Source organism: Eleutherodactylus coqui, chromosome 1 (assembly GCF_035609145.1).
Source record: "Eleutherodactylus coqui strain aEleCoq1 chromosome 1, aEleCoq1.hap1, whole genome shotgun sequence".
NCBI lineage: Eukaryota > Metazoa > Chordata > Amphibia > Anura > Eleutherodactylidae > Eleutherodactylus > Eleutherodactylus coqui.
This window is the reverse complement of record NC_089837.1, coordinates 282,336,682-282,408,770: the sequence shown is the minus strand read 5'-3', so window position 1 is coordinate 282,408,770 and position 72,089 is coordinate 282,336,682. Positions and strand designations below refer to the sequence as shown.

The following is a 72,089-nucleotide window of genomic DNA, read 5'->3' as shown; positions in this document are numbered from 1 at the left end:
GCCTCCAGACTTCTTATATCCTATGCATGTATCAGATGTGTGATGCCTGACACTATTCCTGGTTATGTCAGAACAGTGGCTAACTCTATTCCCCATGGAAATAGCAAAAAGGTATAGCAGCAAAAAGATGCAAATATAAAACAAAAAATATCTATCTATATATCTATCTAGATAGATAGATAGATAGATAGATAGATAGATAGATAGATAGATAGATAGATAGATAGATAGATAGATATAGATAGTCAGTGAGGGCTTTCGTCTTTATATATATATATATATATATATAGACGAAAGCCCTCACTGACTCACTGACTGACTGGCCACTAATTCTCCAACTTCCCGATGTCGTAGAAACATGAAATTTGGTAAGAGCATAAATTATGTCCAAAATAGGAAAAGTAAAGAGGTCCCAACTCGATTATTAAATTATAGCGCAAAAGAATTAGCGTCCAAATTTTACGTACATAATCTAAATCTCTCTCCCAATGTCATAGAAACTTAAAATTTGGCACGAGCATCGATTATGTCATAAATAGGAAAAGTTAATGGGTCCCAACTCGATTATTCAATTCTAGCTCAAAAGAACTAGTGTCCAAATTTTACGTACGGAATGTAATTCTCTCACTTTACCGTGTCATAGAAACTTGAAATTTGGAACGGGCATTGATTATGTCATAAGTAGGAAAAGTTAATGGGTCCCAACTCAATTATTCAATTCTATGCGCAAAAGAGTTAGCGTCCAAATTTTACGTACGGAATCTAATTCTCTCCCTTCTTGGTGTAATAGAAAGTTGAAATTTGCCACGAGCATTGATTATGTCATAAATAGGAAAAGCTTATGGGTCCCAACACGATTATTCAATTCTAAGCGCAAAAGAATTAGCCTCCACATTTTACGTACGAAATCTAATTCTCTCACTTCCTGATGTCATAGAAAGGTGAAATTTTGCACGGGCATTGATTATATCATAAATAGGAAAAGCTAATGGGTCCCAACTTGATTATTTAATTCTAAGCGCAAAACAATTAGCGTCCAAATTTTAAGTAGGAATCTAATTCTTTCACTTCCCGGTGTCATAGAAACTTGAAATTTGGCACGGGCATTGATTATGTCATAAATAGGAAAAGCTAATGGGTTCCAACTCGATTATTCAATTCTAAGCACAAAAGAATTAGCGTCCAAATTTTACGGACGTAATCTAATTCTCTCACTTCTTGATGTCATTTTATATAAAGGAAACGTCGTATGGTTGCCTCCACGTGGTGTTTCCGGGGTAACGCAAAGAACCATGCAAAATGGTGAACATATTTTTTTCCCGGTATCCACGACTTCATAAGATTTTCCATGTGAACACCAGATAAACACCAGTACCAAGTTAAAGGGGTTGTCCCGCGCCGAAACGGGTTTTTTTTTTTTCCAACCCCCCCCCCCCCCCCCGTTCGGCGCGAGACAACCCCGATGCAGGGGTTAAAAAAGAACACCGGACAGCGCTTACCTGAATCCCCGCGCTCCGGTGACTTCTTACTTACCCGGTGAAGATGGCCGCCGGCATCTTCTCCCTCGGTGGACCGCAGGGCTTCTGTGCGGTCCATTGCCGATTCCAGCCTCCTGAGCTACACGGAGCCCCATTGAGAAAAGCAGAAGACCCGGACTGCGCAAGCGCGTCAAATTTGGCCATTAGACGGCGAAAATTAGACGGCAACCATGGAGACGAGGACGCCAGCAACGGAACAGGTAAGTGAATAACTTTTGATAACTTCTGTATGGCTCATAATTAATGCACAATGTACATTACAAAGTGCATTAATATGGCCATACAGAAGTGTATAGACCCACTTGCTGCCGCTGGACAACCCCTTTAACTCAGGCGAAGCCGGGTATATCAGCTAGTTATATATATAGGCTAAAATGGTGTCTATATTTAACATAATGAAGAATCTAGAGGTAAATGAATCTATGATATTGGTTACTTTTGACATTGTAGCTCTATATACATCTATTATCAATTATCCACTTTCCCTGGTTAGTAAGGGACAGAAGTCCTTCCATCTTTTACCTGGAAAGGTGTACTTTGTAGTGCAAATACTATATAAGTGTGTTTGCGGGTTTAAATGGACACGCTTGCATCCGTTCGGAGGCATGGTGCTTTAATGCACCCAACGGATGTAACAGAAAGACTAGAAGCAATGGGATGAAACTGAAAGGGAGGAGACAGTGATCATGCTATACTTGAATTTTGGATAAAAAGGGGAGGAAGACCTGAAAAAACTCAGACCTCAAGGTTGGATTTCAGAAAGGCAGATTTTAATGAACTCAGAAAGAGGATAGGAGAAATCCAATGGATGTTCTTAAGGACAGAAATGTCAAAGAAAGTTGGGAAATATTGCGAAATGAGATTCTCAAAGCACAATCGTTATCAATCCCTAAAAGAAGTAAGAATGGGAAGCATTTAAAGAGACCAGGATGGATGAACACAGAACTTGCATACATGTTAAAAATGAAGAAAAGTATGTTTATCAAATGGAAAGAGGGGGGAATATCAAAAGAAGAATATAATGCAGTCTGCAAAAACGTAGGGCAAGTGTCAGAAAAGCTAAAGCTAATAATGAATTGAGGCTTGCAACAAAGGCCAAAAGCAATAAAAAGGGATTTTGGGGGTATGTCAAAAGCAAAAGAAAAGTCAAACATTAGTAGTAGTAAGTAATCTTTATTTATATAGCGCCAACATATTCCGCAGAGCTTACAATACAGGGGAAATAACACAAGACCACGGTTACATGAAGTAATCAATTGATGGAAACAGTAGGGGTGAGGGTCCTGCTCCAATGAGCTTACACACTACAAATAATGGGGTGATACAGAAGGTAAAGAGACTAGAGATGTGCATGGTATGGCGAGGTGGAGAATGAGGGATGCTACACACAAACAATGGTCAGGCCGTATAGTGGCAGAATCGGGATGACTGCAGGTGCCAATTGATTATGGCTAGCTGGGATTGCAGTCTGTGGGACAGGGAGCATGTTATCAAGCGGAGTACCGAGGGGTTTGGTTTAAGGGATATGGTATGCTTCCCTGAAGAGGTTCGTTTTTAGAGCATGCCTGAAATTTAGTGTGTCAGTGATAGCCTGGATATTTTTTGTTAGCGCGTTCCAGAGGACAGGTGCTGCTCTGGAGAAGTTTTGGAGGCGGGAATGAGAAGTTCGAATTAAAGGGGCACTCAGTCTGATTTCGTTAGCAGAGCGGAGGGTGCAGGCTGGGTGGTGAATTGAGATGAGGATAGCAATGTATGGCAGGGCGGTGCTGTGGAGGGCTTTGTGGATGAGGGTAGTGAGATTAAATTGTATTCTGTATTTGACAGGAAGCCAGTGAAGTGACTTGCACAAGGTAGAGGTGTCCGAGTAGCGACTGGACAGGCAGATGAGCCTGGCTGCCGCATTCAGGATGCATTGGAGAGGGTAGAGTCTGGAGCAGGGGAGGCCGATCAGCAGCGAGTTGCAATTATCGAGCCAAGAGTGGATGAGGGCAACATTGAGCATTTTTAGCGTGTCCACGGTGAGAAAAGGGCGTATTCTAGCCATGTTCTTGAGGTGCAGCTGACAGGTTCTGGCGAGAGCTTGGATGTAGGGGGTGAAGGAGAGATCGGAGTCGAATATGACCCCAAGGCAGCGGGCGTGTTGTCTGGGAGTTATGGTGGTGCCACACACTGAGATGGAGATGTCAGGATGAGGTCGGTTAGTAGAGGGCGGGAACACCAGTCGGTCCGTTTTTGAGAGGTTCCGTTTTAGGTAGAGAGAGGACATAGTGTTAAAGTCAGCAGACAGACAGTTGGTGGCATTCTGGAGGAATGTTGCTGTGATGCCCCGGGAGGAGGTGTATAGCTGGGTATCATCAGCATAGAGATGGTACTGGAAACCAAATCTCCTGATGGTCTGTCCAATGGGGGCTGTGTAGATGGAGAAGAGGAGGGGCCGAGGAGCAAGCCCTGGGGGACCCCAACAGAAAGGGGAAGAGGAGGGCAGGTAGAGCCAGCAAAGCGGACACTGAAGGAGCGGTCGGATAGGTAGGAGGAGAACCAAGAGAGGGCAGTGTCCTTTAGTCCAATGAAGCGAAGCATAGTGAGAAGTTTGCGGTCGACAGTGTCGAATGCTGCAGAGAGGTCGAGGAGGATCAGTAGGGAGTAGTGGACCCTTGATTTGGCAGTCAGGAGGTCGTTTGACACTTTAGTCAGCGCGATTTCTGTCGAGTGTAGGGGGGGGCGGAAGGCGGACTGTAGAGGGTCAAGAAGAGAGCTTTCTGAGAGATAGCTTATAAGGCGAGAATAAACCAGGCGTTCTAGAAGTTTGAGATGTTCCTAGAACTTTGGAGATTTGAGATGGGTCGATAATTGGCAGCATAGGTTGAGTCAAGAGTTGTTTTTTATAGCAGCAGGGAAATAATAGCGTATTTAAATGAGGAGGGGAAAGTGCCAGAGCTCAGAGAAAGATTGAATATAGTGGTGAGGTGGGAGATGACCACCGGGGAGAGGGAACGCAGGAGGTGTAAGGGAAGAGGGTCGCTAGCGCAGGTGGTGGGGTGAGTGGAGAAGAGCAGTCTTGAGACTTCTTCCTCTGTCATTGGTCTAAGTACAGAGAGTGAACAGGAGCTATATGCAGTACTGACAAGACTAGGGTCGGGGCTAGTCTGGGATTGGGAGGTGATTTCCTGCCGGATGTCATCAATTTTCTTTTCTTCAGCACTGAGATCTGTCACAGGGGGCTGCAGTTTTGGGCTGTGAAGGCAGTGGAAAGTGTCAATAAGTATTTTAGGGTTATGGGATAGTGAGGAGATGAGAGAGGTGAAGTAGACTTGTTTGGCGTGGTGGAGGGCAAGGTTGTAAGTTCTGAGTATGAATTTAAAGTGGAGAAAGTCTGCAGACTTTTGAGACTTCCTCCACAGCTGTTGAGCACACCTAGAGCTCCGCCAGATGAATCACATTTGAGGCGTGAGGCAGGGTTGCAGCGGCCTATATCGGATGGCTTGAGTTACGGGGGGCGCCGCTGCATCCAATGCATGTTTGAGAGTGGTGTTGTAATGTGTGGCAGCCAGGTTGGGGCAGGAGAGGAGAGAGATAGGGGATAGAAAAGACTGTAGAGACTCTGTAAAATTTTTGGTGTGAATGGCCTGAAGGTTCCTGTACGTACGGGAGGTAGGAGGGTCTGGAGAAATGTTAGGGAGCTTGACAAAGAAAGAGAGAAGGTTATGGTCCGAGAGCGGGAGTAGGGAGTTAGGAAACTTGGAAGCAGAGCAGAGACGGAAGAAGACCAGACGGAAGAAGTATTGCCATCCCTATGAGTGGGAGAGGCTGTGAGTTGTGAAAGACCAAGTCTCCTAGGATGAGGGTTGGGATTTCACAAGAGAGTAAGTGGGGGGAGCTAGGCAGCAAAGTGGTCTAGAAACAGGTGAGGAGCACCTGGGGGGGGGGGGTAGATAACTGCTACTCGCATGGACAGCGGACGGAAAAGCCGTAGGGCATGTACCTCGAATGGTGGGATAGTGAGTGAGGGTACTGGGGGGATGAACTGCTATTGGATGCTTACAAGATGAAAATGGTGAATTGATTAAGAATAATGTTGGGAAGGCCGAACTTTTAAATTCCTATTTTGTATCTGTTTTCTCTCAGAAAGCAGATGGAACATCAACTGATCTTCCCTGTGCTATTGGGGGAATAAAAGAATGCAGTCTATCTATAAGCAAAGAGATGGTGAGGGAACACTTAGCTAACTTAAATGAATTCAAGTCTCAAGGTCCAGATGAATTACATCCTAGAATACTAAAGGAAGCAGCAGAGGTAATTGCTAAACCACTTACCATAATCTTTGAAAATTCCTGGAGAACAGGAAAAATCCCCGAAGACAGGAAAAGGGCAAATGTTGTCCCTATCTTCTAAAAAAGGAAGAAGATGGATCCAGAAAACTACAGGCCTGTGAGCCTGACTTCTATACCGGGAAATAACAAATTATTAAACAGCATGTATGCAAGTACTTGGATAACAATGGAGTAATTAACCAGAGCCAGCATGGGTTTTTAACAAACAAGTCATGCCAGACAAATCTAATTTCCTTCAGTGACAAAATCGCCGACTGGGTTGTGCAAGGAAATGCGGTAGATATAGTATATCCTGACTTCAGTAAGGCATTCGACAAAGTATCCCATACCATACTTATTGAAAAAGTGACCAAATATAAGATTAACAAGGCAACTGTTAGGTGGATTCACAACTGGCTTAGTGATCGTACTCAAAGAGTGGTCATAGATGGCTGCACATCCAGGTGAAAAAATGTATCAAGTGGGGTACCACAAGGCTTGTCCTAGGCCCAGTGTTGTTCAACATTTTTATAAATGATCTGGAGGAGTGAATTAATGAAAAACTGATCAAATTTGCAGGCGACACAAAGCTATGATGGGTAGCTAGAGAAGAAAGAGAGAGTATTCAAAAAGATCCAGAAAAGCTTGAACAGTGGGCAGCGACTAACAGAATGGTATTTAACAAGGAGAAATGCAAAGCCCTACATCTAGGCAAGAAAAATGAAAAAAGCACATACAGAATGAGAGAAATTAGGCTAAGCAGCAGCACATGTGAAAAAGACTGGGTTATACTAATAGATCATAGACTGAACATGAGTCAACAATGTGATGCAGCAGCCAAAAAGGCAAACACAATTCTAGGATGTATTAAGAGAAGCATAGATCACGGGAGGTAATTATCCCCCTCTACTCTTCCTTAGTCAGACCTCATCTGGAATATTGTGTCCAGTTCTGGGTACCCCACTTTAAAAAAGATATCGACAAACTAGAGCAAGTTCAGAGAAGAGTTACCGAGATGGTGAGCGGTCTGCAAATCATGTCCTATGAGGAATGGTTAAAGGATCTGGGAATGTTTAGCTTGCAAAAAGGAAGGCTGAGAGGAGACTTAATAGCTATCTACAAATATTTGAAGGGCTGTCACAGTGCAGATTGATCAGTCCTATTCTCATTTGCAAAAGGAAAGACTATAAACAGTGGGATGAAATTGAAAGGGAGGAGACACCGCGGATAAAGCTTTTGATAGGGTGGAGTGGGACTTCCTGTTTGCAACGATGACACACATGGGAATGGGACCTAACATGATACAGTGGATCACAAGCCTATACTCCCACCCAACAGCAGCAGTAAGAGTAAATGGCCAGCTCTCAACATCTTTCCCCATCTTGAACGGGACGAGACAGGGCTGCCCCCTATCACCTTTGATTTTCATTTTGTGTTTAGAGCCATTACTGACAAAAATCCGTGCTAACCCAAACATTCATGGGATCACCGCAGGCGACACAGAACACAAGATAGCTGCCTATGCAGACGATCTACTATTCTTCATTTCCGACCCACGAGTTACTCTGCCAAACTTAATGGCCGAGATCAAACAATACACCACATTGTCTAATTTTAAAATCAATTACCACAAATCTGCAGCACTCAACGTCTCGCTCACACAACCCCAAATAGAGGAGCTCAAGGACTTCTTTTCATGCACATGGGCAAGGGATCATATCCACTATTTAGGGACTAACTTAACATCGAACAATGAGGACCTATACTCAGCCAATTTTCCAGCGCTCTTAAACAGGGTCAGACAGGACCTTAATTCGTGGACCAAAGACACATTCTCTTGGTTCGGCAGAGGGGCAATCATTAAAATGAATATTCTCCCCAGAGTTCTATACCCAATACAAGCCCTTCCCATACATGTTCCAAAGGGATTTTTCCAACATCTACTCTCACTCATCTCCGCATTCATCTGGGCAGGAAAGGCATCCCGGATAGCGCGTAACACACTGTCCAGACCGAAAAGAGAGGGCGGGCTGGGGCTGCCAGACTTTGCGAGGAATTACCAAGCAGCCCACCTTGTACGAATAATAGATTGGCACCGGCACTCTGCACTCAAGCAGTGGATAGCCATCGAGCAAGCCGCATCTCCGGTGCCGCTGGTAGCTCTTCCTTGGTCTGGCAGTCCTAATCCGGTGGCTTTGACACACCACCCAACTATCTGACCAATGTTATCAGCAGCTGCCAAAGTATTAGATAGGGCAGACATATCTCCTAGGCCATCCCCAATGTTCCCGATCTTGGGTAACCCGGATTTCCAGCCAGGAGGGGAGAGAGGAGTATGAACACTTCATACAAAATGACCTGTGGCTTTCGGTGGACACGTTGAGGGGGCCCACTGTTGCAGCCCCACTCCCACTATGGCAGACACTACAGTTAAGACACTTCCTAGTCCCTACCCCAACCTAAAGCATTCTCCCGACCAAAAAGAAAATTTGAAACCATATGTAGCGAAGAGGGCCCCGCTAGACACACCTTATCCAGAATATACAATATTCTTACTTCACAACTGGAAGCTGCGCCCCCAAAATACATGGAGAAATGGGAAGAGGAGCTGGGAATCAACTTCACCACGGAAGACAGAGACAAAATCCTTACTATCACACATTCCTCATCCATATCCAGTAGAATACAAGAATCCAGCTTTAAGATCCTCTCCAGGTGGTACAGGGTGCCCTCCCATCTACACAGGATATTCCCATCGATCTCCCCCACGTGTTGGAGATGTGGAGAGGAACATGGGACCATGTTACACGTCTTTTGGGACTGTCCGGTGCTGGCGGGCTTCTGGTCAGAAGTCTGGCGGATTTCCTCTAAATGTACTCATTTTTCTCTGCCAAAATCTCCAGCTCTTTTCCTCCTACACCATAGTGATATTCCGTTGGCTGCCTACAAAAAAAATCGATGGTATGTTTTCTGGTGGCCGCAGCGAGGTCCTGCATCGACAGGCTCTGGAGGCAGACAGACCCGCCATCGATGGCATTATGGCTAAATACAGTCAACTGGATTAAAGAGATGGAGGACCTCTCTGCGTCACTTAAGGGCACACAAGAAAGGTTCCGTAGAACATGGTACCACTGGATAGTTTTCCAGGACTCAGAAGAATATCGTCTGCTACTTAACCCCCAAACTAACTAACCTACTCTCTCTTACTCAGCTGCACTCTTCACTTTCTCTGATACTATCTGAAACATACGTACCTGTAACCCTTTTGTATACCCCTCTTGTGTCCTGTTTGTTTCGCTAGACACTATTGAATATATCATACAGTGAATAAAGGTATGAAGCCCCACACGGTGCACAATGGAAAGGACTACAGACGGAGGCATGAAGTGTGGCAAGTTCTGATTTATTATAATGTACCTTAATGACATGTTTTTATGATTATTTGAAAAAGTTCTCTAATTTCCCAATCCTCTAATATCGAGGTTATCTGGAAATGTGAGTAAGATTGAACTCGAAAGTTGTAATCCAGTTGTTATTGAATTACTATCTGCAAAAATAAAGAATTTAAAAAAAAAAAGAAAGGGAGGAGACACAAATTAGATATTAGAAAAAACTTTCTGAGGGTGATCAATGAGTGGAACAGGTTGCCACAGGAGGTGGTGAGTTCTCCTTCAATGGAAGTGTTCAAACAAAGGCTGGACAAATATCTGTCTGGGATGATTTAGTGAATCCTGCACTGAGCAGGGGGCTGAACCCGATGACCCTGGAGGTCCCTTCCAACTCTACCATTGTATAATTGCCCCCTTTATATCTTTATTAAGCCATACTGGTTTTCTCCTAATACTAAGTCTTTTATTCCTGTAAGGTATAAACTTCTTACAGCAAGTAATTAGGATGATTTTAAATGTTTCGCATATATTGTTGTACTCTTATTTTTGAGGACATTATCAAAGTCAATAAGGCTTAGGTCTCTTTTACACAGGTGACAGCGATATCGCCGCGAGAAAGTCATAGCGATATTGCATCTGTATTCTGTGTGATATCGCTGCGTTTTCTCACGACGATATTACAATTTTGTGTCGGTACAAAGTCTGAAATATAAGCCCTACCCAAAAAAATAAGCCCTGACTCCATTGAAATAAAAAAAATACATTACCTAAAAGTGATATCAGGTCTGCCGTATGTCTCCTCTTCAGCTCCTGTAGACTTGCTTGTAGTTTTCAGCAAGCGCTTCCTAGTTTGGAGGTTCAAAATCCCTGTCTCCAGAAAGTGCTCGCTGGCTCAATTGCAGTGGCTCAGCCAATCAGAGCCAGTGCTCGATGAACCAATCACAGCCATTGATGCTGCGGGACATCGCGGAGGGCAGAGGTGAGTAGTTTCAGCTTCCCTCATGGATCTGATCCGTGAGGGGAGCTGAAACTTTAACTTTCTTTCACTTTTACAACAGTGATCGCTTGACCGGGGGTCGGATATCGCAGCCCCCCCCCATGACAGCTCCAGGCTGTCGGCTATCTCCGGCAGCCGATAGCAGGGAGCTGTCACGTCCGCAGCTCTCGCGGCTTTAATCCCCAGGGCGAATGTGTTTTTTTTTTACGGCTCTGGGGATTGGAGCTCAGCAAGCCAGGACGTAAAAACACTATAGGCCGGTCACTAAGAAGTTAAGGTGGTGGCTTGACTGATCCTGCAAGGCAGGATACTGCTTTAACTACCAGGAGCAGAAAAACCACAGACCCTGGCAGTTTAACCCCTTACATGCCACAATGAATAGCAACTACAGCATGTAAGCAAATGACAGGGGAAGGGAGCTCCTTTTGTCACCCATCGGCACCCCGCAATGCGATTGCAAGGTACGAATGGGTTCCAATGGCAGCCATGTAACTCAGCCTATTAGACCCTGCCTCCAGCAGAGCCTAATAAGCTGATGTCATAGGCGTAGTAGAATGCAGTACACAATCCTAGCAATCGCATCAAGTCCCTTTTTTTTAAATACAGTTTAATAAAAAATAATACAAATTTTCTACACCAAAACCCTTTTTAAATAGGTAAAATAGGAAAGCAATTTAAAAAAAACCAATACACAATAGGTATCACCGTGTTCATAATGACCCAAACAATGAAAATATCTTATTTATTGCAAATGGTGAACACCATAAAAATAATGTAAAAAGTAATGCCAGAATTGCTATCTTTTTCTTTTGATCACCTCCCAAAATATGCAATAAAAAGCCATCCAGAAGACACATGTACACAAAAACGGCAATAAAAACTATGACTCTTCCCAAAAAACAAGAGCTCACATACCACCAATGCTAGAATGGTATTGTTGTATCTTGTCTCCACCAGAACTTAGGGGTGGGAACAAGACTTGAGCGGTGTGACAGGCAGGAGAGCCCACGGGTGCTGATTGGCTGCACATGCAGCTGCCAGTCACACTCTTTTCACAGTACCACAGATGTTCAGCCGGGCCACATGGCGAATGCCAGGGAGAGACAGCTGGGCAGCCATAAGCTGTGTTCTGGGCGGAGGGGATTACAGCTCCGTGCACTAATCAGAGGCTTCCGGGAGAGTGACAGTGGGGGACAGGAGCGGAGCTCATCATCCGGCGATTAGCTACATGCATCGGTGCGGGGTTCAGCTTCATGGACAGCAGACGAGCAGTGACAGAGAGAACAAACGCAGAACGGGCACGAGAAGGCAGACCGGCCACTGGCCGCGACAGTGAGAGGAGAAGCAAGAGCCCCGGGACAGTGACAGCTGATGGAAGCTGGAGCCTGACAGTGCCACAGATGCTACAGCAGCAGCAGAGCTGGGAGCTTACATGGCCACTGAGCAAAGGGCTGGAGGCCAGATAGAGAGCACCAGGGACACCGGAGCTGGGACTTCACATGTGAGTCAGGGGCTGCGGGAAACTCCCAATCAAAAGGTGGGGGCATTCACTTTGCCTCCCCCAGTTTTTACGGGGCAGCCAATGAAATTGTGGCTATTGCTTGTGGGCGTGCGTGCATCTTGTCTCCACCCATACGTCTGGTGGAGACAAGATACAACACTACCTGCCAGAACAATAAAAATACTATGAGTCTTAGAATGTAGCAATACAGATTCACTAGTTTGGGTTTTTATTGTGCTGTACTAAAAACCATCTTTATAAACTTAGTGTTACAGTATTGGTGTTGAAAAGAAAATTATCATGTTCTTTTAACAAAATGGTGAACACTGTTAAAACAAAAAAAAAATGGTGGAATGTCTGTGGGATTCCTCCATGTATTATGCATCCATTCAACACACACATAATATGCGGTGAAAATACGGGCTCACATGAATTGGTCAGATTCCACAAGCGGATTTCTGCCGCGGAAGACCTGTGAAGATTCATGGAAAATAATTGCGAATGTGAGCGTTTTTCATGCGGATGTACGGTATGCACAGCGTATCGTCCAGGTGAAAGAAAGATTTGTCTTTCCCCTCCAGCTGGCATTCCGGCTTTTCTATAGATTTTCATTTGAAGTTGCGTGCCCTTACGCTGCTCATGGGCAATGTTAATTGCATATGGGCAACAGAACACTCGCATCCACTGACTTCAATGGGGGCTGTCTGTGCGGTATCCGCACTAAAATAGAGCATGCTGAGATTTTTTTCTTCCGCTCGAAGAATCCGCAATTCCTACCCGCACATGTATGAATTGATGAAAGTTCATGCCACTGCCCCCATTTTACTGCTGATCTACCGCACGGATGGCAATCACGGAATCCGCAATCCAAATCCGCCTGGCCTGATAGGGCTATGTCAATGAGTTATGGATCTTGTAATGTGACACTGAAAATCACTTGGCCCTTAAGGAAGAATGTAGGCCCGTCACTAAGGGGTTAAAAAACGTTTTCAGGGTGCGTTCACAGGAACGTATATCGGCTCGGTTTTCACGCAGAGCCGATATACGTTGTCCTCGTGTGCAGGGGGGAGAGGATGGAAGAGCCAGAAGCAGGAACTGAGCTCCCGCCCCCTCTCTGCCTCTTATCCACCCCTCTGCACTATTTGCAATAAGAGGAGGCGGGACGGGGGCGGGGCTGTTTAGCGAATTAGCCCCGCCCCGTCCCTCCCCATTGCAAATAGTGCAGAGGGGCGGAGAGGAGGCAGAGAGGGGGCGGGAGCTCAGTTCCTGCTCCTGGCCCTTCCATCCTCTCCCCCCTGCACACGAGGACAACGTATATCGGCTCGGCGTGAAAACCGAGCCGATATACGTTCGTGTGAACGCATACTCAACTTTATCCCATCATAAAGGTCAGGAGAAGCAGCTGGGCACTTACTGCTGCAGGTCAATACACCCCAGGCGCCCTCTAGAGGCCGGATACAGTATTGCGGAATATGAAGAATTCCGGCTACTTAATAGTAGGACAAAGCTCAGGGAGTCTCTGTGCAGCAAGCCGGAATTCGTCGAGTTTTGTGCTGCGGACTTCTAGCGCTCCTGGCGTCGCATCATCCTACACTCAGGCCTGCTGCATGCCCCGGTGACGTCTGCCGTGGTCACATGATAATGACGTAGACGGCCCTCACTCAGTCAAATGAGAATGGATGAGACGCTGGTGTCCGCTGACGGAAAGAACTCGCGGGCGGTGCTGTGTCAGCGCTGCGGCTGCCGGGTGTTATCGGTCGGGACTGCGACCCTGGCAAAGAGAGAGGTGAAAGAGCCGGAGCCCGAAGTGTTTGCTTTGTGTAGCTTCTCAGTCCCAGAAGACATTGCCCCGCTCTGTATCCTTCATGGGTGGGTGGGGTTAGCAGCTGGAACTATGCGCCCGCCCCCCCTGCAGTGCTGCTGCATGCCTCCGGGGCCACAGCGCCCCCCCCCTGCAGTGCTGCTGCATGCCTCCGGGGCCACAGCGCCCCCCCCCCTGCAGTGCTGCTGCATGCCTCCGGGGCCACAGCGCCCCCCCCCCCGCAGTGCTGCTGCATGCCTCCGGGGCCACAGCGCCCCCCCCCGCAGTGCTGCTGCATGCCTCCGGGGCCACAGCGCCCCCCCCCCCGCAGTGCTGCTGCATGCCTCCGGGGCCACAGCGCCCCCCCCCGCAGTGCTGCTGCATGCCTCCGGGGCCACAGCGCCCCCCCCCCGCAGTGCTGCTGCATGCCTCCGGGGCCACAGCGCCCCCCCCCCCCCGCAGTGCTGCTGCATGCCTCCGGGGCCACAGCGCCCCCCCCCCCGCAGTGCTGCTGCATGCCTCCGGGGCCACAGCGCCCCCCCCCGCAGTGCTGCTGCATGCCTCCGGGGCCACAGCGCCCCCCCCCCGCAGTGCTGCTGCATGCCTCCGGGGCCACAGCGCCCCCCCCCCGCAGTGCTGCTGCATGCCTCCGGGGCCACAGCGCCCCCCCCGCAGTGCTGCTGCATGCCTCCGGGGCCACAGCGCCCCCCCTGCAGTGCTGCTGCATGCCTCCGGGGCCACATCGCCCCCCCCCCCTGCAGTGCTGCTGCAGGCCTCCGGGGCCACATCGCCCCCCCCCCCCCTGCAGTGCTGCTGCAGGCCTCCGGGGCCACATCGCCCCCCCCCCTGCAGTGCTGCTGCAGGCCTCCGGGGCCACATCGCCCCCCCCCCCCCTGCAGTGCTGCTGCAGGCCTCCGGGGCCACATCGCCCCCCCTCCTGCAGTGCTGCTGCAGGCCTCCGGGGCCACATCGCCCCCCCTCCTGCAGTGCTGCTGCAGGCCTCCGGGGCCACATCGCCCCCCCCCTGCAGTGCTGCTGCATGCCTCCGGGGCCACAGCGCCCCCCCCTGCAGTGCTGCTGCATGCCTCCGGGGCCCCTTGCAGTGCCTAACCCCTGAGTCACTGGCCCATTCTGTGCGTTAATGACCAACCAAGTTAACAGGGTTTTTTTGTGGCAGTCCTAGAGCCATTACTTTATAATTTTTAGCCATATGAGGGCTTCTTTTTTATTGTGGGACAAGTTGTAATTTTTTAATGACATCATTTTGGGGTACATCTAACATGTTGTATAGCCTTTTTTGTTAATTTTTTTTTTCTAGGGAGGAAGGAGGAAATCCCACGTTTTTTAATTTTATCTTTTATGGGACTCAGCATGCAGAATCAAGTGATAGCATTATTCTCTGGGTCAGCAACAGCATGATTCCAGCAATACCAATGTTACAGTTTTTATTTTTTACTAGCTTACCCGTCGCGCGTTGCTGCGAAGACAGACATACATTCATTCGTTTTTATATATCTAGATAACAACCAATCACAGCACAGCTTTCATGTTACCTCAGTGGTATAATATATAACAACCAATCACAGTGCAGCTTTCATGTTACCTCAGTGGTATAATATATAACAACCAATCACAGCACAGCTTTCATGTTACCTGAGCAGTATAAAATATAACAACCAATCACAGCGCAGCTTTCATGTTACCTCAGCAGTAAGAGAAATAGCAACCAATCACAGCGCAACTATTATTCTGCCTGAGCAATATAAAAAATAGCACCCAATCACAGCGCAGCTTTCATGTTACCTCTGCGGTATTATATATAACCAATCACAGCGCAGCTTTCATGTTACCTTAGTGGTATAATATATAACAACGAATCGCAGCACAGCTTTCATGCAACCTCAGTAGTATAAGAAGTAGCCACCAATCACAGCACAGCTTTCATGTTACCTCAGCAGTATAAGAAATAGCAACCAATCACAGCACAGCTTTCATTTCACCTCAGCATTCTCAATATCCAGCAATTGTATTGCGAAACGTTCAGCGGATGCATCATTTTGTAGTTGAACACTCAACCCGTTGCTCGTAATGCCTTTTGCTTTCGTGCTTGAGATGGAAATCAAACGATCTTTGTCTGGGGGGCATAACTGTCGACGACGCTCGCACGCGCGCCACCTATCGTAGGATAGTTGTACTATGCCTATAATCTTCCCAGGAGTGTACTCAGCAACTTCCCAAAGTCTCATGGCAATTGGATGAATGGTGTAGTAATGCATAAAGGACAGACAGACAGACAGACAGACAGACATACATTCATTTATATATATATCAGGAAGTGAGTGAATTAGATTCCGTACGTAAAATTTGGACGCTAATTCTTTGGCGCTTACAATGTAATAATCGAGTTGGGACCCATTAACTTTTCCTATTTATGACATAATCAATGCTCGTGCCAAATTTCACGTTTCTATGACACCGGAAAGTGAGAGAATTAGATTCCGTACGTAAAATTTGGACGCTAATTCTTTGGCGCATAGAATTGAATAATCGAGTTGGGAACCATTAGTGTTTCCTATTTATGACATAGTCAATGCTCGTGCCAAATTTCATGTTTCTACAACATCGGGAAGTGAGAGAATTAGTGGCAATGATGGAAATCAAACGATCTACGTGGGGGGGGCGTAACTGTCGACGACGCTCGCACGCGCGCCATTTATCGTAGCATAAATGTACTATGCCTATAATCTTCCCAGGAGTGTACTCAACAACTTCCCAAAGTTTCATGGCGATCAGATGAATGGTGTAGTAGCGCATAAAGGACACACAGACACACAGACAGACACGCATACATTCAATTTTATATATATAGATGATACACCTTTTAACCCCTTAGTGACGGAGCTTTTTTGCTTTTTTCCATTTTTATTTTTTCCTACTCCCTTTTAAAAAATAGTAGCTCCTTTTATTTATCCATCGACGTTGCTGTATGCCTTTAAACAGCAGGGATTAGAGGTTTCTCCAGTCCTCGCTGTTAAAGCAGGTGCTGAGCTTGTTCCTACTGGCATGGGAGAGCCATGCAATTATAATAAAGCGGCACCCACAACATCTGAATAAAGCCCATTAGTGACTACTGTCAAAAAGTATATGGGTGGTCAGTAAGGGATTTACGTGATCCGGCTGGCCAGGTAGTAATAGTAAAAATGGGGTAAGGCTAATCCTCCCCAGCTCACCGGGAGGCACAGGGTCTCTAATTTAATCCTGGGGGTGGAGCCTCTCCACAGGATATGCAGTACAATCCCACGAAGCGTAGCGAAGAATCTGATTGGGACCACGACAGGGGAGTTATGTAGTACGTACAAAAATTTTGGTAGCAGCTTCATCTTTATCAAATTGACCCTGCCCACCAGAGTGAGCGGGAGAGAGGCCCATCGTGTCGCCATTTCCTCAGCCCATTTCAGGAGGGGAGCTAAATTAAGGTCAAAGAAGGCAGAAGCCCTCACCGACACTCTTATACCCAAGTATGTTGTCTGAGTTGTCCAGCTCAGTGGAGCGGGCAAAGGGAGCTTAGCCGCTGCAGAGTCTAACGCAATTAAATGGGTTTTGTCCCAATTGACCCGAATACCAGAATGCAGGCCAAATGTGTCAAAAATGGTGAGTGCAGAGTCAAGTGAGGACTCCGGATCCTGGAGGAAGAGGAGGGTGTCATCAGCGTATAGTGCTATGCGCTCTTCATAGTTGTGAAGTTTAAATCCTTTTATTACCGGAAATGTCCGGACCCGGATTGCAAGTGGCTCTATAGCAAGGGCAAACAGGGCAGGGGACAGGGGGCAACCCTGTCGTGTGCCTCTACTAAGGGGGAACTGGGCCGAAATATGGACATTGGTTTTAACACTGGCTGACATGTCACTTTTAACATAGAATATCTCCGTAAAGGTTTTGCATATCCAAGTGATTCTGACATCGTTTTTTCGCCACATATTATACTTCATTTAGGTGATAAAAATACTGATAGAATTTGTGTATATTTATTAAATTAAAAATTTTTTTTCACATTTTCAACTGCAATATCTCAAATATGTGCAAACAGAATATAGAAGATTTTGATAAGATATAGATTTCCATCTGTTTACTTATTTTGGGCGCACATTGGAAAAACTTTCATGTTTGTTTGTTTTTTGTTTTTGTTTTTTTAATAACCATTTAGGAGACGTACAAATTTAACATGAATTATTAACATTTTGAGGAACACTTTATTTTCCTGCACCAAGCCAAGATTGCAAAGGCTCATAGGTGTCAGAATTATAGATACCCCTATTTTAAAAACTACACCCCTTAGTGTATTCACCAAGTGGGGTCAGGAGTATTTTGACCCCACAGTTTCTTTTCAGGAATTTATGCAATTTAGAGGAGAAAAAATTAAATTTCATATTTTTGCAAATGTGAAATTTTAAACACAGGATTTTTTTCTGTAGTGCACATGAAAATGAGGATTTGCACCCAAAAATGGATACCCCCATTTGTCTTGTGTTCAGAAACATACCCATTGTGGCCCTAATCTTCTGTCTGTATGCATAACGGGGCCCAAACCGAAAAGAGCAGCGGGTGGTTTTCAGAACAGACATGTAGACCCCTTGAAAAGCCAAAACAACAGAGAACCCCCACAAATGACCCCATTTTGGAAACTAGACCCCTTAATGAATTCATCTAGGGGTGTATGGCATATTTTGACCCCACAGTTTTTGAATGAATCTATGCGAAGCAGAAGTAAAAAATTACAAATTTTATTTTTTAAGCAATTATGTCACCTAAAAATTTTTTTTTTTTGTACAGCATCCATAGGAATGAAGACTTTCTCCCCAAAATGGATACCCCAATTTGTCCCGCGTTCAGAGACATACCCATTGTGGCCCAAATCTTCTGAACGACACACGAACTTTAACTGTCTTTTTTAATTTTTCCAAGATCACCATTATCCATGTATAATGGCGATCATGTGACCAAGGAACACTCATTGTGGCCCCCACCGTGACCTCTCCAAGCTCTCGGCTACCTTTAGTAGCCAGGAGCAAAGAAATTTAAAATTTCCCCTTGGCCTCCCCAGCTTCTGCGCTTGCGTCTGCCATTTTGGCAACGGCCGCATGTGCCAAAGCTGGGGAGAGGTCCATGGATAAGGATCCTGTCGGGGGACATCGCCAGTGGCCTTAATTCAGTAATTTAACCTCCCCTCACAGATCGGATCCGTGACGGCAGGTGAAACTTTAGCTTTTTTTTTTTTTTTTTACTTTTACGTGATCCAATTGATAACGGCGATCACGTGACTGGGAACTGCATACTGTGGCCCCCCATAAAGTCTCCAGGCTCTTGGCTACATTTAATAGCTAGGTGCAGGGAGATTTTAAGTAACCCCGGCAATCTGCAGCTTTTGCGCCTGCATCCACCATTTTGGCGATGGACACATGCACAGAAGCTGGGATAAGGTCAGCGGATAATTCCGGGGCCCTTAGCTACCTAATTTCATTTCCCCTCACAAATAAAACTTAAAAACTTTTTAAAAACTTTTTACATGATCACTGTTATCCATTGGATAGCAGCAATCACCATGTGACCGGGAACCGCGTACAGCGGCTCCCGGTGACAGCTCCCTGCTCTCGGCTAGTCGTGACAGACGCTGGCAGCGGTTAGGGGGAGAGGAAGGAAAATGCCAGACAGTGCGGAGGACGGGGGGTGAGTATTCTCGGCTCCCCCTATGGATCCGATCCGTAAGGGGAGCTGAAACTTTGTTTTTAACTTTTCATAGACTTAAACACAATCGCCAGTATCCTGTGGATACCGGCAATCGCATGACCCGGGAGTGGGCTCCTGCGGCCCTGGATGACAGCTCCATGCTGTTGGCTACCTCCGGTAACTGGCAGCATGGAGTGGTCACATCCAGGGCCTGCAGGTCTGATATTCCCAGAGGATGCATGTTTTTACGTCCTCTGGGAATTAAGCCCAGCAGGCCAGGACATAAAAAGGCAATGGTCACTAAGGGGTTAATATCTGTTAAGCCTCTTTTGTTGTAAAACGCCATTTATTTATTTATTTTTTTCCCCCCTGCAGCTTCTTCTGCCTTCAATGAAGAAGAAATCCTCTCTGGCTGATGAATCCAATCCAGACACGGAGCTTCTTGTTGAGCACTGGCTGGTACACGACATGTTTACTTTTGAAAATGTGGGCTTCACCAAGGACGTAGGAAACGTAAAGTTCCTAGTGTGTGCAGACTGCGAAGTAGGGCCCATTGGCTGGCACAGTCTGGAGGAGAAGAGTAACTTTTATGTAGCATTGCAACGAGTCCGGCATGAGTGAAGAACACTAGTACAGACCAGAAAGCGGTCAAAGTTGAAATAATTGACTTCATGGTGTGATGTGTTACAGATTGGACCAGCACTTCACCCTAGTGCCATACATGTTTTCTAAACACTGATTAATAGAAGGTCTCAATTGTTTTCAATTAAATGTGAAGAGTCACATAACATGTGGTTGTCTTATTTCATTTGGTGATAAACAAACCTATCCTGTTCCCATTTTGTTGCGGAGCTGGTATACCAGTTACTGGTATGGAGATCTGTGAACTAGTGGAGTAGTCATAGGGATTGCAGCCGTTGTACTTGTGACTGTCAGGGGGACCTGAAGACCTCCTCGCTGCACTCATTAAGAGCTACTATTACTTCGGCCCCCCAGGACTCCTTACAGCAGTGTAGACCTTCCTTACTTTGGGTTGTGCTGGCAGTGTGCCTTCAGCATATCCTGATTGCTCCATTGTCTTCTCTCTTGTGAAGCGTTGGAGACAGGAGGAGTTGGGATACACATTGACATGCTGTGAGTGCAACCTGTGAGTCAGGAAGTTGAAAGGGGTCCTTTGGGGCGCACGGGACAGAAGACCTGTGTGGACTAGGCACTAGAGGGCCACTAGTACTATGTAGGGGCACAGTGGGCTACTCCTACTTTGTAGAGGCTATGTTACTTTGCAGACACAGAGGGAGCTATAGTACTTCGTGTAGGCACAGATGGGACGCTATTTATGGGCACCCAGAAGGAGATCTCATATTTGGTGGGGACACAAAGAAGACATGTCTTGTGGTGGGCACTAGGAAGGAATTACTTTGTGGGGCCCTCTTATGGTGGGTACTGAGAGGGGCATTGAGGGTAGCAGTAGGAGAGGTTGTGTGTACAGACGTGAATCGTGGCAGGAGAAAGTCTTGATGATAGTCTAGAGCCAGATAATAAAGAGAAGGAGAGCAACTCCAGTCAGAGGTGACTTCACCTGTCATCACTGGAGGTAACTGCACAGTAATCACTATCCTTGTATAGAGCTGCTATCGGTCTATGATGAAGCCTCATTTAGAGTGATACGGTGGCTCGGCTTCAGTATTCATGTCTGCTGTGTTGCAGATACGCTGATATGCAATAGGATGGGGAAATTAAAAAAATAAATAACTGGTCACAATGAGCATGAGATGGCTAGCTCCCATGGTGGTAAAATGCTGCGTGACCCATGCAGCAGTTTATGCTTTTGGCAGTGGGCATAAGGCCTAAGATGCTAGCCTGGAGTACCTCAAGAAAATGGCTGTATAACTCCACATCAGCATGGGTTTGTGAGAGATCGCTCCTGTCAAACCAATCTAATCAGCTTCTATGAGTACATGACAAAAGCATTGTTCTCCCCCTCTGCAACTCACTGGTCAGACCACACATAGAATATTGTGGACAGTTTTGGGCACTGTTACTCAAGAAGGATATATCAGTGCTTCAGTGCAAAGATGGGCAATTAAAGTAATAAATGGAATGTGTGGACTACAATACCCAGTACTGTGACTAACAAGGTGGTATCCTGTGTCTAGAGGAAAGAAGGTTTCTACACCGACATAGAAGGTGGGTCTAAGAGCAGTGAGACTATGACCTTTCTGGCTGATGTGGTGATGACAAACACAAAGGAGTTGAACCCCCTTAATGACCATCCATATGCCTTTTTACGGTGCTGCATCAGAAACCTGACACGGGTCTACTGTGCCAGTGGGGAATGGGTGCTTGGCTGTTGAATGACAGCCTGGCACTTGTGCAAACAGGGACTGGAAAAACAGTCAATCTCTGCTGTTTAACCCTTTGCATGCTGTGGTCAATGCAACTGCAGCATGCAAAGACTAACAATGGAGAATGGGGCAGCCTCTGTCATGTATTGGACCCCTTCATGGATCGTGAGGTCCTGATGATTTGGTATACCACCTGGAGGCTTGAATGTGGTCTCTGTGTCTACCAGCTATGGTGGCCTATGGGGCTTGGTTCCGAGCTGAGCTTTATATGCAAATAAGGCAGATGTAACAATACCTCTCCAGAACTACCCATTGGATGTAAGCATTCCTGCAAATCAATGTCAGACCCTTTAAACAAGTCTTTATAACAATGATTGAGAATTGACCGAAAGCCAGAAAACCATACCACTGACAGCTGTTTCTGCATTTTTGCCCCTCATCCGTGTACAGTAGGTTTCTGGCTGGGCTAGTGAGAGGCCTATGACGTGGGCTGGGAAGGGTATCCACTGTCCTCAAGGAGGGCACCTAGAAGGTGAGTGAGGAGACTTATAAGTTCATGCAAGCTCCTCTGGGAAATATATCCAAATAAGGAAGATGGAACAATACCTCTGCAGCGCCACCTATTGGATTGCAGCATTCCTGCAAATCAATGTCCAATCCTTTAATCAAGTCTTTATAACAATGATTGGGAATTGACTGAAAGCCAGGAAACTATACACATAAGCTTTATAATATGCTGTTATGCTGAAGTACAGTAGTGTATTCTAGCGATATTCCAGTCGTCTAAGGGGATGAAAGTAAATGTTAAACTATGAAAAAAAAATCAAAAGCCCAGCTTTCCCCATTTACTATGTTAAAAACAGAGAGGAGGGGACCACAAATCTGGTATCGCTGCATTTGTAATGACCCGAAGAAAAAAAGTATTTTATTTACCCTGCACTGTGCCCACCCTGAAAAAAGTACGACTTAACATGACAAAAATAGGTAAATTTGCTCACCTTGCCTTACAAAAAAAACGGAATAGAAAGCGATCAAAGCGTTAAGTGTCAACAAATGATACCATTTAAAAATACAACTTTTCTTGCAAAAAAAAAACAAAAAACCCTTAGGCCGTTTTCACACGGCCAAGGAAATCGGGTGAGATTTGTATGTTGCGAGACATATCGCTGTGTGATGCAGGAAAAAAAAATCGCAGCACATCCTATCTTTGGGCATACGTTTGCATTGCCCATTGTTTTCAATGGGGCAGCGCCAACATCGCATCTTGTGTTGGGTGCACACAATGCAATGCACGGTTTCCACATTGAAAACAATGGGAAAAACTCTGCAATCCTCAGCTGCTGCCGATATCGCACTTACCTATGTGAAGTTAGCATTAGGGCTTATTCACAGGAGCATATATTGTCGCCGTTTTCATGGCCAGCCGGTCTACACTACCATCTGAGTTGTCTACCCCTTACCCTCCACCTCGCCGGCTCTCGGCCTCTCTCCTCCACTCCGGCTGTTTGCAATGCGAGCGGGCAGGATAGGGGCGAAGCTAAACATGCCCCTTGTCCGCAGCCAGCACGGGGCGGAGCTAAGCAAACAGCCGGAAGGGGGTAGACAACTTAGAAGGTAGCGTATGCTGGCCGGCCGTGAAAATGGCGGCTGATATACGCTTGTGTGAATAAGCCCTTAGACAGCACCCTTGACAAAAATGAAAAATTTCTGGTCTCTGAATGCAGTGATAAAAAAGGGGAAAAAAACATTTTTAAAAAGTTTGTAAAAGTAACAAAAATGTATACATTTGGTATTGATGTAATCAATTTCTGTTCCAGTCAAAAAAACTGAAACAAACCGGAACTAAAGCAAACTTTAAGCCTGCAGTTTTTTGAAAACCAATTGAAAAAACTGCTCCGTTCATTTCAGTTTTACATCCTCCAAAAAATGAGACCTATTGCAGGTGTGAAACCACCTTTAACACACTATTTATACTGCATGGCGAATGCCATAAAAACCTTGCCAGAATTTTGTTCTACTGCTCCGTTTGGGTTCATCCCGCAATAAAACAAACCCTCAAAGTTCCATTGATGGAAAAATAAAAATGCTATGGATCTTGGAATGCTGCAACACAATAGCAAATCTTAAAAAAAATTGGATAAACGTATCGCCGGAATCATGCTGACCGAGAGAATAATGCTATACTATTATTTATTCCAAATGCTGAGCGCTGTAAAAATAAAATGATGGAATTTTAGGGGTTGTCCCAAATTAAAGGGGTTGTCCTGCGCCGAAACGGGTTTTTTTTTTTTTCAATAGCCCCCCCGTTCGACGCGAGACAAACCCGATGCAGGGATAAAAAAAAACAAAAACGGGTAGTACTTACCGAATCCCCGCGCTCCGGTGACTTCTTACTTACCTTGCGAAGATGGCCGCCGGGATCTTCACCCTCGGTGGACCGCAGGTCTTCTGTGCGTTCCATTGCCGATTCCAGCCTCCTGATTGGCTGGAATCGGCACACGTGACGGGGCGGAGCTACGAGGAGCAGCTCTCCAGCACGAGCGCCCCATTCAACACAGAGAAGACCGGACTGCGCAAGCGCGTCTAATCGGGAGATTAGACGCTGAAAATTAGACGGCTCCATGGAAACGAGGACGCTAGCAATGGAGCAGGTAAGTGAATAACTTCTGTATGGCTCATAATTAATGCACAATGTACATTACAAAGTGCATTAATATGGCCATACAGAAGTGTATAACCCCACTTTGTTTCGCGGGACAACCCCTTTAAGTTAAACAATGCATTTTATGTATCCCAAAATGATGTAATTTGTAAAATACAGTTTTTCCAGCAAAAAAAACAAGCACTCATATAGCTATAGACCCTTTTAGACACAACAAGAATCACTCAAAAATTGCTCAAAGCCGTCTTTTGAGCGATTCCCATTCTGTCTAAATGCAGGGACATCATGCAGTTTTCGTGCACGAGTCGCTGATCACTGAATTCTAGCTTGCTAAAATTGAGCAATCAGCTGTTATCAGTGGAGCAGGCTGTTATCAGCCGGCTGCGCTGATAAGATTCTCTACTAATTTCTGGCTGTGAATTTACAGTGGAAACACTGCCAGTCACAGCAGAGAAGAATACAGCTGTTTGCATATGCAAAGTAGCTGTATTCCTCTGTTAGCGGCTGTGGCTGTGTCCCGCTCCAGCTGCATAGTCTATAGTAACTACTTAGCTACTACTATTAAGTACGCAAAGATGATCGCTCAAAACTGTCTCTCAAACTATCGTTCAAGCGACTTTTGAGCGATCATTTGTCAGTGTAAATGGGGCTTAAGTCGATAGAAAAATTAAGAAGTTATGGCTCCTGGAATGCGATGAAAAAGGCCAGATTCAAACGGGTAGAGAAACATGGGCTACAAAACATCGCAAATCGCAGCTGTATAGAGCATGGCACAATTTTTTTTCTCTCGCAATAGAACAGCCTACAAAACATGGCTAATGTAAAGGAACCCATTGGAAAGCATGGGCTTCACGTACATGCTGTGATTGTACATGCGATTTTCCCGCCCGTGTGAAAGCTGCCTTTGCCTCCCTTACACAGGCAGTTTTCTCAGCATTTGGAGCTTCGTTTTCAGTGTTGCAATGCTCCAATTCATTACAATCGGACAGCTTACACAAGCGTTAAAATTCAGCATTTTTAGAGCGATACATGTTCTATCTTTTGGCGTTTCAGCATTGTAAAACGCAGTGCATCGCCCGTTGAGATGAATGGGCAGCATTTACATTGCAGCTAAAACGCAGCACAACTTATAGTTGCATATTTTTGACAGCATTTAAACGAAGATTAACGCAGTCAAAAGCACCCAGCGCATGTGCAGTGCATTTTGTTTCCCCCAAATCTCCTGCTTTCCCGAGGCACGTCCACAATGTTAGCTGTGGCTGTGCCACTGATCGGACGGCTTCCATTGACTTCATCGGAAGCTGTCCATGTGGGAATCCGCAGAAAGTGGAGCATGCTGCGATTTTCTCCTGCCGGGGGAAAAAAAAAAAAATCACATCCGCACACTTTAAATTGTTTTGCGGATGCTAATGCATCCCTATAGGCGGTTTGATTTGCGGGTGCCGCAAATCAAATCTGCTCGTGGACATTGGACCTTAGAGCTTATTCAGACGACCGTATATCGGACGGGTATTCATGCCTGGCCGATATACAGTGTCCATCTCTGCAGCGGGGGAGGCTGGAAGAGTCGGGAGCTCAGCGCACTGCTCCCGACCCTTCCAGCCTCCTCCCCTGCAGAGAGGGACACCGTATATCGGCCTGGTGTGAATACCCGGCCGATGTACGGTCGTCTGAATAAGCCCTTGGGCTCAGGCAGCAGTATTCAGCTATTTGGGGAACTGGATTGCCTGGTTGCTCCTGCATATTCATGATCTACAGGCTCCTTACACCCAACCCGCCCTACATCCACTGATTGACTACTGTGCATAGTGAGAGCTGCCAATCACTGACTGGAGGGCGGGATGGGTGTAGCTTGTCTGCTGATCATGAATATGCAGGACTACTTCTGTGTCTGGCTGCTACTAATTAAATGCAAGTTTCTCTCAAACTACTGCACAGATGCATACAGCATTTAGACTAAACAATGTATCTGCCCATGTAAAAGGGCCCTAACCTACAAGCTACTCAGGGGAAGAAGGCAGCTTGCACGGGATTCATCTGAAGGAGCTGGAGTGTAAGTTACTAAGAAGTGCCTATTGTGCGGCTGCTGATTGAACATATGAGGAAACACATAGGGTATGGCCGCCTGCACACGGGCGGAAATCCCGCCGCTGAAAGTTTGCATAGGAGTGCATTACAATACGCACTCCTATGCAGACGGCCGCAGTTTGGCCGCGCGAAATCTCGCGCGGCCAACAAACCGCGGCATGTCCTATTTTTCTGCGGGGCACGCACTCACCCGGCCGCCGGCTCCGGTCTGCGCATGCGCCGGCTGCGCCGCAGCCGGCACATGAAAGAGCTGGGGCTGCGAGGCGCGGGAGAGTACGCGCTCGTCCCTGCAGGCTCTCGGGTCGGGTCCCGCGGCGAGAATTCTCGCTGCCGGATCCGACCCGCTCGTGTGCAGGCGGCCTATGGCAGTGAAATGTTGCGTCAGTGAGGGGGTGCCAGTACTACGGGGGGGGAGGTAGCAGCAGGATAACTAGGGAGTGCAAAGAGGTGTCGTGGCTGGAGGACATCTTCATGGTGGTCTGGGACCAGAATGAAAATGGCCATCACCAATCAGTAGATATCATCTGTGATCACTGATGGTAGTTGCACTATAATCACCATCACTGTGTAGAGCTGATATCTATTATACGGTGACTGCATTATTTAGAGGTATACTAAGGCGATCCGCAGACGGGAGTTTTGCTGCGGAATTGGTGGCGGGCATCCGCAGCAAATACTGTGCATTACACGCTATGCGAAATCGATTCTTCCTGCACACAGCAGAGACAAATTGCGGTTTCTGCTTATGGAGGAAAAGCCACACATTGTCCTGTGGTGTCCACATGAACGACTTCCATTGAAGTCAATTGATATTGCTGATGGGCTGCGGATTCCACGAGAAAAGTAGGAGTTTCAAAACAATCTGTACTATGGAAGGCTCGCCACGACCATCTGCAATACAGAAAAGAAGAAAGAAGACTGGTATGTAGGGTCGCTGGCCACGGTCAGAGACGGAATCCTGCTCTGCCATTTGCAGGCAACCTAAAGCTGAGCTGCTATAGCCAAGCCCACCATAATATAGATGTGTTGCCTCTAAAACAAATATATATTTTTTATTTGGTGCACTATGAGTTCTATGTATGCGCCTGTATCTACCATTGTCGGGGTGGATAACATAGCATGGTGTAACTGCACTTTTTGGTGATATGTGATGGTCCTCATATAATACAGTATTTTGGGGGGGCATTGAGCTGCCCAGCAGCCACATTCTCAGGGATAACAGCAGGTTGGCACAGTTTGGGCTTATGTCCACAGCCAGATGCATTAAAGGGTGTGTGTCTCCCATGCCATTTTACACATATGCAGCCCTTTTGCTCTGCCAGCAGAGACCGCATATGGGATGAGTATGTACTGCACATGGCCGAGAATCTGCCGTCACAGACATGCGCAGTGTGATTTTCTTTTTTTGATGCATATTGAAACACTGCCCTCTCACAATGTCTGCGTACGGGCAGCATTTCCATACGGAGCCCATAAAAGGTCTCTGTATTATACGCAGAGAAATAAACCGCGCGGCAACTTATTTCTTTTGCGTATCTAAACACTGTGTACACACGCTCGTATGTATGGAAGAAAGCCGATTGACTTTCAATGCCTTCCTTCGCTGTGCACGTAATACGTGGTGAAAAAAGCCTGTGGCCATTAGCCCTTAGGCTGCCTTCACACTGGCGAGAAATACGTGTGAAATTTGTGTGTTGCAAGACACATATGAAACTGGTTCTTCTGAATGGGTTCTTTCACATTAGCGATGTTTTCCTGAATGGCACCGCATTGTGATACTATACTGGAAGAATAATCGCAGCATGTCCTAACTTTCTGCAAGATCCCCCATTGTTTTCAATAAGGCCGGCGGCAGCAGCACCGACCCCACTGAAAACAATGGGAGCACTCTGCGATCCTCTGCCGCAGTGGGAATTCCCTTCATCCCCACAGTGATGCGAGGCTGTTTTCACATGAAAACACCTCACATCTGTGGGTTTCACATGGATGGCGATATTGCCCTCGCCAGTGTGAAGGAGCCCTTATAGGGGGAGCAGCATTTGAAGTTTTAAAGAGGGTGTGGACCTCCCGGGAAAGCAGGCAACCTGAAAAATGTTTCTTGCAAACTCTGTAAAGATGAAATGCAGCTATCAGTCGCTGACACGGTGCTCTAAAGCCTCCTTCACACGGGCTACAAAATGCATGTATGTGAAGCCCATGGTTTTCAATAGGTTCCTTCACATGAGATGTTTTGTAGCCTGAAAGAACCCATTGGAAACCATGGGCTTCACATACATGCGTTTTGTAGTCCATGTGAAGGAGGCCTTAGGAAAAGATGGGGAAAAGAAACAAATCCAATCAGAAAAGACATCACCTGAGAGTCACTGTATATAATGGTTTATTCTTCTTTTGACTGATCAGTATTTATGTAATTTTTCCGTGTTTCACTATATGATCACTGTCTTTCTCTAGGGATACTATACAGCAACAGTATGAAGGTGTTACGCTTCTCTCGCACAGCCATTTTTTTGACAGCATTTTCAACACCCCTAAAAAACCCTGCACTAAGCCTCCATTCATTTTAATGGGCCTTCTCAGACTAGTGTTGTAGTGCAGCGGTTATAACGCACACTGTATGATCTACTTTCAGTATTGCAGTGTGTTTTTGCACCCTGCATTGCCCATTCAAATGAATGAGGTGCGTTGAAAATGCTATATACAGCTCACAAAATTCTGTAAAATGTACTCTCAACGCTGAAAAATGCAGTGTTTTTAACAAACGCTTGTGTGAGAACGCCCTATGGCTGCCTTCACACTGGCATGGGAGATATGCCATTAATTGCGACCAGTTATCACCCTCGCCATCAATGTGAAAGCCCCGTGGATGCGAGGTGTTTTGATGGGAAAACAGCCTCGCATCACTGCAGGGATGAAGGGAATCCCCGCCACGGCTGTGACAGCCACAACAAAGAATCACAGAGATTTCCATTGCTTTCAATGGGGCCGGTGCTAATGTGAATTGACCCATTCCAAAGAATGGGGTTCATATTTGGCCTAAGACTGCCAGTGTGAAGGCAGCTTTAGGCTGGTTTCACATCTGCATAGGAACTTCTGGTTGGAGGTTCTGTCGCAGATCCGGCTGCAAATACCAGGCACGCAGTGCTTTTTCTTCTGTCCCCAAACCTTTTAGCTGGGTGGAAAGTGGGCACACCCAATTTATAGTCAATGGGGTCCGCCTGGCGCTATGTGATTCTGTACAAATACTGAACCGTTCAGCAACAGGAGTTGTCATTCACTTCTCCCCAAACAGAGCAGGAAAGCGGAATCCCCATCGCAGGTGGGGCGATCGTGTTAAAGTTAACGAAAAGTTTAAAAAAGTTAAGATTTTAGCTCCCCTTACGGATCGGTTCAGCAAAGGGAGCTGAGAATACTCACCCCCTGTCCTCCGTGCCATCCAGCGTCTCCTTCATTCTCCCTGGCCCTGCCGCTGGCATCTGCGCATGCGCGCCAGACGCATTACGTCACGCGCATGTGCAGAGAGCCGGGAGACCGGGGAAATTTAAAAACTCTCTGCTCCCGGCTAGTATGAGTAGCCGAGAGCAGGGAGCTGTCACCAGGGGCCGCTATTCCCGGTCACATGATCGCTGCTATCCAATGGATAACAGCGATCATGTAAAAGTAAAAAAAGTTGAAAAGTGTGAAAAATAAAAGAAAAAAAGTTTGTTTCATCTCCCCTCATGGATCATATCCATGAGGGGAGATAAAATTAGGTACCTAAAGCCCCCAGATTTTTTCGCAATCACGTAAAAGCAAAAAAAAGCTCAATTTTCACCTCTCGTCAGGGATCCGATCCGTAAGGGGAGGTGAAATTACTTAACCAAGGCCACCGGTGATTTCCCCTGATGGGATCCTTATCCGCAGACCTTTCCCCAGTTTTGGCGCATGCGCCCGTGACTAAGATGGCAAAAGCAAGCGCAGAAGCTGGGGAGGGCAAGAGGAAATTTAAAATCTCCTTGCTCCTGGCTACTAAAGGGAAGCCAAGAGCTTGGAGATGTCACGGGAGGGCCGCGGTGAGCAGACTTCGGTCACGTGATCGCCATTATCCAATGGATAATAGCGATCACGTAAAAGTTAAAAGACAGTTAAAGTTTGACACTCCGTTCAGTTTGGGCCCCGTTGTGCATCCAGACAGAAGATAAGGGCCACAATGGGTATGTTTCTGAACTCTGGACAAATGGGGGGTATACATTTTGGGGTGAAAAGTCTTTATTCCTATGTACACTGTACAAAAAAAAGCTATTTTTAAAATGACATAATTGCCCAAAAAAACAAATCGTAATTTTTTTCCTTCTGCTTTGCTTTGATTCATTTAAAAACGTAAGAGTCAAAATAGGCAGTACACCCCTAGATGAATGCGTTAAGGGGTGTAGTTTTTAAAAGGGGGTCATTTGTGAGGGTTCTATTATCATTTTGGCCGCTCGAGGGCTCTACAAATGGGCAATGGGGCCTAAATCACCTTCAAGCAAAATGTCTGTTCTGAAAACCACCCGCTGCTCCTTTCGGTTAGGGCCCCATTGTGCATGCGGACAAACGATTAGGGCCACAATGGGTATGCTTCTGAACACGGGACAAACGGAGGTATCCATTTTTGGGTGAAAGCCTCCATTCATGTCTGCTGTCGGAATTTTTTCCTTCTGCTTTGCTTTTGATTCATTCAAAAACTGTTGGGTCAAAATACGCAGTACACCCCTAGATTAATGCGCTAAGAGGTCTAGTTTCCAAAATGGGGTCATTTGTGGGGTTCCTCCGCGTTTTGGCTGCTCAAGGGTTCTACAAGTGGGCAATGGGGCCTAAAACGCCTTCAAGCAAAATGTCTGTTCTGAAAACCACCAGCTGCTCCTTTCAGTTTTGGCCCCGTTGTGTATACGGACAGAAGATTAGGACCACAATGGGTATGTTTCTGAACATGGGACAAACGTGCATTTTGAGGTGTAAATCCTCATTTTCATGTGCATTATAGGAAAAAATCCTGTGTTTAAAATTGCGTATTTGCAAAAATATGAAATTTTATTTTTTCTACTCTAAATTGCATTAATTCCTGAAAAGAAACAGTGGGGTCAAAATACTCCTGACCCCCCCTCGGTGAATATACTAAGGGGTGTAGTTTTTAAAATGGGGTCATTTGTGGGGGGTATCTATAATTCTGACACCTATGAGCCTTTGCAATCTTGGCTTGGTGCCGGAAAATAAAGTGTTCCTCAGGGTGCATTCAGACGACCGTGTATCGGCTGGGTTTTCACGCCCAGCCGATATACGGTGTCTCTCTCTGCAGGGGGAGGAGGCTGGAAGGGTCGGGAGCAGTGCTCTGAGCTCCCGTCCCCTCTCTTTCCCTCTGCACTATTTGCAATAAGGAGGTGGAATGGGGCGGGCTAAGTTCCAGGAATTAGCTCCACCCCTGTCCTGCCTCTTCTCATTGAAAATAGTGCAGGGGGGTGGAGAGGAGGCAGAGGGGGCGGGAGCTCAGAGCACTGCTCCCGTCTCTTCCAGCCTCCTCCCCCCCTCCCCCCCCCCCCTGCAGAGTGAAAACTTAGCCGATATATGGTCGTCTGAATGCACCCTCAAAATGTTGATAATGTTAAGTTTGTACGGCTCCTAAATGGTTAAAAAAAACGAAAGTTTTTCCCATGTGCGTTCAGAATAGAGTAAACAGATGGAAATATATATCTTATCAAATAATTTAATGTTATGTTTGCACATATTTGATATTGCAGTTGGAAATGTGAAAAAAGATGATTTTTTTCAAAATTTTCCCAAGTTTAGCGCTTTTAATAAATATACACAAATTCAATCGGTCTATTTTCACCACCTAAATGAAGCACAATATGTGGAAATAAAACAATGTCAGAATCACTTGGATACGCAAAACCTTTTACGGTGTTTTTCCATTTAAAAGTGACACGTGTCAGATTTCCAAAATTTGGCCTGGTCATTAAGGCGCAAACAGGCTTGGTCACTAAGGGGTTAAACAATACTGGGACCAACTACTAATTACCTATCATGAGCATTGGTCATCAATAGTAAATTCCTAGCAAACCCCTTTAGGCCTCATGTCCACGGGGAAAATCAGGCCCGCTCCGGCTTCTCCATGGAGAATCCGTAGCAGGTCCCTCCTGCCCCATGGACATGAGGGCTGAAAAGAAGAATAAACTTACCTCTCGCCGCTCCGGTTCTTCCATTCGCCGCGGCGTCATGTTCTCTGCGTCACGGCCGGATCTTCTTTCTTCGGCTCGGCGGATGCGCAGGGCACGTCGGTGACGTGCCCCGCGCATGCGCCGTCCCGAAGAAAAAAGATCCGGCCGCGACGGAGAGAAGATGGAGCCGCGGCGAAGGGAAGAACCGGAGCGGGTGAGTAAATTCCGAATTTTGTCTCCCGCGGATCCGGACGGCTTCCATAGGCTTCAATAGAAGCCTGCGGGAGCCGTCCCCGCGGGAGACCCGCACGAAAATGGAGCATGGTCCAGATTTTTTCATGCTCCATTTTTAAAAAAATCACTTTTATTGACCACCCGCGGGTATTTATCTACCCCGCGGGTATTTATCTACCCCGCGGGTGGTCAATGCATCCCTATGGGATGCGGATCCGCGTGCAGGAGAAGAGTTAAAATCTGCTGCGGATTTTAATTCTTCTTTTGCCCGTGGACATGAGGCCTTAGGGTGCATTCACAAGAATGTATATCGGTTCGGTTTTCACGCCGAGCCGATATACGTCGTCCTCATCTGCGGGGGGGGGGGGGGGGGATGGAGGTCAGCTCCTGCTCCTGGCTCTTCCAGGAAAACCGGTGAAAACCGAGCCGATATACGTTCGTGTGAATCCAGCCTTGGGGTGCATTCACACAGTGGAATTGGTGCCAATTTTATGCTGCTAAAAATCTGCACCAAAATCCACAGCAAAAAACTGTAGCATTGGTGCGGACTGTGCTGCAGATCCCCAGAAAGGGTGGAAAATGCTGTGTTGGGCCCCATGTCCACAGGCAGATCTCATTTGCATAAAAAACACAAGTCAAGCCGCCCATAGGGATGTATGGGCGTCCGCAAGTGAATGGAAAAATATGCGGATTTAATTTGTAAACCTTTTGGGCCGTGAAAAACAAAAAAATAAACAGCATGCTCCATTTTTCTGCCGATCCCACACAGACTGCTTCCATTGAAGTCAATAGAAGCCGTCCGATCCGCAACTGAATTGCAGACGGGCTGCGGATTCTGTAGGAAAGCAGGAGTTTCAAAAAAACACTGTTCATATGTGGTGCGCCAGCCGGCGCTTCCGCACACATTCGCAGTGAAGAGAGAAGACCCGCAGAAGCCCCCGAACAGGTAAGTAGAAGTTCCCGCAGTGTCCTCTGCTGCAGGCACAGTCAAATTCCGCTGCGGGCTCCCACATGTGGAATCTGAACTGCCCATGGACATGAGGCCTAAGGCTGCCTGCACATGAACAGATTTTTGCTGCGGAGTCCGTCGCAGGTGTCCGCACCAAATACTATTCATAGCATGTTATGGGAAATCGCTTTTTCTGTATACTCGCAGAAACCAATTACGATTTCCACTGGCAGAGGGGGAAAAAAATTTTTTTTTAGTCACAGTATGGCGTATTTTTAAAAACGCGAGTGATCGCAGTCCATTAATACTATATTAATGGAGACCTCCCGCTGCGGAAATCCGTGGTGAAATAGAACATGATGCAATTTTTTTCCCGCAGCAGAATTCCGCTTGTGAGCACTGGCAGCAGGGGAGCTATTAGGCACAATAGAACCTAATATCTGCGGAATTCTGCCGCGGAAACGCAGCACAAATCCGTCCGTGGGCATTAGCCCTATGGAGACACAGAAATTTGGAAAGAAAGTAGAGACCTCTCAAAAGAGACAGCCCCTTGTATGCAGCGGGCTAGAGAATGTGCTTTTCTCACTTTCTATCCCGTAAAACTTGATGGTCCGAGACAACTCCCTGCAAGCGAGCCGGCTGTCGGGAAGTCCAGCTGTTCCCGTGTCGCACTACAAGCCATTCCTCTCCCAACCTGCTACACAAAGACTACTAGTACGGCGGCGAGGACATGGCCGACTCCCTCTACTGTCAGGAATGTCACCCGCGGTCACTCCCCACGCCGCTCGCTACAAATCCACCAATCTCTCCTCAGCGAAACTTATTCAAACACTCCCCGTCCAATCACAGCACGGCGCTCCTCCCGGCGGCCAATGGACTCCGACCCGCCCTTCCAGAGACTATAAAACCAAGTTCTTGGCCAGGAACGAACAGTTGCTGTGTTGGCGGAGACCCGTAGCGCGTCTACAGTCAACGAGCCCGTGGGGTCAGCTTTCCGTGTATTCCTTGTTGTGTGCAGCCTGCAGAGTCACAGTCATGGTAAGCCGCGGTATAAGTCAGGAGTTCTACGTGGGGGGATTTGGCGCCCAAAGTTCCGAGCGGCGGCGGGGCGGAGTTACCGAGTATAACCGGTACCGGAGGGGATGTAAGCGCCGTGTGACCGGTGAGGTGGACGGGGACCGCGCTGAAGTCGCTATTTCAGCGGCAACTAGTAGCGGTGGGGTGAGGGCTCCCGCCTAAGACTTGGGGCGGATGAGCGGGTTCCCAGTACTTTGCTCCCCGCCCTGAGACCGGTACATCCAGTTTTAACCGCTTCTGGATTCGGGCGGCGGTGCTGCTGGGTGGGAGCGGGAGGCGCTGGTATCCGCTGCTGTCCTAAGTGTTCACTCGAAACTTCGGGTGAACATGGCGGCCGTTACGCATCGAGGACGTGTGTCAGCGGTGCCCAATGAGCTTCCGGCTCCGCCCGTCCGTCAGCCCTGCTGCGGCCGGAGGGCTTCCGCCTGTGCTGTCACCTCGGCGGCAGCTGACAGGATGGAAGTAGGTCGGGAGCAGCTGCAGCAGTCTCTGAGCGCCATCTGCCGGCCACAAGTGTTGTGCTCGCCCTCCTGCGGCGCAGATGTCGGAGCCCCGGCTTACAGGAAGAGTCGCTGTGACGATTGGCTTTCCCTGCAGGCCTTTATACCGAACCATTAGCTTTCAAGAATCGTTCTAATAAGTGACAATGACGAGTAACGTTCCATCTTGTGCAGTCCTAGAAATCCTCATTGGCTCTTGCTTATCGGGCTCTCTTTGGCCTCGTCCACGGCACGTACAGATTTCACATAGGGAGTCTGCCGGCCACCCTGCGTGCCTGCCCTTGTCTTCATCCTTCTGTACTGCGGACATGCCGCCCAGCGCACACGCACAGTGCAGTTTATCTTTTTCTCTTAAACTCCTGTTTACCCGCAGAATCCATGGCCCGTCCACCATGTCAATAGCAGGCGGGCCGCGGATCAGACGGCTTCCATTGACTTCAATACAAGCCGTCCGTGCAGGAATCGCAGTTAAATTTTGAATTGTTTTTTTCATCCACGAGCAGAAACAGCAATTGGCTTCCACTGGTGTACGTGAAAAATCATCTTCCCATAGCATGCTGTGGAGGGTTATTGATACGGAATCCGGGGCTGGATTCTGCAGCAAAAATGTGAGCGTGAGGCCTTATACAGTGAATGAGCGACTTCTCTTCTGAAGGCGCCTGTGATGTATCTGTATAAACAGGTTTACGAGCGACCTCTGCCATGGTTCAGACGACGCATAGAGTAGCTCTACAGTGCGAGGAGCTAACCTCGGGTTACAGGAAAACCATAAGCTGGTTAAACATCACTTTGACACTGACAGTCTTCAAGATTGGAGCTAGTGATGTGATGCCAACAGCCACCACCGGCCTTGGGGCGCTCTCGCACACACTGCTTTTACAGCACATCGTTTGAAGCACTATAATACACCTCCATTGACTTCTATGATTTTTGAATGCTGTCTGCTCTATTTTAGTGTCCTGGCTTTTTCTAACATGCCTCATTATTCATGGTATTGTCAATAGACCTTTCTAATGTTAAAATCTCATCACAAGTTTGTGTGGTACAATGCGTTAAAAAGGAGGCTCCATAGAGAAACATGGGAGAGGAAAAAAAAGGCATGCTCTTTCTGCGATGCGCAATTTCTTTTCCAGCGACATCGCATGAGTAAAAACATTGCTAATGGGAAGGAAACCATTGTTAGGGCTCCTTCCCACGGACAGGCGGAAATCCGCTGCGTTGCCCGCAGCTATTAGGTCCTATTGAACCTAATAGTTCAATGCTCACGGTGCGGAATTCCGCACCATGAAATCACCCGTCCTCACCCGCGGCATGCTCTATTTGCCGCGTGTGTACGTGCGGACGGCTTCCATTGCAGTCAATGGAAGCCGTCCGTCACGCTATCTTCCGCTGTAGCACAGTGTGAAACCGCTTCCCCGCCTACTGCCGGCCGCATCATGTGATGCTGTGGGCGTGTCATGTGACGTGGCTGGCGTCTCACGTGATGCTGCGGCACGTCACGCCGAAACGTCATGCGGGACGTAGGACGCCGGCTCTGCCGGTAAGTATTGGTGTCTCTGGGGGGTGCCGTGATGGGCTCCGTGGTGGAGCCCGTCACGGCCGTGTGCAGCCGGCCTAAATCATTGGTTTCATAAATCTGCATTTTTACTCACTCGTGAAAATTGTTCAATTTTCTCACCCATGTGACACCACCTTTAGGGTACTTTTACACATGGCAAGAAATCGTTCGCCTTGAGAGGACAAAGAGTTTGCTCAGATGCTCAGTTTGAACACTACAAAAATTTGTGGGGGGGGCGTTGTGTTCTGTCCTCCTACAGGAGTCGGTGCCTGTACCAGTGAAGGTCAACTGAATGATTGCAGCCAATCACAGCCGGCACTCAATGAGCCACTCAGTGAATGACATCATTGAGTGGCTGTGATTGGCTAATCGAGCTCCAGCAGCCAATCACAGCGCTAGCTTTGCTGGAGGCGGGGTATTCAAAGCCCTGTCACCAGCAAAGCGGAGATGGCAGACAGGGAGGACTCTGAAGTTTGCTGCAGCGCCACCGGGGACCATTTATGTACACAAGCAAGAAAATCAAACTCTAAAAAGTGTATCTTGCCTTGTAACGTTGAGGGTTTTTGCCAAATTTCTCATTCAAAGTGGCAGGTTGGTTTGTGACTGATTATTTTGACTAAGAGACTCCTAACAGATGTCTATTTTTTTCCACAGCGTGAATGCATTTCTATCCATGTGGGACAGGCTGGTGTTCAGATTGGTAATGCCTGCTGGGAGCTGTACTGTCTGGAGCATGGTATCCAACCTGACGGTCAGATGCCAAGTGACAAGACAATTGGTGGAGGAGATGACTCTTTCAACACCTTCTTTAGCGAAACGGGAGCTGGAAAGCATGTTCCAAGAGCAGTCTTTGTAGATCTGGAATCTGCAGTAATAGGTAATGTATAGTACAGTCTGTAATAACAGTGCACATTACACAGGGGAGGGCAAGAAGTGACAGCCCTTTTTGGTAGGTTTGATTTCCTCAGTATTGAACAAGTGACGTAATTGTCAGTATTCACTCTATAGGATATCAAATCATGTGTTTTTTTTAAGATGATCAAGCTTCTTAAAGGGGGGTTGTCCCGCGCCGAAACGGGTTTTTTTTTTTTTCAAACCCCCCCCCCCCCCCCCCCGGTCGGCGCGAGACAACCCCGATGCAGGGAGGTAAAGAAAGCTTACCGGAGCGCTTACCTTAATCCCCGCGCTCCGGTGACTTCAATACTTACCGCTGAAGATGGCCGCCGGGATCCTCTGTCTCCGTGGACCGCAGCTCTTCTGTGCGGTCCATTGCCGATTCCAGCCTCCTGATTGGCTGGAATCGGCACGTGACGGGGCGGAGCTACACGGAGCCTGCATTCTGCACGAGCGGCTCCATAGAAGACTGCAGAAGACCCGGACTGCGCAAGCGCGGCTAATTTGGCCATCGGAGGGCGAAAATTAGTCGGCACCATGGAGACGAGGACGCCAGCAACGGAGCAGGTAAGTATAAAACTTTTTATAACTTCTGTATGGCTCATAATTAATGCACAATGTATATTACAAAGTGCATTATTATGGCCATACAGAAGTGTATAGACCCACTTGCTGCCGCGGGACAACCCCTTTAAAACATAAATTATATTTATTGGAATAGAATTTCAGAAGACACAACCTGCTAAACTGTAAATATGCACTACACTATGCATTTAGTAAGTGGGGAAAGCTTCCAACAGAAATATAGTAAACATTTGTGCAATACTGTCTTCCAGTTCTCTGGCAGTTCTGAGAAGAGTGGGCATGCCCACTTATGCCTTCCTCTGGTCTGTATCACTACTCAGCATGGATCATCTCAACTAAAAGCCTTTAAGAAGCCTCATAAAGATACTTGGGGTTCATTCACACAGGCATATTAACACATATTACGCACGCATATACGCAATGAATGGAGGCAATGAAAGTCAGTGAACTTGCATTCTTCTATGTACATCTGCGTGTGAGCACTGCTTATTGATATGCAGGAGGAATAAGTTGTAGCATGCATTGTATGGGGTGTGTACAATACCCTGTCTACAAACATGCATTGCATATGGGCTGTTTTTTTTGTTTTTTTTTATACGCATCTCCGCTCTGAACAGCATGGAATTTGAGGGGAAAAAAATTTACGCTGTGAAATGTCCATGATCACATCATGCAGTGTCGTACGGTCTGTGTTGGCAGAGCGCATGGGCTGCAATGTGTACAACGCTGCCGGAGACCCACAATGTTGTACACAGACGCCCATGTGGACGAGCCTTAAGCCCAATGGAGAGGAAAGGCAATGACTGGTTCTCTTGCTGTGTAACCCCTTAGTGACGGAGTTGTTTTTTTTTTTTTTTTTTTTCTATTTTCATTTTTTTCCTCCCTCCTTTAAAATTTGTAACTCCTTTAGTGGTCCATTAATCTTGCTATGAGGGCTTGTTTTTTGCGGGACGAGTTCCTTATTTCAATGGTACTATTTAATGGGTCATACAATGCACTGAAAAACCTTGACAAAATTCTAAGTGGAGAGAAATAGAAAAAAACCCAGACATTCTGCCATCTTTCAGTGTGTCTTGTTTCTAGGGTGCACAAACTGCAGCAAAAATGACACAACTTTATTCTATGGGTCAGTACAATTACTACAATACAAAACTTGTATCGTGGTGTTTTTTTACAGTGTTTTTTTTTTTTTTTTTGTCTCCATCTTCTGTGCACAATAACTTTTATTTTTGCGTTGACATAGTTGTGTGAGGGCTCATTTGTGCGGTCCGACCTATAGTTTCTGTTGGTACTATTTTTAAATACATACGACATTTTGATCGCTCCCGCAGTATGATATAATGCCATAGCATTACATCACACTACAATCTGACAGACAGTCTATCGGGTCACGCAAATAGCTTGATAGGCAAACTGCCAAGACAGCCTGGGGCCTTTCAGAAGCTCTCCAGCTGCCATGACACCTGCACGGCTCCCTGCGATCTCATTGTTCAGGCATTTAAAAGGTTAACTGTCCCGATCGGCTGCGTGGCTCGTTGGGGCTGTTGCCTGCGGGTGTTAGCTGTAATAAACAGCTGACACCTTACGATGGATGAATAGAGGGAGGGCGCAGCACGATCTCCCTTTATACACATCCTGCAGCCTCAGGCTGCATTCACAAGAACGTATATACGTCGTCCTCATCTGCAGGGGGGAGGAGGATGGAAGAGCCAGGAGCAGGAACTGAGCTCCCGCCCCTCTGCACTATTTGCAGTGGGGAGAGGTGGGACAGGGGCGGGGCTAATTTGCGGCACTTAGCCCCGCCCCCATCCCACTTCCTTTCACTGCAAATAGTGCAGAGGGGTGGAGAGGGGGCAGGAGCTCAGCTCCTGCTCCTGGCTCTTCCATCCTCCCCCCTCTGCAGTGGAGGACGACGTATATCGGCTCGGCGTGAAAACCGAGCTGATATACGTCCTTGTGAGTGCAGCCCACGGTTGTAAAAACACTATGGGGCCATCACTAAGGTATTAAACATGCTAATTATCAATGTTTTTGATAAATATGGTCTTTGACAAATAGAACAGATTTATAGGACACTTCAAAGCTTTCCTAAATTCCTATGAACGGAAACTAACATTCTGCATTGAATTATGCTATATATTATATAGAATATTTTCTTTTCTCTGCTTCCTTCACACAGGCAAGCACGATATTGGGTTGAGAGACCTGGCCCAATATCGCACTTGTCAATGTGTGTTTTACCTGCAGATGTGAGTCTTTTATGCAAAAAAAACTACCTCCATGACTTCTGTGAAATTCCGATCCTCCAGTGCTTGTTTCACGCATGTTGGAGGATTGGCAAGTGTTCCCTATTGATTTTAATAGGAAACGAAACCTTGCACAGCATGGGACATGTTTGATTGTCCCATTGAAAACATGGGCGGTGCATTCCAAGGGGCACCAAAAAATAGGAAATGTAGCAATGTTTTTTTTATTTTATCTTTCTTTCCCCTACTTCCCATTGCTGCAAGGGGAAAAAATTTGCTCGTGTATGACTCCATTCAAAAGAAGGGAGTTCATATTCCTGTGACTCTTGTGCTCGTGTGAACTTTTCTGCCTATCAGCAGTCTTTTAATGTGCGTGTTTAAAAATAAAAATTCCCATTTGATTTTGTGCGTAAATGCTCGGACTCCTGTGTATGTACGCACACCTGTTGGTGTCAATGGGTGAATATGGTGCATAATGCGCACCAAGGTTGGATATGCTGCATCTATTTCAAGCCACTGAAAGTAGTGTGTAAAATGTGCAGCTGCAAATGAATCCATTGAAATCAATGGGCTTTACTCACTGCGTATTATACATGTAAAAAGTGTGCAATACACTGCATATCTACATTCATGTGAATGAGTCCTAAGCTGGAGTCACTGCATTTTTTTCCAACTCTGCCAAAATGGGAGCTCTAGTTACTGTGTCCCCCCCAGTCTTTATGCTGAGCTTCTGTATAGTAGTGTTGTTCTAAGGGCAAGTCAATATGGGAGGGGTGGGGGGGTGTTATGTGTTTTTAATCCTTTTGTTGTTGCTTTGCATAAATCACGGCAAAAAGCAATTTGAGTGACAATTCTTAAGATGGACATGGGACCTGCATGAGATGTGAATACCCCTTTAAGACAGACTGGGAAAAAGAACATTCTAATTGTTTAGATTTGCAGCTGCTAAACGGATGATTTTCCTATATGTGCAAAAGGAATTTGTTAAACAATTTTAAAAAACACATACATTTTTTCATGGTGCTAGATAAAGGGAAAATCCTTAAATTTTGTGTCTTTCACTCTGGCCATAGAACCTCATGATGGGCTGCCATCTATTGTTCAGCACTTTTCAGTAGTTGTCACATGCTCAGACAAGATTATACAGATAACACAGGTACACATGACTAGTCAAAAGGACCATTTACATGCAAAGATAATCTTTCAAAGGATTGAAAGTTTTAGCAATTGTTTTGCATAAAGTACAAATTTGCACAAATTCCCATTAGTACTTTATCAACTTCATTTGTGTGCACATGAGCCTGCTGGAGCTCCTTGCACAACTCAGCAGGTGGTCTGAACTCTGTAACTAGCTCCATTGTTCTGGCACAGGCTGCTAAGAGGAAACAATGTTATCTCTAGCTCCCCTGCAGTCTGTTTTCTAGGCAATGATTATCACTCATATGCCATCGTTTTTAATGTCTTTTGAGTTATAATTTTGGTGGGTTAATTGGCCTAAACTCTATACCACCTATTACATGAGGCTTGTCTTCTCCTTGGTAAACACATAAATTCTCCGTACACCAATTTATTCTGCAGCACTGATGGGTGCGCTAAAATGCTGAGTACTGAGCTGTCATTGGTTGCAGCGCCTGTGATGTTGGAGGGGAAACCCAATAAAGAAATTAAGTTTGAAAACTTCCAAGTACAGTTGTGTGTTACACATTCCACTCATTAGAAAAATGAGCCTTCCAGATGATATAAATATTATAAATTGGTAAAGGTTGGTGTTTCTATGAAAATGACAAGTTGAATTTTCTATTTTAGATGAGGTTCGATCTGGATCTTACCGTCAACTTTTCCACCCTGAGCAGCTTATTACTGGCAAGGAGGATGCTGCTAACAACTACGCTCGAGGGCACTACACTGTTGGAAAGGAAATCATAGACTTGGTGTTGGAAAGAGTGAGAAAGCTGGTAGGTACCAACAAGCTGGTTATTATGCACAACTACCTAATAATATAATATCACAATTATAACAGAACATGTGCACCTCTAATATCTGAATTGATCTGTTTCGTTGGGACACATTCAGACAGTGTTCTTCAGCTGTGTTGTAGTTTAAGAGGAACCTGTCAGTGTGCGTTCTGCACAAAAATGCGTTTGGGTTGGCTGGCTAGAGTTTTTTCCTTCAGGCTGCCATGTGCACGCTGTCCCATGAAAATCTGATTCTTCAGATTTCTATGCAGTGCGCAGACGTCCCCAGGGGACACCATGGGAATAATATAAGTGGGCGAGTATAAAATTACATCCCCGGCTTCCCATCACCTCCCCATAAGACCATTACTTCAGTTTATGATGCTGTTTGGAGCTGATGGGTCCCCTTTTAAATGCACCCATATTGGCTGAATTGTAGACAATGTGAATCTTGCACAAAGCAGCAATTTTAGCTCAAGCTTGGACTTGATTTAGAATGATTTCATTTGGATAGAAATGTATTAGTTTCTGAATAAATATTTTATAACCTTTTGAAGTGATTTTAGTATAACTTCATTGTCTTGTCTCTTTTCTTTTCCAGGCTGATCAGTGTACAGGGCTTCAGGGCTTCCTGATCTTTCATAGCTTTGGTGGTGGCACAGGCTCGGGTTTCACTTCTTTACTCATGGAGAGACTGTCTGTGGACTATGGCAAAAAGTCCAAATTGGAGTTTGCCATCTACCCAGCCCCACAAGTGTCCACTGCTGTAGTAGAGCCATACAATTCCATTCTGACAACGCACACAACATTGGAGCATTCAGACTGTGCCTTTATGGTCGATAATGAAGCAATTTATGATATATGCCGGCGGAATCTAGACATTGAGCGTCCAACATATACCAACCTGAATCGTTTAATAGGCCAGATAGTATCCTCTATTACAGCCTCTCTGCGGTTTGATGGGGCACTCAATGTAGATTTGACAGAATTCCAAACTAACCTGGTGCCATATCCCCGCATCCACTTCCCTTTGGTTACTTACTCTCCTATTATTTCTGCTGAAAAGGCATACCACGAGCAGCTTTCTGTTTCCGAGATAACAAATGCTTGCTTTGAGCCATCAAATCAAATGGTGAAGTGTGATCCCCGACATGGTAAATACATGGCATGTTGCATGTTATACCGTGGAGATGTGGTGCCTAAAGATGTGAATGCTGCTATTGCCGCTATTAAGACGAAGCGCAGTATACAATTCGTGGACTGGTGCCCAACAGGGTTTAAGGTGAGGCCTATTTTATTACCTTTTCCTCTTAAATACACTGGGACAATAAATACACAACAATTTTACTTAACGCCCTGTTTTAGGGCATGTTCATGGTGGCAGACTTTCTGCAATAGAAAAACCTGTACCACATGGTGCAAATTTCATCCCCCTCAATTGAAGGAAATTCTTGGCAAATCTGCACCGTGTGATGTGACTTGCTTTGGATATTCCTTTGCAGAAAATCCACCGCCTTTGAACATGCCCTTGTATTTATATTTTAGCATCTTGTGCACCTAAACCAACAGTTAAAAATAGGACAAAACCCTTAAGACTGATGTTCACTGGATAAGTGATAATGTGATTGATTAGAAAGTTGCATAACTTCAGTCATTAAGGACGCTTAGATCACGATATACGTCGTCCTCATCTGCAGGGGGGGGGGTGGAAGAGCCAGGAGCAGGAACTGAGCACCCGCCCCCTCTCTGCCTCCTCTGCACCCCCTCTCCGCCCCTCTGCACTATTTGCAATGAAAGGAGGCGGGGTGGGGGTGGGGCTAAGTTTTGAGAATTAGCTCCGCCTCTCCCCATTGCAAATAGTGCAGAGGGGGCGGGAGCTCAGAGCACTGCTCCCCATCCTGCAGAGAGAGGCGACGTATATCAGCTCGGCGTGAAAACCGAGCCGATATACGCTCGTGTGAATGCACCCTGAGCAAAAAATATACACACTGAAATGCCAACTTGCACACTTTCCCAAATTGTTTTAGTTAGAAATGTTGATATAAGAATACCTCAGTAATGGATGATTGAATTTTTCCCGTGCTGTATATAAATGCAGCTGGACCGGCTCCTTGGTTACATTTTCTTTTTCCTCTTTTCCGCAACTCCGCCTCTCCAGCCCCATGTCATGTGGATTAATTAGCTGGTGCCACCCATGCAGTGCTGGGAAGCCTCGCACCTGACCTGTTGCAGGCGCACAGTATCTTATATGTACATGCTTGAAGAGCTCACAGCATGTTTTCCCAGCGCTGCATGGTGACGCCAGCTACATCATCAATGTCACAGATGGCTGGAGAGGTGGACTGGGGTGGAAAAAAAATTGTCTTCCTGGAATAGGTGGACTACAATACAAAGAGGTTATCAAAAAAAATTTTTATTGCATGAACTTGTGATTTTTAGCATAACAAACATATATAATTTTTTTATTGCGATTACGAGTGCGTTTTTTTTGTAATGTATAATTTCAAATCGCAGGTAGCAGCGATATGAGATTATTCTTAAGGAAGAGCATTGCTGACGCAACAAAATCAGAACAAGGCTGTGATTTATTATGGCGATTTGGAAAAGTGAAATTTCTATTTTTTTGTTTTTTGTTTTTTTTTTATTCCTGCCCTTTCTCCATAAAGGAAAAAATAAGTTGAACAATTGGTGCCGTTGGAAAAAAATGTGCTCTGTAAATAACAAAAAACAAAACCCTCCATACAGCTATATTGCTCAACAATGACTTGCTCATTAAGGCACAAAATAGACCCTTACTAACGGGTTATGCAGTGGAGAAGGTTTAATTGCCGATATTATTTTTATAAATTCATGTGGATCTGTATATTACACTCTTCATTCACCCAATATAGAAGATATTGAGACAGAAAGTATTCTACTCTGAAGAACCTCACTAAAGAAAGCTGATACTCAAGAATGATCAATGCCACTAAACAATAGAACTACATGGCCAAAAGTCGCATGCTTTTTAGTAAAATAGACCAAAGAGGCCCACACACCTACAATAGTTGTTGGCTGACGGCTATATTTCCTGAGACCCCCAAGCAAAGGCTTGATCTAGCCATGAGTGTTCATATGTCTTCCATGGTAAGAAAGGAGAAAGCTGTAGGCAATAAGCTCTGGTGGGAACAAAGTGATTGGGAACTTTAGTTCAGTGTGCTTGATCCTTATTTTCCCCTGACGTCTGTTGTAAGAGACCCCATAAACATGACAGTTGTCTGGTCCTGTGAGAATTGGGGAGTTCTGACTACTTTTTCACCAATTGTGCATGGTGGGGCCTTAGGTTCATGGGCAATGAGCCCTTAGACAACCTCTGTCGGTAAAACGCTTTGCCAGCATTGGCATCTGATATGCGCAGTGTTACTTTTATTATTTTAATCCCCACTGTTACAGAGCAGGAATGTGTATGAAAACCCCACTCATAGACAGTGTATTGTGTATGGACATCGTTTCATACACTGCCTATAGAAATGTTATAGGGCTCATACTGTGATCTATTTCTCGTGTGTAATGATATGCAGTGTCCACATGTGCGTGCATCAATGAATCCGTTGACTCCATTCACTTCATATCACGCATGCGAAATATGCGCTGAAAACCAAGTTGTTGACATGAGCCTTAAAGCACACAACCACTCTTTAATCGTGTGTTCCAATGAGAATGTTGGTAATTGTCATGTGATTGAACTGTCACATGCACTGTAGGCATGAGTCTTGCAGCTTGTTGTATAGCTGTATGCAACTACATCAGAATCTGTAGGGTATACTTTTACTGGGAGGCACATGTTCTTCTCTGGTCAATCTGTTCAGTGACCGAAACCAGATTGGTCTAACCATAAAACATTTAGAAAGTTAATTCCAAATCTGCTCATCAAAGGATTAAACAGTGGTTGGTTTTGGGTAGGTATCCCACATGCCCTTGAGGAAGCTTACTGCAATTGATTTCTAAAGGCTCAGCGCTTCATCACTGACTTGCAGGTCAATAATCTGTCCCCTCCCGGCTGTATTCTGCACACAGTTAATACAGTAGGTTTATGTCAACTGCCATAAGGAAAAAGCCTTTCTTGTCCATGGTAGCCAATCTTCAAGCAGCTTTTAACTTTGTATTTTGGTTTCCATAATTAAAGGCAATCTGTATGCATCCCTGTTCGTATAAAGTATATAATGCATTTTTTCTCCCTTTCCAGGTGGGCATAAACTATCAACCTCCTACTGTTGTACCTGGTGGTGACTTGGCCAAAGTACAAAGGGCAGTTTGTATGCTCAGTAATACCACAGCGATAGCAGAGGCCTGGGCACGTCTGGATCACAAGTTTGACCTGATGTATGCGAAGCGTGCTTTTGTGCATTGGTATGTGGGTGAAGGCATGGAAGAGGGAGAGTTCTCTGAAGCACGTGAGGATCTGGCTGCTTTGGAGAAGGATTATGAAGAGGTTGGCACAGACTCGGTAGAAGGAGAAGATGAAGGAGAAGAGTATTAGTGTTGATGGCAAGTGCCCTTTTAAAAATGGCAGTGTACTAATTTCTGTCATGGATGCTTGAAATAAAACTTAAGCAACAATTTAAAAAAAAATTGTAACATCATCCTGTTTTGTCTTTTTAACCTATGCCAATCTTTGACTAGTCTAAATATTTAACATTAACTGTTTTTAGTCCTTGATATTCAATATTCATAGCTCCTGATCTGTTGTAATATAGGACCCACGCAAAAATTGCAAAAGCTTTATTGGACTTCTATTATCCACTTTACTTTAAGTATTCCTGTTTTCTCGCTGGTCCTTAACCCCTTACCCGCTCCAGGATGTACATTTACGTCCTGGAGTGTCGGGGTATGTATGAAGAGGGGTCGCGGGGCGACCTCTTGATACAGCGCGGGCGTCAGCTATTTAATACAGCTGACACCCGCGGGAAATGGCTGCCATTGGCCGTGCGGCCGATGGCAGCTGTTAACCCTTTAAATGCCTCGAACGATATTCGGGGGTCCCGTGCGGGCCCCCCGCGGTGAGATCGGGGGAGCCGTGCAGGTGTCATGGCTGCCGGGGGCCTTCTGAAAGGCCCCGGGGCTGCCTTGGGAGACTGCCTATCAAGCCATCCTCGTGGGGTGGCTTGATAGACTGCCTGTTAAATTGCCGTATGACGGAATGCTGTAGCATTACGTCATACTGCAGGAGCGATCAAAGGATTGCATGTTTTAGTCCCCAGAGGGACTTAAAGGTAAAGTTAAAAAAAGATCAATAAAGTTTTTTTTTTTTTTTAATTGTAATAAAAAAAAAAGTTTTTATCTCTCTTTTGCCATACCTATAATTTAAAAATCTAAATCCTAAAATAAAAATACATATTTGATATCGCCGCATCCGTAAAAGTCTGATCTATCAAAGTAGCCAATTATTTACCAGGCATGGTAAATGTTGTCTGGAAGAAGAAGAAGAAAAAAACAAATGCACTTTTTCAGTCACCCTGTCTCCCAGAAAAAACGCAATAAAAAGCTATCAAAAAGTCATATGTATTCCGAATTGGTACTAATGGGATCTACAGGATATTCCACAAAAAATGATACCTCGCTCAACTACGTCGACAGAAAAGTAAAGTTATTGCACAAGATGACTGCAGAAATTAATTGAAAAAAATTAAGTCTTTGAGAAAAAAAAATAGTACAATAAACTAGACAAGTTTGGTATCGTAGTAATTGTACTGACTCATAGAATAAAGTTATCATGTAGTTTCTGTTGCAGTTTGTGCGCCAAAGAAACAAAACGCACTGAAAGATGGCGGAATGTCGTGTTTTTTTTTTCCATTTTAACTCCACTTAGAATTTTGTAAAAGTTTTTCAGTACATTATATGATAGGTTGAATAGCCGCATTAAAAACTACAACTCGTCCTGCAAAAAACAAGCCTTCATACAGTGATGTAGATGGATAAATAAAGGAGTTACAATTTTTTATTTTTTTTTAAAGGGGGAGGAAAAAATGAAAATGGGGTCGGGGTGGGGGGAGAAAGGGGCCGTGTCATTAAGGGGTTAAAGCACACAATAGGATGCCTTTGCTCTCCTGCAGCTTATGGTCAGCTTTTTCTGTACAGGATAAGAGAGTGGGTATTTAATGTCAGCTCTGTTGTACTACTGGAGGCATTTGTACACAGATATGGGGGGCCCTGTATGCGGCTTCACTGGTTTTTAAGAGTCCAGAGGTGTAAATTGAAGTTCCAGGTCCTGATGCAAAAATTGGTAAGGAGGCATGTCAATGTTTCATGCAACCTATAGTACTGGAATTCTCTAATCCTGAGATACTGTGCTTGGGCAGTTGTTTTAAGGTGATACTTTAATCTGACACTTGGGTTGGGGTGTTATCACAATTTATGGTCACAATAAAATGGGTTACTATGCATTTGGCCTTCAGTGCTTGGCAGAGAAAGTTGCAAGGAACTTAAGATCACAAGATTTATGAACATTCATGGCTATGGACAAGAGGTGGGAGCTTAGGTCCGCCCCTTGTCCACATGCAAGCAATAGGAAGAGGCAGGATGGTGCTTAGCTCTGCCCCTCCCATTGCAAAGAATGAGCAGGGAGGAGAAGAGAGGGAGCGAGTTTAGCAGCCACTCTGCTAAACTCCCTCCCACCTGCGGCCACTGCCATGGGCTCCCATAGGAGTCCATGCAGCGGCTGACATATTCCGGCTCAAAAGATAGTTCCAGTGCTATCTTTTGGGTCCGACGTATAAACGCCCGGCGCTATATTGGCCTGGCCGGGTGCTTTTACACCATGGGATTACGCCCATGTGATCTGATGCATTAGAATCCAATGCCACCGATCACAGCATATATCAGCCGGCTGGCTGATATACGCTTGTGGGAAAGAGGCCTATGGGATTGAATTCTGCCTTTGCCTGAACCCTTACCCTGCATGAAGCAAAAATTTTAGGGGGGATGTCTAGATGTGTGCTCAATAATCAGAAGGATCTGTATGGTCTTTACTTGGGTCCTATGGCCTTTTGCTCTGCATCTGCACTTTGTTTAGACTTTTCTGTAAATGGACTGGAATAAGCGTTGCAAACAACTCAAAGCAGAAGCCATTGTGAGGCCTATTCTCACAAAAGGTCATTTGTGAGGTGTATTCTCACAGGTCCAGATGGCCAGAAAACCTTTCTTGGCACTTAACAGCACAATCAAAGGCAAAAATGGGAAGGAACTGGATGACCAATAGAGTATCTAGGATAGGTGGAGGGAATGCTTAGAGAAACTATATATGCCTGCAACCACATACCTGGACCATTGCATGAGGTGGAGCCTGTGGACTTGGAGCCCTCCATTATGGAGTCAGAAGTGGTTATGGAAATTTAACAACTAGCCAAAAAAAAAAAAAAGCACCAGGCATGGAAAAGCTTAAATACCAAAAAGAATATCTACATGTGCTTCATGATCGACTACATCAAGGCCTTTGACTGTGTCAACCATGACAAGCTAGGGCAGGTCCTACATGAGCTGGGCGTATCAGCACATCTAGTCATGCTAATCTCACTTTATGCCAATAAAGAAGCCACTGTGAGAACACGGATTGCTTTGGGATCAGTAAAGGCGTCCAACAAGGCTGCATCCTCTCACTCTTCTTGTTTAACCTATATGTGGAAGTGATCATGTGTAAAATAAACCTAGACGAATTGGAATTTGGAGTTAAAATAGGTGTAGGTGTGGATGACATAACTCTGCTTGCAGAAACAGGAGCAGCTTATATGTAAGATTAAAACTGAAAGTGAAAAAATTGGCCTCCACCTGATTTTAAAGACTAAAATGATGGCAAGTACAAAAAAAATGGCCAAATTCAAATCAAAATCAACAATGAGGTCATAGAATGGAATGTGTGCGAGACTTCATTTTTCTTGGCTCAAAAATTGATCAGAATGAAGAATCTATGCCAGAGATAAAACGTAGCATAGCATTGGGGCAACACACAATGCAAAGCATAGACAAAATCTGGAAAAGTAAGGATATCGGTGTAGCAACAAAACACGGGATATTGCAAACCACCGCTTTCCCCAGAGCTATGTATGGATGTGAAAGCTGGACTGCAAAAAAAGCTTATAGGAGGATTGATGCGTTTGAGCTGTGGTGCTGGCGAAAGCTCCTGCGTATGTCCTGGACAGCAATATAAGGACAATATAACCAGACCCAGACTCACGTATTTTGGCCATGTAATGCGAGCAGAGTCACTAGAAAAATCTATAATGCTTGGATAGATCAGCGGTAGAGATGAGCGAGCATACTCGCTAAGGCAAACTACTCGAGCGAGTAGTGCCTTATTTGAGTACTTGCCCGCTCGTGTCTAAAGATTCGCCTGGGGGGGGAAGAGTGAGAGAGTGATCTCCCCTCTGTTCCTCCCCACTCTCCCCCGCCGCTCCCCGCCCCCTGCCGGCAAGTAGTTTGCCTTAGCGAGTATGCTCGCTCATCTCTAATCAGCGGCAAAGAACACAATGGCCTGATACTGGCATGGATATCACACAACTAAAAGAAGCAGTGCAAAACCAAAAAACATGAAGGGAGGTCGCCGAGGGTCGTGAATGACTAAAATGCGAACCACAAAACCAGTTAACCCCTTCATGCTCCATGACGTACAGTTACATCATGGTAAGTCAGGGTATGCATGGAATGGGATTAAGGGTTGATTCTGCTCCATACAATTCGGGTGTCTGCTGTCTTTGACACCCAACACCTGCCTGCAACAGCCATGATCAGCGTTCACAGCGATTACGGCTGTTAACGCTATAACCCTCTGATAGCATTTAAATGCCCCGATTAGAGTTTGGGGGTCTCAAATAGACCCTCCGCAATGAGATCACGGGCTGTCGGTCGGTTGCCGTGGCAGCCGTGGGCCTTCTGAAGGCTTCCAGTGCTGCTATTGCAAAATGCCTATGAAGCTATGCTTGTGGTATGGCTTGATAGACTCAGCATCTGATCAAAACATCATAATTGCGCATATTTTGGTTACAGAATCTCCACGAAAATGTTTTAAATATAAACAGCAATCAAAAAGTCATATGTACTCTAATCCGGTACCAATAGAAACTACATGACGTCCTGCGAAAATCGAGTCCTCACGCAACTATATTAACAGAAAAATAAAGTTATGGCTGTCAGATGGCAAAAGAAAATGTTATTTTTCTCCAAAGATATTTTATTTTTTAAATGTAGTACAGCAAAAAAAACCCCAAAAAACTACATATTTTGTGTCATCTCAATCGAACCGACCCATAGAATAAAGTCATGTTATATTTTTCTGCAGTGAGTACCCTGTAGAAATAAGACCCCTCCAAAGATGGCAGAATTGCGTTTTTCTTTTCACCATTTCACTCTACTTGAAAAAAAAAATTTGAATACAAGCCCCCAGATAAATTGATTAAAATAAAAGTTGTAATATTTATATATATTATTTTTTTTTAGAAAGTGGGAAGGTAAAAACAAAAATGGAAAAAATTGTCAATGCGTACTGGCTGTGTGCCGCTCATGTATCTCCCGCACCCAGCAAGCTGCAAGATATGCTTGTGTGAGCCTGACCTAAGGTAGACTTACTCTGTTCCTGCCATTTACAATGGTAAAGGTCTATCTAGTCTTTATCTCCTTTCTCTGTCGATATCCATGGCTGACTACAGAACCCCTTTATCCTTTTATAGCTGCGGCAGATCAAGATAACGTTTATGCACCACTTTTTGCCTAAGGTCTTCAGGAAGGAGCTGTGATGTTTAGCCCTCCCCTGATTTAATCCAGAATAATTCAGTCCATGGTGGATTACAACAAAGAAGTGAATTGCAGTCCTGGGCTTTGTGGTGTTTACTTTTCTCCACCCCTCAATTGATGAAACAAAGTTCTGTATGTCAATTTTTTTTCAGTCCAGCAAATACTGCTGTAGCAAACGTATGTTTCTAATGTTCCTAATCTACCTTCATACTGAATAACAAACTACTATGTAAACACACATAACCCTTAAATTATTAGATTTAGGCCTCCTGCAGTCGGGCGGGATTTCCCGCCCGTTCCCGCACAGAAACGTCACCAGTGATGCGCTGGCTCCGCTCTGCGCATGCGCCGGCTGAACGGTAGCTGGCACATAGAAGAGCAGAGGAGATGTGGGAACAGATGAGCCGCACTGGTCACTGCAGGGGCACAGGTCGGATCCCGCTGTGAGAATTCTCGCAGCGGGATCCAACCCGGCCGTCTGCAGGCAGCCATATTTAAACAAGTACCAATTCCAGGATGTTATATCATTACACACTGCAAGATGTATCCATCAGGTTTATAAAAAAATAATATAATCATCATCATCCGTAGAATTACAGATTTTTATCATATCCCAGTTGTTACATATGTCATAAGACATATTCAGAAGTAGATTATCATGCAACATATTCATATAATTTTCAAACATTTTCTGCAATGCAAGACACAAACAGACTATTATTCCAGTTCATACAAATTAATTTGTACATAACATGCTGTCATAACCTAAACACAGTCAACTATCGTGTACTGGCCCTTTTACATGGGAGGGCAGTCGGCTAAATGTCTCCACAAGCACTGACGTCACCACTAGGGTTGTTAGCACTCGTGCAGATTGGTTAGAGTAACAGACTGGATTGTGGGCTCCTCGCTGGCTTCTCGCTCAGCACTTCACTTTCTATGTGAAGCAGGGAGCGTTTACATGGAATAAGAAGCCAGCGATAGTTTTTATACCGACTGAACGTCAGCAATAACGACTTGCAAATGAATTGTGAGCGTTTTTTTTTTGCATTTACACTGTACGATTATTGCTCAAATTCGTTCATTTGAATACATTTTGAGCGATAATTGTTACATGTAACAACATTTTAACAAAAAACACTAAAGAACTTAAACAAACATGGCCTCCTAAAACATTCATAAGAAAGACATTGTTATGAGGTCTTCAGAACTCATGCAACGTAGCTCCAGAAAATACCGGTAGTAATTTAGTTTTTTTTTAATCTAAATTTAAATACTGTAGATGGGTTCCCAATATTCAGTACAAAAGTAAAGCTAATACTATCCATTGTACAGTATCACATGGGTTAATGAATGGCCAAGATGCTTCTCTTTTCACTCCTACCAATAAACAAGGATAATTACATACCCCAACTAATTAAACATTTAGGAAAAAGTAAATAAAGCAGTCTGGATGTTTACTAGAGTAGAGCTGTTAAAGGGGTTGTCTCGCGCCGAAACGTTTATTTTTTTTTTTTTGCATAGGCCCCCCGTTCAGCGCAGGACAAACCCAAGGGATGTGTTAAAATAAAAAAAAAAAATATTACTTACCCGAATCCCCACTCTGCGACTTCTTCCTACTTCTTCCTTCTCCAAGATGGCCGCCGGGATCTTCACCCACGATGCACCGCGGGTCTTCTCCCATGGTGCACCGTGGGCTCTGTGCGGTCCATTGCCGATTCCAGCCTCCTGATTGGCTGGAATCGGCACACGTGATGGGGCGGAGCTACGCGATGATGCGTAGAAGGGGGCGGAGCCAGAACACCGCTCGTGCCCGGACCGACCAGAAGGAGAAGACCCTTCTGCGCAAGCGCGTCTAAAAAAGCAAGAAGACCCCGAAATTAGACGGAGCCATGGAGACGGGGACGCCAGCAACGGAGCAGGTAGGTGAATAACTTCTGTATGGCTCATATTTAATGCAGCATGTATATTACAAAGTGCATTAATATGGCCATACAGAAGTGCTGAACCCCACTTGCTTTCGCGAGACAACCCCTTTAAATAAAACTTCTCATTAGAAAGGTGAAACATTAATTTTTCAAAATCACATACATGATAGTACTCCTTGCAGGAATAATTCTCCTGTTAGGCTACTTGCACATGGACTTTTTTTTCTGTATGATGTTCAGACAGAAATGGCAGCCATTTATTTGAATGAGTGTATGCACAGTTTTTTTTTTTTTACTTATGGTCCAATTCAATTAATGAAAATTATGGGGCACTTTCTATTAGTTTGCTCACTGCAATGATGAAAAACAATTTAAATTCAGAAAAGAAGCATCTTACCTTCTTGCCGTTGTCAAATGCTCGTATAGGTTCTATGTATGGTGCAGGTATGTATACTCACGTCCTGCCACTCAGTCTCGGTGGTTACACTTGACTTACAACAGGCTTATTCAGAGGAATATGGACCTATCCAGAGTATATGTTACAACTGCTTTATTAGGAAATAATAAGCCTGATGAAAAACAATGGTGCATCTGGTCCCTTCCAGGTTTGTGTATCACTGCAGATTCATCATTTGAACCAGGCAAGAGATTTTGGGTTATAACACATAAAGGCTATTTCTCTTAATCTAAGAACTCTGTTGGCTAGAGATTCCCATTGAGTTTGGGTTGTTAGTTCAGTAGAAGTGCCATACACTTGTGCTATAGAGTCACTCAATAAGTGTAGCAAAGAGAAGTTAGCAGCTGTGTCCCTAGCACATCTCATCTTTAAACATACTATGGGATCTGCGCAGATACTACTTAACCCTATCACCTCCCGACTATTCAGAATTATAGTATCTGTAACATGATCCCATAGTCTAAGAACCAATGCTAATAAGCATTCTCCTGATTGCTGTCTATACATGGTACCCAACTCTGTCAACTCTCCTGCTGTGTAACTCAATGTTTCCTCACTCATGGCTGTTTCTTCTCAAGTTGCTGTCTGCTCTGCCTCTATCCTATCTCCAGTACGTTGGTTGATCTCTTTACTCTTACAATCAGGTTAGCATGCATCTTTTCATGTTCTATTCAGAAACCTTTCATTCGAACAAATCCGACCACTGTTCATTGTGCTCATGGACCTGACTCATATCATATTGTATGTGAGACTGACAAAAAAAACATATGTCCATCCAGTTCAGCTTAATAACCCCCAATGTTGATCCAGAGGAAGGGAAAAAAACAACGAGGTAGAAGCCAATTTTCTCCATTCGAGGGAAAAAAATTCCTTCCTGACTCCAATCTGGCAATCAGAATAATTCCTGGATCAACAACCCTTTTGAAGTTATTAATGAATATAACATATAATATTGTATCGCTAAAGAAAGACATCCATGCCCTCTTAACTCTTATCGAATTTGTCATCACCATGTCCTCAGGCAGAGTTCCATAGTCTCACTGCTCTTACAGTAAAGAACCCTCTTTGGTGTAGAAACCTTCTTTCCACTAGATGTAGAGGATGCCCAATTGTCACAGTCCTGGGTATAAACAGATCATAGGAGGGATCTCTGTATTGTCCCCTGATATATTTATACATGGTTATTAGGTTGCCCCTCAGCTGTCTTTTTTTCTAAACTAAATAATCCCAATTTTGATAACCTCGCATGCAGTATGGGAGTCTGACACAGGTGTCTATTCTTGTTTACATTTCTTACAACATAGGCTTCAAAACATTTTTACCATATGTCCTGATATTCTATTTGATTTCTAAGGGCTGATTGCAATCTAACTCTTTGTTCTATCTATAGCTGCCTGTAAATTAGCATTTTTTTTCTTACTGGTTTTGAAGTGCCTGCACGCACCTAATGGCAGTGGTGGCTTTCCTTTGTTTTGAATCCTATTGAGAGATCAAATTTTGCCGCCACTATCCAGGGGTTTAAGTGCTGTGCTTCCATACATTTGTTACATTCCTGTGCCATTGAGGTTCAGGGTCCAAAAGACACCCACTCTGGCGGTATTATTGTTTTTTGTCACCACCAGGAAGCTAGGGGTTTGACAGGGCTTGGATGCTAGAACGCCCCTGTCACACCCCTAGCTGCTGATTGGGTGAAGTATGTAAGGTCCTAACAGCATTGTCTGTATACATAGTTGCCTGGCCTGGATGGTTAGAGTTAATGGTTGGTGTTCATGTTAGGCTTAGATGATTAGCTCTAAATACTTGCATGTTACAAGGGTAACATGGAAGTATTTACAGTGAATAATCTAAGCCTATTATGAACATCAACCCCTAACCGTCCAGTCCAGGCAACTATGTATACAGATGGTGGTCCCCCTGCACTGAAGCTCCAGTGCCGCCGGTGCTGCTCTGAGCCTTGGCCCTGCTGTAGGTGGCTGCCTCTCCTACCGGCTGGAGGCTTACCACTGTCCTCCCCTGCCGGCTCACCCTGTGGCTCCTGTAGATGTAGTTGTGCTACTCCCAGCCACAGCTCCCAGGTGTGACGCTCTCCTGCTGGCTGAGCCTCTTTCTCCATTACATCTGGTTGCGCTCCTCCCCGAAACAACTCCAATGTTTGCTGCTCTCCTGCTGCCGGCGCATCCAGCGGCCGCAGGGTTACGGCTCTCCTCTTCTGCAGGCTCAGCCTCTGCCTCCTCTGGATCTCCTAGTGCTCCTCCCCGCCATGGCTCCAAGGTTTGCCGCTGTCCTCCAATGGATGCTGCCTCTGAAACCTTTGTGTCCTTCCAGGGCCTGGAGGCCAGCCAGCTGAACAGCCAATCAGCTACAGGGGGCGTCACCAGGCTGTCAGTCTTGTCTCCACCAATACTTCCTGATGGTGACAAGATACAATAATACCCACTCTGGCAAGGTCTGATATCAGCATTGCTACTTTTCCTCCTTTCTATTCTTAACAAACATATTCAATTTAGTGAACCGATATGCTCATGATGAGAGAGCCCTTATTCTACAAAGGGTTAGCACTGCTTATATAAAATATACAAAAGGAGATATTTACAAAAGGGCAAGGAACATATGAATACGCACAAAACTGGTTAAAAGTAAGGACTAAAATCCCAGTTTATGAAGTTGTTCAAGTAGTCCTGAGGTGAGAAACATGTGGAATGGGAACAGGTAAGCATTTAGATGCCACTCCTGAGTCTGACAATTTGTGAATCACACCTCTGCCGACCTCCTTTTTAACATCATCGATTGGCTGGCTGAGTATCTGTACAGCAATGGGAGGGGATGCACTGCATCTGTGGTAAACTTGCAGTTCTGAAAATATAACAGTTGATAGGTAGCACTTCTCCATGCCACAAAGTTTGGTTTGTGTATTAGACACAGGGTGGGAGACAATCATGGAGGGGTCTCTGCTTCCTCATTTAGATGGTATGTGATGCAATGCATAACCCCAAATAAAGCCCAAATAAAGTGTCAGGAAAGAAAGCCCTTTTATCCTGAATGCTCTCCTGTAGTATCCTGTATCCTATGTGTAGGGAAATCAGGGGCAGGATAGCAAGCCTATTTGTCTGGTCGTAAGTAGGCCTTCAAATCTGCTTCTCCTAGGATAGGAGCAAATCAGGTAGTTTCTTGTAGTTAGTCCACCAAAGCTCTAATCAGCTACTCTTTTTCAAAACTAGATGTGTGCTTGACTTTACATAAACTAAGCTCTACCCACTAGCCTAATACTGATTGGCTATGTATATGTAACTAACATTAAGGGGAATCTTCTCCCGTCCCAGCTGACCCTCATCATACAGGCAAACAGGGTCCCCTGTTAAAGGGGTTGTCCCGCGCTGAAACGTTTTTTGTTTTTTTTTCAATAGCCCCCCCGTTCGGCGCGAGACAAACCCGATGCAGGAATTAAAAAAAAAAAACGGCCAGTACTTACCCGAATCCCCGCGCTCCGGCGACTTCTTACTTACCTATGTAAGATGGCCGCCGGGATCTTCACCCACGGTGCACCATGCGGTGCACCGTGCGGTCCATTGCCGATTCCAGGCTCCTGATTGGCTGGAATCGGCACACGTGACGGGGCGGAGCTACGAGGAGCCGCTCTTCGGCACAAGCGGCCCCATTCAGAAAGGAAGAAGACCGGACTGCGCAAGCGCGTCTAATCGTGCGATTAGAAGCTGAAAATTAGACGGCACCATGGAGACGAGGATGCTAGCAACGGAACAGGTAAGTGAATAACTTCTGTATGGCTCATAATTAATGCACAATGTACATTACAAAATGCATTAATATGGCCATACAGAAGTGTATACCCCCACTTTATTTCGCGGGACAACCTCTTTAACCCTTCGGGACCCTCCAATTGTTTGTATACTCTTACCAGTTGAACTGAAGAAGGGGTTATCCCCAAAAACTGTTTTCTTATGCTGGCCATGCACCTTATTAAATAAAAAGAAGTTTTTGCACCACATTGTTACTATTCATAATTTTTAGCTTAGAGTGTTGTGCCATCACCACCAGTCTTTCAGTTCTATTCTTCCATTCAAGGAAATCTGTCACATCCTATAAGCACCATAAACTTAAGTTACGGTGCATATAGGAAAAGAAGCAAGCTCATAACATATAGCACCAGTACCAAGGGAATAACTAATGGCATAAATACAGCCCAAAACAAGGGACTATATTTTTTCTCTATATGGGCAGTTTTAGAGTAACGTATTAATAGATGAGTGTCCCAGCCCAACTGCGGGCCTACTGACCCCAACTCATAGCATAATAGGAATCTAAGAAGTGAGCGGGTAAGAGTAGACGCAGGAGTATACAAATAACTGAGTAAAACTCAGAATCCTGCCCATCAAAAGAATAAATAAATAAAACTACCTGTTCAGCTCTAGTTACCTCCAGTGATCACAGGTGACATTCTATCTGTTCGGAGTTGTCCATATTAGTTTTTCTTCTCTCTGGGTCCAGACCAAAACTGAGATTTCATCCAGCCATGACTTGATTATACACACTCTCCCCATCTAGCTGCCGCAACCCCTAATGAGCTTCTCAATTTTTCCCTACAGCAATAGTACCCCTGCTGTGGTCCCACTAAGTAACAGTCCCACGCTGTGGTCCCACTAAGTAATAGAGCACTCTCTGTGGTCCCATTACATAATAGTGCACCTGATGTGGTCCTGCTTAGTAAAATTGGCCCTGCTGTAGTCTTACTAAGTCACAGTGCCCTGTGTCCCCAATTAGTAATAATGTCCCATCTGAGGCCACAATCAATAATAGTTACCACTCTGTGACTCCAATTAGGAATAGAACCCCCTCTGTTGTCCCAATTAGTAATAGTGTCCATGCTGTGACCCCAGTCAGTAACAGTCATCCCTTTGTGGTCACAATTACTAGTAGTGCATAAGCTATGGCCCCAATTAGTAATAGGACTCTCCTCTGTGGCCCCTCAAATTAATATAGGGCCCCCACTTCCAATTCAATTTAGGGGTCCGGTCTGTGGCCCTTGAACTGTGGCCGTTCATCCAGTGGGTAGAATCTTCTTTACACACACAGACTCACAGGACCAGACATTCAACATTGACACTGCGGGCTGTTCTGGCACAATGTAAGCTCACTCCGCTCCAAGCTTCTTCACTCAATATACTCTAAATGAGGAAGCCAGGGGAGGCGTGAGCTTAAGCTGTGCCAGAACAGTGCGTCGGTATCAAACATAAGGTCCTCTAATCCTGTGAGTTTGTGTATGTAAAGAAAAACTTGGCTGCTGTACGAGCTGCCCTAGTTGTAGATGTGGCAGCCGGGCAGCCCTATACATATACTCGGGACCCAGCTGGGAGAACATATACCTCTCTGTGCCCCGGCCCAGCCCACCCCTACTGTGCACTTTCCAAGCCACTGTAGTGGCCCAGTGGGTACTACAGAGCAATCACAGCGCACTTGTCCTGTCTCACCTGTCTGTATGCCGTCCATGGATACAGAAGGTGACATCTGTGCCGTCTGCTCTAAGGCTAGAGCTCAACCCTGATGTCAGCTGATCCCTCATTGGCTGAAAGTCAGGTTTAATTTCACTGGTGCAGAGCCCCAAGGGCAGAAAACAAACATACAAGTTCCTATGCAAGAATGGGAGGACTCCAGAAGTGCAGGAAGGAAAGAGAGGTTATGAAAGAGAGTGAGAGTGAGCAGTTAGGAAGACTCTACCAGGTGTGAGTAAGGAGAGGTTGCAGTTCCGTTGTCGGAGAGGAGGAGTCAGTTTGATCCGTTTGCCACCCGAGGTAGAGTGAGGTGAAAAACCCACTCCCTTGGCATCCTACAGCAGAGAAATAGAATAACCTTTCAGAGGCCCATCTTCCAGGAACAGTGAGTTATATAGTTACCTGGTGAATTCCAAGCTAGACACGAGTTTAAGGACACTCCTGCGCTTTGCGCACTAAAGATGGGTCAGGACCTATATTTGCATGAGGCAGGAAATTTCAGTGGCTGAATTTCAGTCGTAGATGTCCTATCCATTAATGTGCAATTTTTTATTGTGCTCCTAAAATTCCTTCATCTGAATGTTTCCATAGTCACGATTTTTTAGCGCGTGTAAGTTAGCTGCGCAAATTCCCTCATATGAATGAGCTCTAAGGGCTTAATCACATGAAAGTCTTTGCGCAACATTTTACACATGCAAAATTTGCAGTGAATAGAACCCATTAATTTCAATTGTCTTGGTCACTTGCGTATTTTACATGCCCATTTTGGTTATGCAAAAAAATATGCAGCATGCTCTATTTGCGCACAAAAAGTCCCTATAGAATTCAATGTGCAAACGTGTGTGTGATAAGCAAGGACATGTGTATGTGCTGAATATTTGTGCAGGAAACAGTCTAGATGCTAAAACGAAAACAGCATAGAAGATATTTTGAGAGCCAGTAGATGGTTCTTGTGGTACTAGAGCGGTGGAAATGGAGTCGCTCAAAGCCATGGTGGAGCAGAAGCCTTGCTTATAGATTACAACCTGCGAGAACTACAAAGATCGCCATCTGAAAAACACTTGCTGGGAGGAAGTGGCCCAGGCTGTCACAGGCGTGACAATGCTACATTGCAGCAGAGAAAAGAATTCTGTATTTTTTTTCATTGATTTCTTTTGCCATGTGCTGTCTCTGAAACATATTTAGTATTTTATGACTCCTAACAATGCATACATAGTTTTATATGCATAGTTTGGCACTCTTTGTGCAACCTTCTATTGGAGTCAGCTGTATTTTTTTCACTGTACTTTTAGAAGTTGTTTGCATTGTTACTGTAAATGAACACACGGAGAATGCACATCTATAGAAATTATTTGGAGCTGGCCTCTGCTAACTGTTTAGAATTGAAAAGCACTTTTTAATAGCAGTACATATATTGTTCATTTTGTGTGCTTTACTTTTGTTTCTGTGGGGATAAATCAAAGAATATTCCTAAATTATTTAATTGTATATACAGAGCAATGTAATTTGTTTCACGATATAGTGTAAGATGTGAAGATAAGTTGGAGGACAGTGATGGACTAGTTCCGAATACCGCTGGCCGCACAAAATATCAATGCAAGTACTATAACATTCTTCTATTTCTCAGAAGGGGGGTAGACATGACCCCGTAAGTGTTTTACATCTTTGTACTGATTTATGTGTTTATATAAAAGTTTTAAACTCTGCTTAATTGATTAAGCATTATGTTCTTTAATTCGGCAAGCTGCATTGTGGTACTTTATTCATTTAACATGGGAAACAATTGCATGTATACATTTTTGCTATTGTAAAATGTGAACATTTGGGGCAGTAACCATACAATGGCACTGTCTATGTTTCCGATGACATAGACACCAACACATGGATGATACAAGCTATTACGTTGCTTTCATACAGTGTGGTCCCATTTCGCTTGTCACATAAGCATTTTTGTTAGATTTTTTTAACGGCTGAATCGACAAATGACAGGAGACAATGAACTTCATAAAGAGTACAGAAATGCTCCTCATGCGCATGCTGTGATACCAGAGGATGAAGCCAGAACCTCCTCCTTCTAGGCCCATTCTCCAGCATCTCATGTGACTGTCGAAATTAGCGAGACAGCAACCAACTGAAAAGAACATAATCTTCATTAGAAAACATGTCTCCAAGCTCGGTGACGCTCTCACAAAACCAGAAAGAACATTAAGTGCGGCGGAATGGCGCCTGGCCGCACATGTGATCTATTTATGGTTCATTACAGTGGGCAGGGACAATTCTGACAACTTCTGGTTTTACATGCGGGTTTATTTGCATGCACAAATACGCAGTGCATGAGCTCGCAGAAGAGACAAAAAAATACGCACATATGCGTGCAAAAGCGCAATGCCTATTCCGCAAATACGTGCCTAAATATGTTTACGCCCATGCAAAGCTGGCCTAAGTTGTTAGTCTTATTCTGAAGCAATATGTTTAAATATGCCAATCTTTTTAACCAATTAACAAGACAAGAAGTAAGTTTAAATCCTAGCTGCCTGGTACCTAACCCCATAACGCCATAGGATGTTAATTTACATCCTGGCAGGATAATAGCTAACGCAACAGAAGTGAAGCCGTGCCACCCCGCAGCGGGAGCTAGCTGTGACTGATAGCTAGTCTCCAGCTGCAGCAGTGGGCATTGATGAAAACACAGATTCCCTCTCTTAACCCCCTATCAATGTAGATAGCATTCACAGAGGGAGCATGCTCCCTTTATGACATCATCAGCTCTCCACAATGTAATTTCTGACGGCCAATGGGTTCCCATGGCAACTGGATGCCATGCAGTGGTGTCTGGACCTGCCATTGCCTGTGATCATACTTGTGAGCAATAATGCATTGCCGTGCAGAATGTATATATATATAAAAAAAGAAACAAAACCCCACATATTTGGTATCATCGTTCTGCCCCCATCCTGCTCCCACCCATTGCAAATAGTGGTGAGGGACGGAGATGGGGCGGGAGCTCAGTGCACTGCTCCTGGCCTGGCCCGCCTCCTCCCCCTGCAGAGAGAGAGAGAGAGCATATATCGGCCAGGCATGAAAACGCAGCCAATATACGCACGTTGGAATAACCCTTAAAAGTGATCAAAGATGCTGTATGTAGCTCAAAAAGGTACCAATAAAAACTACAGCTTAGCAAAAAAAAAAACGGAGTTTGTCCATAAAAAAAGGAAAACGTTATGGGAGTTTGAATGCAATAATGTAACAAAATTTTTTTCCCCAAAAATAGGGGTTTAAGGCCTCGGTCACATGGGCGTTTTTTGCCACGATTTGCGGATCGCATGACGGATGCGCATCCGCAAATCGCGTGACCGGGGCTGAAAAATCGCCCAAAAAATCTGCTCCTAGCCGCGTTTCATTAGAAACGGGCCGGAGCAGTGCAGCGCTGTCCACCGCATTGAATTCAATGGAGCCGGCAATACAGCCGGCTCCATTGAAAGCAATGGGCTGCGGGCGATCTCAGGATGAATTTTCAGGAAGGGCTTAAAAATATAAGCCCTTCCCTGAAAATCATCCAAAACTGTGTAAAAAGTAAAAAAAAATATATACTCACCTTGTCCCGGCAGACGGAGTTCAGCCGCGGCCGGCCGGCAGTTCTCCTGAACTGCTGTGAGTAGTATTCAGCAGCCGGGGATTTAAAATCCCTGCCTGCTGCATGAGCTGCCTCTGATTGGTCACAGTCCTCACCAATCAGAGGCAGCTCTCACTCACCCATTCATGAATTCATGAATGGGTGAGTGAGTACTGCCTCTGATTGGCTCAGCGCAGGGACCAATCTGTTTTGCCGGCTCCATTGAATTCAATGGGCAAACATCATTCTCCTCTGCCACAGCTGTTACAGCTGTGGCAGAGGAGAATGATTTGTCTAGTATATGTTCTCAATGGGGTCGGCGCTGCTGCCGCCGGCTCCATTGAGCGCATATAGAGAAGAACAGGAATCGCAGATCGCAGATAGGTGCGATCTGCGATTTCTGTTCTATAATTAATCGGACGAGTGCATAAAAAGCGCTCATGTGTCCGATACCATTGCAAAGCAATTGTTCTATAAAATCGCCGGACGCATGCGCATGCGCAAATCGCGCAAATAAACGCCTGTCTGACCGAGGCCTAATTCTGCAAAAGAGGAAAAACCTACAAAAATGTTTTGGGTATTGCAATCATGTAAAATACATTACAATAAAAACTACAGTTTGCCACACAAAATACAAGCCCCACATAGCCATGTTGATCGAAAAATAAAAAAGTTATTGCTGTGAAAAGTGGAGCTGAAAATCCAAAATAGACCATGTCCTTAAGGAGTTAAAGCAACAGGATGTAAACGTATGATCTTGCTTCTAACCCTTTACAGCGTGTAAAAGGTTCACAGAGGGAGCTCTTTCTGTTACACCATTAGTCCGCTGTGATGTCATGGCGCCCGGGTCTACCCTGACATGTGATCACTAGCAACAGTGATAATAGAATGTAGCACAGACGTGCTGCAATGTATTATTGTAGCAATAATAAGATTGTGGATTCAAGTTCCCTACAGGGAGATACCAAAGTGTCTAAAAACAATAGTAGTAAAAAAAATATTTTTTTGGCCCACTTTTCCCTCTTTTAAAAATAAAATTAAAAAAATGCGAATTTAGTATTTCCGTGACCGTAACAACCTGTACAATAAGCCAAACACACTATTGATCCTGCATGGCAGAAACAGTAAAAAAGAAAAAAAAACTGAGGCAAAATGCTTTTGTTCATTTTGCCTCCCAAAAATCACAATAAAAGTAATCATAAAAGCAGTATTTCTCAGCATTGAGGATACTATTAACCCCTTAAGTGCCAGGTTTCTTACCACCTTGTCAGACCTACCAGGGCTGGTTTTGTAAATGGGCAATATCATTTAATTTCAACTAATTTTCCAGTCACGCTCCAAAAGCCATAACTTTTTCATTTTTCCATTGACACAGCCATGTGTATTTTTGAGTATATATAATGTATTGCATAACTTTTGTGAAAAAATTTGAAGGAAGATTGGGGAAAAAAAGAAATTCCGCCATTTGTTTTTTTGGATTTCATTTTTACGGCGTTCAGTGTGCGAAATATATAATGTAATATCATTCATCGAGTCAGCACGATTCCGGCGATACCAAGTTTATAAAGTTTTTTATGTTTTGCTATTTTTGTACATTTAAAACATTTTTTTTTCTTAAAGGTTTGCTTTTGTGTTGCCACATTCCAAGAGCCTTGTTTTTTGTAGGATTCATTTACCTATTTTTTAGGAACATGTACAATTTTGATCACTTTTTATTCCATTTTTTTCTAGGGGCAAGATTAACAAAATTTGTAATTCTGGTATGTCTTTTATTTTTATTTTTCACTGCATTCTCTGAGCAGTATAAAAATATATTAAAGTAATTCTACAGGCCAGTACGATTATGCCAATACCAAATTGTAATAGTTTTTTTCTTTTTTGCTACTTTTTCACAATTTAAGGGCTTATTCCGACGTGCGTATATCGGCCGGGCTTTAACGCCTGTCCAATATACGCTGTCCCTCTCTGTAGGGAGAGGAGGCGTGCCAAGCCGGGAGTAGTGCACTGAGCTCCTGCCCGCTCTCCGCCCCTCACCACTGTTTGCATTGGGGAGCAGGATGGGGGGGGACAGGGGCAGAGCTAAGTTCCGCCCCCTCCCATCGCAAATAGTGGCAAGGGGCGGAGAGGGGTTGGGAGCTCAGTGCACTGCTCCCGGCCCGCCTCCTCTCCCTGCAGAGAGAGACAGCATATATCAGCCAGGCATGAAAACCCGGCAGATATATGCACGTCGGAATAAGCCCTAAAAAAAAAATCTATGATTTTTTTTTTTATTGCTGCATTCAAAGACCCCTAGCATTTTAATTTTTTTTATCAATGGAGCTGTGTAAGGGTTTTTGTTTTGCGGAATGAGTTGTAATTTTTATTAGTACCATTGTTGATCCGTGCAGCATTTTGATAACTTTCTATTCCGTTTTTTGCATGGTGAAAATAGCTAAATTAGATATTTTTGCCACGTTTTATATTTTTTTTACATGCTGTGCACACTGCAGATTAACCTTTTCCTGCTCCAGGTATGTATGAAGGGAGATCGCGGCATGACCTCTCTTCATACAGCGTGGGCATCAGCTGTTTATTACCGCTGACACCCACAGGCAATAACTGCAATCGTACATTCCAAGGAGGAAAAAATAACAAAATCCAGTGGGAAGCCTTTGCTGTAGGCCAAGAAAAGCAACAGAAGAAACTGAAATCTTATTGTTAAGGCAAATAGAAGAAGTGTCAAACCGCAATGAACTAATTATTATGGGAGACTTTAATTATCTGGATATAATATGGGTGTTACCATACAGTGCGGCATGGGGTCCCGCGGTCGGCGCGCGTCGCTCCGGCATCGGCTCCAGCAGCCTGGAGCCCTGTGTCGAGGTCATCCCAGCAGCTTGGGTTGGCCAGTGGGCGGCGGCGTGGGCGTGCCTGCCCGTAGGGTGCCGCCCGCACTCCTCTGTGCTTCTTATACAGCAGTGGGTGGAGTTGCCTCCTCCCACTCTCCGCCCCTGGGCGGAACCTTGTGGTTAAAAGACTGGCAGTGAACTGAGCTCATTGCCAGTTACTGGTTCTGCATGCACCTAGCCAGTCTGTCTGTGGTTCCCCTCAGTCAGTCCCTAGTTGTTGGTCAGCTCCCTCTGGTCCCTTATCACTCTGTCTGTTTTTGTTGGTTCTGTTTGCCTCTAATCTAGTCTGGCCCAGTCAGCACTAGTTGCTATCCAGCACCCTGCCAGTTTGCCTGTGAGTTCCATCTCCAGCCTTGTCAGTTTTGTTGGTCTGATTCATCTGCCTCCTCTGTCGGCACTCTGTTCCCCCCATTAGGTAGTTTCCTGCTTGTCAGCCGCCAGGTCCCTAGCCAGAGCAGGGACCGCCGTCCAGTTGTCCGCCTGGGGTTAGCCAGGGCCGAGGCAAGTAGGCAGGGACAGTGGGGTGCGGGAAGATCAGGGCATCCCACTTGGCGCTCGGGGGGCAGAGTGCCGTAACAATGGGAAGATGAAACCTGCAAATCTCACAAGGTTGATAAGTTCTTGAGAGCAATTAAAGATAACTACCTTACCCAACTTGTATGGGAGCCAACTAGAGGAAGGGCCACTCTGGACTTTGCAAATTTAGGGATACTTGGGAAATAGTGACCACAATATAATTAATTTCAAGTTGTCATTCAATAGGAAGCCTTATGAGGGAGCAACAAAAAAAATGTTGGTAAACTTTAGTAAAGCAAAATTTGATCAGCTCAGAACTACTATAGGCAACATTAATTTGGATAGTCCTCAAAAATAATGGTACAGCCGACAAATGGGAAAAGTTTAAAAACATCCTAATTACCTCATGTGAGCAGTTCCTACAAGTAGAAGGAAACCAATGTGGCTCGACAAGACTGTAAGGGGGGCAATAAGTGAAAAAAAGAAAGCATTTAAATTATTAAAACAAGAAGGCAGTGAAGAAGCACTAAAAACATACAGTAAAAAAACAAATTATTTAAGAAAAAGACAAAAACTACAAAGAAGGAGGCAGAAAGACTGATTGACAAAAAGAGCATAACTATTTTTCAATTATATAAATGGTAAAAGGATTTGCAATGAGAGCACTGGCCCGTTAACAAATGATGCAGGAGAAATCATAGAAGATGATGGGAAGAAAGCAAATCTATTAAACAGTTTTTTCTCAAGTGTATTGAGTACTGACCTCATAGGAGTAAATCTCCTGAGACACATCAGATAATGATACCAATAAAATCAAATGAGAATAATTTTCTTACAGATACAATAATGAATGGAAACCTGTATGATATGTTTCATGTTTATTTGTTTCGTAGTTTGTTTAACCCCTTAGCGACCAAGCTTTTTTATTTTTTCTCCATTTTTGTATTTTCCTTCCCCCTTTTAAAAAATCGTAACTCATTTATTTATCCATCGACGTAGCTATATGAGGACTTGTTTTTTGCGGGACGAGTTGTATTTTTCAATGGTGCTATTTAATATACCATATAATATACTGAAAAACTTTTAGAAAATTCTAAGAGTAAAATGAAAAAAAAAAAGACATTCCGCTATTTTCAGTGCATCTTGTTTCTAGGGTGAACAAACTGCAACAAAAATGATATGATAACTTTATTCTATGGGTTAGTATGATTACTACGATACCAAACTTATATAGTTTTTTTTTTGCTCTACTACTTATATATATTTTTTAAGATATTTAGTTTTTGAAAATTATTTTGGCTCCATCTTCTGCGCACCATAACATTTTAATTTTTCCGGCGACATAGTTGTGTGAGGGCTCTTTTTGTGCAGTACATCCTGTAGTTTCCGTTGGTACCATTTTTTTTTAATACATATGACTTTTTGATCGCTTTTTATTAGATTTTTTCTTGGAAACAGGGTGAACACAAATGCACATTTCTCGCATTCTTTTTTTTTTTTTTGGACAATGTTCACCGTGCGGGGTAAATAATGTATTACTTTGATAGTTTGGACTTTTATGGATGCAGCAATACCAAATATGTAGTTTTGTTTTATTATCTAGATTTTTTTATTGTAAATATGGCAAGAGGTTTTTTTTTTTAACTTTTTTAACTTCTTTTTATTTTTTAATAATTCATAAAACTTTATTGTTCTTATTTTTACATGTTTTTTTAGTTCCCAGGGGGAACCACAATATGTGATGCTTTGATCGCTCCTGCAGTATAATGTAATGCCATAGCATTACATCATACTGCAATCTGACAGGAAGTCTATCAGGCCACCCCACGCCATAGGCGTTTTGCCATGACAGCCCTGGGTGCCTTTCAGAAGGACCCCGGCTACCATGACACTGGCACGGCTCCCAATCTCATCGGGGGATTTAAATGCTGCTGTCAGATTTGACAGCGGCATTTAAAGGCTTAACAGCCCCAATCGGCCGCAAGGCTTGTCGAGGCTGTTGCCCGCGGGTGTCAGCTTTAAGAAACAGCTAACACCCGCGATGCATGGGGGGAGATCGCAGAGCGATCTCCCTCTACACACGTCCTGCAATGGCAGGGCTTGGAACAACAATAGGGTGGTCACTAAGGGGTTAACATTTACAGTCTTAAGATTGTTTTTACTAAAGTCCTCCCTGGGGTATTTTTGGCCTCTTTATTATGTAAAGTTATGTAAAAATCAAATAAAAACTTTTGAAAGGAAAAAGTACATCTTTGTACAGATCTTTAGGCATGATAGCAGATAGTTGTCCTTGGAAAGTTAAGAAAGAATGGGTTTCTTAAAAATAAAATGCGATGGTCTGAATATCTACTTAAGCATGTCTAGACCTACAGAAACCTGATGCATTCCAAAACAGGTTATACTCCTTGAAATTTACTCTTGAAAAGATAAATTGAGTGAATGATGGTAAGTAGAAACATACAGAAGCGACTCTTGCCCTATGGCATCATGCAGAAAGTCCTGAGGTCTGCAATTGAATTCTACAAAGAAATACACTCTTTATATAAAAAAAACAACAACCATCTAGAAGTGTTACGTCCATGCAGGCCATGAGAACAATGGCCTACATGAACCTGACCCAAATAAGGGCTAGAAAAAGGAAAAAATATGTACTCCAGCGGACACCAACAAATAAATCAAATGTGCATACAAACAACTACAAAGACTACTTACCAATGTACTAAACTACCAGACAAGTGGAAATATCTAAAACGAAATATGAAGTATTGGTTTCTATTTTGTCCAGAATACGTACACTCACAAGCCCACATCAAGGGTCCTCGTTGTCTTGTGAGTGTCCACTCTAACAAGACAACTTACTACAAATGGGAACTCTGCCTACAAGCGTGGCGATCGTCCCAGTAGGGATTGCCCCACGCTGGAACCTAGGGGCCTGTCACATCCTAGATGGTAACAGGCAGAAACACCAGACGGGGAAAATAACACAACAGGCATCTGCTCACCTACAGACACAGGGAAATCCAACATAAAACTCATCAGGTGTCTGCACACCTACAGACACAGATATCACCAAACCGAAAATCAACTATGCATACAGACATAGAACAAGACACTCTTCATACCTATTGTCTGAACACCTATAAACAGACACTGAACACATCACTGTTCACAGCTGCCACACATAAAGACAGACACTGAACAAGACACTGTTCACATAGAATGTCTGAACACCTGTAAACAGACATTGAACACGTCACTGTTCAAATCAACAAACAGACATAAGGGAATCCCACCCAGAACCTTATGCATACACCAAAACCGAACGTGCATGACTCAAAGCACCAGAGTTCAGAGAGGTAAATGGTTAAATGACAAAACGACCAACACCCTCTAGCACAGTGTTTCTCAACTCCAGTCCTCACGGACCACCAACAGGTCATGTTTTCAGGATATCCTATAGTAAGAACACCTGTGGCAATGTCTGAGGCACCAACAATAATTACATCACCTGTGCAATACTTAGGAAATCCTAAAAACATGACCTGTTGGGGTCCCTGAGGACTGGAGTTGAGAAACTCTGCTCTAGCAAGAGAGGCTGGTATTTATGTGCACAAGACCGATGGTAATTGCTTGACTGGAGAACTCCACACCATCAGCCGGTCAAATCAACCAGTCCTACCCCAGTGTGCTCCTGGAAACCCATAGTGCTTCAGATCCCAGAAGCACAACATGACAAGAAGGAGTTGTCAGTATGCAAATTTGTGGCGTGATTAGTTAAATGTTCTTGTCACCTCAGGCCCTAGAAGTGATTCCACACTTGGCTTATTGTCCGACAAGCATGAGCAGCTTCAGCTGATTTGTTGTCCACCATCCAGAGATAGGTAGCATCATCGTTACAGGCCCTTGTGTCTGTGAGAACCATTTCCAGGCATTTGGCTGAAGGACATTTGTCTCACAGCACCCATTGCATGTACTGTCTATGACACCCAGTCTCCTCTATCTGCAGTGGCTTCGTGAATAATGAAACTGGACTGCTACAGAATGGAAAGGTTATCTTCAGCAAAGAACCCAGGCTTAGTTTGGGCACTGATGATGGCTGTGCTCAGGTCTGGAGACCTAGGAGTGAGCGCCTCAATCTTTGCTATGGAGTCATACACTGCCCCTGCTGCTGGTGCGATGTCTTGGTGGCCATTGTACACAACAATCGTTCACCTCTATAAGTGGTATGAGGGACAATGACAGCTCAGTGATATGTTCAGGACATCCTACAGCCCCATGTGTTGTCTCTCATGGCAGGGCTTCAAAGAGGCATTTCCCAGTAGGATAATGCTTGGCCACACACAGCAAGGTTGTCACAGGAATACCTCCACAACATTGCCACACTTCCAAGGCCTGGCCGATTAGTAGTTTTATCACCAGTAGAACATGTATGCGATCATCTGCGATGCCAATTTTGACAGCCTACAAGTTTGCATGATCTAGTGGCTCAGTTACAGCAAATGTGGACCAATATGCTGCAGAAAATGCACAGTTTATGTTGGTAACTTTGTTGGCTGTGTTGTATCCGGAGATTTAACTTGTGTTGCGCAGCACATCCCATGACATTTTCTGGCGTAATCAGAAGGATACAAAGTCAGACAAGAAGGTGCACAGTACAGGTGCAGAAATAGCAGCAGCAGGCCCCTCAGCTAGCGGAGGAACCCCTACAAGTGTCCATTTTAGGCCACCACACCAAATTTGACAGGCACAAGATTATTCTTACAGATTGGGTAGTCCAATTACAAAGCATCATATGACTATGTAATGTGGTCCTGAAATTGCAGACAGGGCTTGCGCTGGATGCTTTAGAGGAGGATGCTGGAAAGACTATGTTCCTGCATCCTGAAGCTGAGCATGAA

General features: G+C 45.0%; 2 protein-coding genes across 2 annotated transcripts; both read left to right on the top strand.

Annotated features, from left to right (window-relative positions):
• The first annotated feature begins 13,262 nt into the window (after positions 1–13,262).
• On the top strand, positions 13,263–20,048 carry RABIF (RAB interacting factor). Its single transcript, XM_066609297.1, has 2 exons — positions 13,263–13,521; positions 19,636–20,048. The coding sequence occupies exons 1-2, from the start codon at positions 13,405–13,407 to the stop codon at positions 19,879–19,881; spliced, it is 363 nt and encodes a 120-aa protein (XP_066465394.1). The 5' UTR covers positions 13,263–13,404; the 3' UTR covers positions 19,882–20,048.
• Positions 20,049–34,590: 14,542 nt separating this feature from the next.
• On the top strand, positions 34,591–47,145 carry LOC136633525 (tubulin alpha-1 chain-like). Its single transcript, XM_066609288.1, has 5 exons — positions 34,591–34,746; positions 37,498–37,720; positions 42,375–42,523; positions 43,125–43,805; positions 46,749–47,145. The coding sequence occupies exons 1-5, from the start codon at positions 34,744–34,746 to the stop codon at positions 47,040–47,042; spliced, it is 1,350 nt and encodes a 449-aa protein (XP_066465385.1). The 5' UTR covers positions 34,591–34,743; the 3' UTR covers positions 47,043–47,145.
• Positions 47,146–72,089: the final 24,944 nt, after the last annotated feature.

Bases quoted from the DNA above. Each gene is read 5' to 3' on its own strand.
- RABIF (XM_066609297.1), top strand. From the start codon at position 13,405: ATGAGAATGGATGAGACGCTGGTGTCCGCTGACGGAAAGAACTCGCGG. The intron at 13,522-19,635 runs GTGAAAGAGCCG...TCCCCCCTGCAG, and splicing joins CGACCCTGGCAAAGAGAGAG to CTTCTTCTGCCTTCAATGAA.
- LOC136633525 (XM_066609288.1), top strand. The intron at 42,524-43,124 runs GTAGGTACCAAC...TTTCTTTTCCAG, and splicing joins TGGAAAGAGTGAGAAAGCTG to GCTGATCAGTGTACAGGGCT. The intron at 43,806-46,748 runs GTGAGGCCTATT...CTCCCTTTCCAG, and splicing joins GGTGCCCAACAGGGTTTAAG to GTGGGCATAAACTATCAACC.